The 60,948-nt window shown below is 35.2% G+C and overlaps 2 protein-coding genes and 1 long non-coding RNA gene across 4 annotated transcripts; all 3 read left to right on the top strand.

The window, feature by feature from the left end:
- Positions 1-4,443: 4,443 nt before the first annotated feature.
- Positions 4,444-11,272, top strand: LOC147074959 (uncharacterized). The gene is made up of 3 exons (XM_085942972.1): positions 4,444-4,673; positions 7,449-8,889; positions 9,805-11,272. The coding sequence occupies exons 2-3, from the start codon at positions 7,954-7,956 to the stop codon at positions 10,708-10,710; spliced, it is 1,842 nt and encodes a 613-aa protein (XP_085799098.1). The 5' UTR covers positions 4,444-4,673; positions 7,449-7,953; the 3' UTR covers positions 10,711-11,272.
- Positions 11,273-18,633: 7,361 nt separating this feature from the next.
- Positions 18,634-43,791, top strand: LOC147074960 (uncharacterized). 2 transcript variants are annotated; one of them, XM_085942995.1, is made up of 9 exons: positions 18,634-18,771; positions 31,567-33,467; positions 33,836-33,931; positions 37,310-37,465; positions 39,344-39,436; positions 39,617-39,715; positions 40,023-40,171; positions 40,862-41,078; positions 41,567-43,791. In XM_085942995.1, exons 2-9 carry the CDS (start codon positions 31,596-31,598, stop codon positions 41,630-41,632), a joined length of 2,748 nt encoding a protein of 915 aa, XP_085799121.1. In that variant the 5' UTR covers positions 18,634-18,771; positions 31,567-31,595; the 3' UTR covers positions 41,633-43,791. The 2 variants fall into 2 exon arrangements, with proteins under 2 accessions (XP_085799121.1, XP_085799123.1); XM_085942997.1 differs by lacking the exon at positions 18,634-18,771 and adding an exon at positions 27,031-27,079.
- A 14,530-nt stretch (positions 43,792-58,321) lies between these two features.
- On the top strand, positions 58,322-60,647 carry LOC147074961 (uncharacterized). Its single transcript, XR_015070055.1, has 3 exons — positions 58,322-58,444; positions 58,771-58,863; positions 58,976-60,647. It is a non-coding gene; the product is annotated as an uncharacterized LOC147074961 (long non-coding RNA).
- The last annotated feature ends 301 nt before the right edge of the window (positions 60,648-60,948 follow it).

A 60,948-nucleotide genomic window follows, 5' to 3' on the forward strand; every position in this document is an offset into this window, starting at 1 on the left:
TACTTACGTACCTAATAATATTATATTATTAAAATGATTTCTATACCAACTCCATTCGCCCATTCATTGTGACTGCTAAGTGGATATGTGAGTAAAAAACCCGATAAGGAAATTTCTTAATTTATTTCCAGATTCTCATCAACGTACCTTACCCAGGTAGCCCAGGCAGGCGCGCACAAAATGGGTTGGGTATTCAGAGTAATGGTTAGGTGAGTCCATTTTGGAGAAATATGAATAATATCTTCATATTTACCCCGCCTACCGTACTACTTTTAGCTTCTCGTCGCTTAAACCGCTAATGTATCGCACTTTTGTACATATATATTCGCATACATTGTCCATACCCAGACACTCCGCACTTTGAGTCTAGCGATAAACCTGCAGATATAACTAAGGGTTTTCACCTACGAGTTATTGCGATCTGTCGCATCCACAATGAGCGTGGCTTAACGATAATAAAATATAAGTGTCCATTTGTGTCTTCCAGTCACCACATGTGTCGCGTGTCGTAGAATGGTGAGAGAGTGGAACCAACCCACCCAATGCCAAATCATCCGGGTCATGATCCTCAGTTATGAGGTCCTGACGAAGATGAAGCAGAAGTAAGAGGTATTCCATTTACTTAAATAATCTGTATTTTTCCTTTTCTGAGGGGTGAAAACACTCCTCCCTTGTGTGCACGCCTGAGCCCAGAACATTATAGGTATAGTCAATTTTTTAAGACTTTGTTGAAGAAGAATTTGTCAGTTTTGTAGTCGGTAGTAAATATAGGTATCGCTCCTGTAGATATGTAGGCGCCAGTGACGTCCCTAAGCAAAGTGCCACCCTAAGGCAGATTTAGAATAACGTCCCCTTTCAGTTGTAGACGTTGTTCACGAAACTCAATATTAAACAAGGGTATTTTTTACGCAAATAACGTTAATTGAGGTTTGAGGCGCTGACAAGTTTGGAGGCCTTCTTGTGAAAACGTTGCCTCTACGTAAAAACGGCCAATGGGTTTTATAATACAAAAATTGGTAATGGGACGACTGGCCTCCGGACAATTGGACGCCGCACTGTCGTAGACACGTGTAGACGAGGTATTTTAATCAGTTTCTATCTACTACTTAGTAGTTTGAATTCATTTTACTCTTAACATAATGTATTCTTTATCGCGGATTAAGAATTACCATGCCTAAGGCTTTATATAAAATAAAAAACTCTTTTTTCGTTGGAACTTAAACATATGCACGATTAAATCATTGTTTACGTCTGCATATTTACATTCTCACCAACTATTAAATCATAATATAATCTTTGAAATATACATAATAATATTGAATATTTTTTTAAGTACCTATAAGTACCTAACGTCTATATATTTTCGAATTCCGTGGCGTCCAGTTGTCCGGTGCCGAATCGTCCTAGACCCCAAAAATTCGATAAGTTACCAAAAAATCTGTAATGAAAACGACAAAAAAATATATTTTCCCATAATAACTAAAAAAATTAACTGAATAATCGTTTACCTTACATTGTTACGCCTAGTTTATTGTTTCTCGATTATTTTTAAGTTAAATATTATAAAACAGTACCTACCTATGGCTTATGAGGTTGTGTTGTGACTAAAAATTCGATTTTCAATTTTGGAATTTTGTTATAATATTATGTACCCACCAAAATTTTAAAACACTAAATTTTAGTTTAAAAAATATTAATCCTTAGGTAGGTACAATAATAATATGTTATGTTATGTATACCTACGTCCTGCGTTTTATTATACCTAATTACTAAAAATAATACCTATAACAATATCTTTTTCAGTAAGTACTTTTACTGGTCATCTATACTAATGTAAATATACTAAAATCTAAAATATCATGCGTCCTGGGTGTGACCGCGTTGTAACAAAAAGTTTTACTATTTACTTTGAGATGCCGCTATTTTTAAAATAGTAAATAATATTATCATCATATCAGAATTTCTGTTTGTGCGAAGATAACTTCACTAAGTTTACAAGCGCACGATTTTTGTGATACCGGAAATATTTGTAACTGTTAAAATGTCACAAGTTAGTGTATTGAATAGAATTGATAGATTTTTGAAAAATAAAACATTTTACAGATATTTAGTTATTTCCGGTCAAAGGTATGATTTTTTAAATGTCTTGCAACATTGACTATCTAAAAAAGCGGGCTTTTATGAAATTGTCATACGTTTACGTTTACAATAATAACAAAAGTTAAAAAAAACTGTGAGATATAAATCATTACTGATTGTGGTCAGTTCACTGCTGCATAAAAGTCTTATCCAACCAGATTAATATCTGAGAGAACCTATCATAAATATAATATTAAATCTTGTTATTAAATTTCTTAAAATGAACTTACGCACTAAAATATGAATTATTTATCAACTATAAATATATCATCAGCCGGAGTCCATCCTCATAGATCTGTCCATGGCCTTTGATTGTTCGCTGCCACTGAAATTTATGATTTCGTCTACCTAGCGGATTTTAGAGTGTCCTTGGGGTTGTTTAGTGCTTCCTGAATACTTTTGTATGACAGCGTTTGTCCAGCAGTTGTCCACTCACCGAGCAACATATTATCAAGAATCCAGCCTATAGCTATTGTATCTACTTGGCGACCTCTATTACATCGCGACATTGTAGACTATTGCCTGCTTCCTTATGCATTGGTTTATTTTGTGATCTTTCCGCATTATGCCCAACATGCACCTTACCGTGCCATGTTGTGCTACTCATATATTCTTTTTGATTTCTTTTACCTTTTTTGTTTTACTTATTTAGGAGTTTTATATGTTTATATTGGATGCATGATTGCTCGTTAAACCAAACTGGAAACTGAATATGGGCGTCTGCATAATATTTGGAAAAAAACAATCTCTCGTTGTACTTTAACCCAATGTGCGTTACCAGTGCTCACGTATGCGTGTGAAACATGGACTCTAGGTATACTTACCTAATTATGAACAAAACAACAATGTTTCAAAAACTTTTAGTTGAGGAGCTCATTATCAAACACGGCCAAGTCATGTTCACTTTGTTTATCAGGAGAGGCGAAAGTTTGTTTGACTACCTTTTCATTACATTTTATGTTGTTATGCAATCTATACAGCTTCCTATACTCACAATAAGACAATTGAAAAGATAAAATTTTATTGAAGATTCTTAGTTTTGTCAGAAAATCAGCTTGAATACATGACTTGGCCGTGTTTGATACTAAGGTGTTGACTTGGCCGCTTATGAAACTAAAATGAGTTGGAATGTCATTTAAAATTAAAATTTACATAGGGAATTCAGTCTAAAAAATATATATTCAAATGCTTGATTTTTATTATCTTTATAATAAAATTAATATTTATTGAGCAATGAATGGAATTGGGTAATTAAGGCTAAACATAATAAAATACGCGGATATGACTACTCGTAAAACACTCCAGGAGGATATTATTTACCTCGGGTAAAGCAGACAATTCGTCTGCTTACAAAGCGTCAATTAAATTAGTAAGTATTATCTCAACTACATAACAAGTTGCAAGTAAATGGATTGCCATAATAAACTATTACAATGGCATTAAACTTCTGCAACATCTTGTTGCATTTTAATACTAATTAAATATAAAAATAGCTCCATACAAAAGATTGCCTGATTGAAATTTTGCAATCTGATTGGCTCCTTGATGACTTGGCCGCTTTGATAACAACTGGCCGTTTTGGCCGTTTTTGATATTGAGAGCACATTTTAAGTTAATTTTAATACACTGTTAGTCCGAATTTGATACTGAAATATATATTGAATAGTGGGCATTGAAGTTCCCTACCGGAATCAATCAAAACATGAACATCGGCCAAAACATGACTTGGCCGTGTTTGATATTAAGCTCCTTAGTTATACTCGAACAGCTAAAATATAATATCACCTGTATGTTATCTGTAAAGTACTATTGGTCATATTTTCACGGTCTATTATTAACATAATATCAGTAATTATTCATGAAAATGAATTATTAACATTTTGTGTATTTCTTTAATCTTTGTAGGTACATTATCACACTGACGTAAACGCTTTCGGTTAAAAAGATTAAAATATTGTGTTGATTTCATCAACATTTTTTCTAGCGGGGTAGGTATTAATAATTAATAATAAGCGTAATATTAATATTTTTCTTCGACAAATATTTTTCATATTAGGTACCTAAATAGGTACTACCTACTTAGTTGTATAGTTAATTATTATCACCATATTATTTATACGAATTATTTTAATTAGGTGAAAATGATTTAAACAATAATATGTGTAGTTGGTCCAAAATAGAGTGGTATAAATTTAAAAAAATATTTTACCTTTCTTTCAGTCTTATTTTTACTGTGATCAAGTATAACTAGTTTCCTATAATAATTTGACGGGTTACCATAGTTCAAAAAGCGACGCGTTGAATAATGTGGAAAGTCGTTATCAAGAGTAGCCATTTTTGCGAGCTCATACAATTTTAAAAAAGGAACATCTCCATCTGCAGACCATTTTGTAAAGCCAAATGACGACAGTTTTCGAAAACTATTGTATGCGCGGGATAATATGGATTACTAAAACGTTTGTGATTGAAAATATACCGAAAATAAATCCGCGATGGCAATGAGCAGCATTTCCAAATTTTCACACGGAAAAAGTGTAAGTATTAATGGCTTCTTATTGCGAACCTTATGTCATCGTGTCCTTAATTTAAAACCGCTGCTGTTCCGTTCAGTATTCCTCATTCGATTGTTTACTTTAACATTGCTTGACGGATTTAGCTCGTAAATACTCCCAGCCAATTTAATCCCACTCGTAGTTAGACCGTCTCGTGCAATTTCATATTCTCGGCTTGGCATTTTTGCTCGGCGTTCTACATTATTGAATGACCCCCATATTTTGACATATCCCCGACATAACCAAATATTTTATCATCTGACAATTTGAACTAGTATACAGTAGAATAATTAAACGAGTTTGTTATTGCTACACTTAATGCTAATTACAATTTATAGAGCCACATTACTTGGATTTTCTCCACTTCTAATCAACTTTTTTGTCATGTGAACGTTTTGAACTAATAATTTGTAATGCGGAAAGTCTGTATGTGTTGCATTATAAAATTTATAATGCAACACATACAGACATAATAATATGTTTGTACAATAAAATTTCAGTCCTATTTTATAGAATATTTTCTTTTCTTTCGACCATGTCCGATCCTAATAGGATCATAATATGGGCCTCCGCAGAGTGTAGGTTTGGGTCTTTTTACTGGTTCTCCGCCACCGCTCGCTGTCATCTGTCAGTGAGCGCAGTGTTGCCAACCGAACTATAATTATAGTACATTTTGGTTCACGTACTATTAAAGAACGTATAGCACCTACGTCAAAAATACCACAATTTTGAAAAATGGAATCAATTGAATTCGTCGGTTGTGCGTATATTCCCCATTGCTTATTTCATTGCGTTTAAAAGTTGTCTATATTGTCGATGTTTAAAGTTCCGTAAAATGTTCATACTTCAATCACAGCAAATCGTAATAACGTTAAGCGAGGGACGTAGTAAGTATAATCTATATTATATAAAATCTCAGTGTGTGATATTAGTCTATGGACGTAGTCTTGCGTTGTATACTCGTTGTAATTTACGTGACAGTTAATGACGGCGGCCGGTGCTAGCATTTTCGGTCGTAAGAGGTGTTTTAATAAAGCAGGGCATCGGAATTTCTCAAATTCTCCGTTATGTTAGTGTGACAAACAAAAAACTTACATTTTCAACACGTCCTATAATTTTTGCCGAAATTCTATAATGTCGTGGACCACGTACTATAATTCGATGACAAAAAGATAGCTGAATTCGAAAATGGCGACTGACAGATAAAGACGACGGAGAACCAGTAAAAAGCACCGAGTTTGTATTGACAGTTTTTGTTTGTACGAGAAATGGATGTCGGCCACTTGCTCAACCTATTAGGTCCATACTCTGACTCATACACAAATTGAAAAAACAATATGTGTACTTGCCAGACCAAGGATTCAAACCTGGGACTAGGCCAACGCTTCAGCCGCGTGGCCATCGTGACATAGAATATAGGCGCTTATATTTACTGACAGTACATTTTCATGGCCCAGAACCAAAAGGTATTTTGTATACGTTAACCAAGCAATTTCAATCTACATGCAGTTTGATATTTATGCCATATAAATTCATGTTTGGCTTCAGCAATGAAATTTGAATCCTTCATTTAAAAAACGACATGTCATGTTACAGAATTTGACGTTATTAATACCTTTTGAGAGGAACCTAGTCTACGAATCCATTCAGAAACATCACACTTTTTGTCGGTGTCACAATTTTTTTTATGTACCTATGTGAAATTGAATCCAGCAGTAACAATACTTTTATTTCATACGTATTGTCTCTTAACGCTATGTCATAAATAAATTGTGTATGTACGATGCAAACACTGCGTTTAGAGATATACTTAATTAATTCATTGACATTATGCCAATTATCTCAGAAAGTAGGTGGACATCATTTATGTGTTTTTAGCATTTGTATCTGGAAACTGACCACGAGGAATATGTTGGTATGGATGTCAGAACAGCAATAGGACTAACAAAAAGGTTATAAACGTACTGCATTACCAGTAATGTTAGAGTTATAGGAGAAGCGCCAAGCCGACCATAGAGAATTAACATATTAGCCCCATCTACTTTCTGCGCACAGGAAAAAGTTAAAACACATGTTTATACGTAGTTAAGCGGTCCTGCAATAATTTTTTTTGATAGAATGTCGTATGGGGACCAATCTTTCCATTGTGCTAATGATAATTTTATAAACATACCACGTTAGCGTGAGGTTTAATATTTTTGACAGAAAACCAGGCATACTTAAACCGGCGCCGGGCAAAAAAGAGTGGTGCTCAAAGTACCCACCTGCTAGTCGAGAATTGCAATACATAACAATTAATAATCGCCTAATTGCTGCACATTAGAAGAAATTGAATCTGCTCATGTTTCAGGTTAAATTGTTCCACTATAGTAGGTAGGTCTAGGTCGTTGAACAATGGCTATGAATTCAATATTTTTGATTTTACTCGGTTCCTAATAAGAAATACTTTATTAACACCAAGAATATTTAAAAAAAAAAAAAAAAAAAAAAAATGTAAAAATATGAATTATAGAATCCTATTTCTTATTAATGGTTAATTGAAATTTTTAATGAGAAATTATTTTTGTTTTACTGTATAAATGCAATAAAAAAATTGTTGGTAAATGAGTACTTCTAGGTAACGACAATTATAACTTGAAGTGCGGCGGTGCCTATTATTTTTCCAAACCACTCCACAATTTCTAGCATTTACTTACTTAATGGGACGCTCAACATGCTGAAAAAAAATATTCACATTTGTTGATTTGACTTTTACAGGAGGCTGATGTGGACGAGCTCCGCCTCGAGTTGACAGCCCTGAAAAAGACGAAAGACGTCATGATCAAGTTCTTAGAAGTCGTCCAGTGCGTCAACGACGACGTAGAAACCATGACCAATAATTATGCGCAGCTCAGACAGGTTAATCAACAGTGGGCCGATCTGTTGACGCACATCAAAGAAAATCCACAATAACGCTGTAAACTTTGTATCAAAAACTGGATGTACAAATCACTTGAATCCATGTACATATGTTTCAACGTTGTAGATAATTTTATACTCAATTAAGACTCTTTAGTACTTGGAAAACTTCATGTGGTATGTGTTGATAAATTTGTTGAATGTCATTTCTAGACATTCATTTACAATACAACTAAGTATATGTGTATTAAAGATTGAATAATAATAGTACATAAGTGAACATTGTTGAAAAGACTTTTTTATACACTTAGATTGGAATCGTGATTTAGAAGTGTATTACTATTGTGCAAAAGCCATTATCAAAATGTCTACCCTAATGAAGAGAACCGTTAAGAAAGAAGAGGAGGATGGAACGCTGGAGATACAAAAGTATCTCGATAAATTTAATAAAGAGCTGGAGGAAAATGATGATGAGAATCAGCTCATCGAGATTACACAGACGCAAGAAGGAGAAGAATCAGAGGAACACGAGGAGCAAGGGACATATTTCGTCGATGAAAATGGACAGTTTTATTTCCAACCGTTCACCTCAGAAGAAGTGCCCATAGAGGTCACCGAAAAAGAAACGGGAGAAATTTCACCGCAGCATATCTTGCCCGATGATAACATCGCCGACTTTGATATTCCCATCGAGATTACTGAAAACGGTGAAGAATTGAGTTACGTGTACGTCGTGGAAGACGGCGAAGCCACCGATAATAAAGAGGAGAACGATATCACTGTTTACGATTTCCAAGACGAAGAGGAGAGACAGCCTCCTACACTTTACGAATCTGATAATAAGGATGACGATAAGACGACAATAGTTAAGATCAAAACAGCAGGGAAATTGAAACTGTTCGAATGTCCATGCTGCGAATACTCGACGAAGAAGAAAATACTTCTTTCCAGACACATGAAGTCTCACTCGGATGAAAAGCCCCATAAGTGCTCAGTTTGCGGAAAAGGCTTCAGAACGCTGGCCACGTTAAACAATCACGAGAACACCCACACGGGAAGCAGGCCGCACAAGTGCAAGGTGTGCAATTCCGGATTTGCGACTATTGGTGAGATGGTGCGCCACTTCCGCTACAAGCACACGAAAATGCGGCCGCACAAATGCAACGAGTGTGATTATGCGGCCGTAGAGAAGTCCAAGCTGCGGCGACACCAGCGCTGCCACTCCGGCGAGAGACCCTACCAGTGCCCGCACTGCACATACGCCTCGCCTGACACCTTCAAACTCAAAAGACATCTCAGGGTAATTATACCATCTCTTTATTGTGACTTGTAAATGTCTGCCCTACAGTCGTGTAGATAATAAAGCTCCCATGTCTGACAAAAAATATATGATAAAATTTTTTCCGCTGCGTTGGTGGAGATGCCCTGACGCGCTAAAATGGTGCAAAGCCCACTTTCAATTTTTACTCACCTGCTCCTTAGCAATATAAAACACGATTGGGCCCATGCCTCTCATTCTCTGCATACCACCTAATACCAATAGGGTGACCAATGAACGGGTTGACCCACATTGCCCTATGAAATGTCAAAAAGTATGTGTCAAACTTATGTGAATTTAACAAAGTCTTTCAGTTGGAAAATTTAAACAGTTTGAACGATCTTAGGTTACCCAAATTCCTCGCAGACTATGCGGTTGTGACGTATGCGCCCCACTCTATCTTCATTCTTTGCTCCAAATATCGCTCTTAGGATTATTGGCTCGAAAATCAGAAAACCGTCATCAGACTTGTTGCTGAAGATGCAACATTCTGATCCATATGTGAGGACTGCCCTCAACAGTGTTTTGTATATCTCAATTTTTGTGTTCCGAGATACAACTTTGGATTTCAGATGTTTACAGATTCTAAAATAACACTTGTCGGCTATCTGTATTTATCTTCTGATTTCTGTTTCCAAATTGTTGTTAGCGGTGACAATGAAACCCAAATATGTGAAGTCAGCTTTCTCGAATACGTTATTTCGAGTCATTATATTTCCATGTAGCTGCAATGAATGTACTTATCAGTAATCATAGATTATTCATAGATTTCAATTCTAAAACATTTTAATTCAAAGCAAATATTATTTTTTATGTTATTTATGAATTAAAATCCTTGTAGTCTCGAGACGACAGGCATTTGGATCGTCGACAATTGATTTTTGTCCATGTTTCCAGGTGCACACGGGGGAACGCCCCTACGGCTGCGACATCTGCGGCTCGGCGTTCAGCCAGTCCAATTCGCTGAAGGCGCATCGTCTCACCCACTATCCAGAGAACAAGCCGTCATTCAAGTGTGACCTGTGTCCTGCCAGGTGCGGACGCAAATCCGATCTCCGTGGCCACATCCGGAAGCTGCACACCTCCACAGAGCCCCTAGAATGCAAACGTTGCGGCAAGAGGCTGCCCGACCGCTACAGCTACAAGCTGCACATCCGCACCCACGGGGGAGAGAAGTCCTTCAAGTGTGACGTCTGTCCCTACGCGTCCGTCTCGCATATGCATCTCGCTTCGCACATGCTCATCCACACCAACGAAAAACCCTTCACATGTGATCTCTGCGATCAGACCTTCCGCCAGAAGCAGCTGCTCAAGCGCCATCAAAACCTCCACCACAATCCTGACTACATCCCGCCGAAGCCTCGTCCCAAAAATCACGAATGCAACGAGTGCGGCAAGAAGTTCATCCACCAAGGCAATCTGATTCGTCACCTGGCTCAGCACGACCCCGAGTCGAATGTCCACGAGGAGAGCCTCGCGCTCAAGATCGGCCGCAAGAAACGGATACATACCGAAGAGGACGACGACGACGCCAGGATCATCATCGAGGACCAGGACAACGAGGAGGAAGACGATGACGCACAGTACGTCGTGTTCGAGATGATCGAACTTGAAGAAGACGGGAAGGGGACAGTCAGCATCGTGGAGTCCGTGCCCGTAGAGAAGAAAGTCAACGAAATGGTTGACACGAAGCGGGATATGGAGACCTGCTTCGGGTTTGACGAGGAGGAGGACGATCGGGAACACCTGGTGGAGGCGCGGGACAGCGACGGTTACGATTATGACGACGATGATGATGACTGATCTGTGAACTGTTAAAAAAACAAACATTTTCTAACCAAATTTTACTTCTAAAACAGAAGCTCAAACTACTGTTTTGACAGAAAAAAATATCTAGTGAACTAGCTTCTGTGGCTAAATGTGCAAATTTAATGTGAACATCGTCGATGCTTACTTTTTTCTTCCTCTTCTCTGTTCAGTCTCTGAGTAAGGAGTATGGACACCTCGAAGAATAACCTTCACTCACCAGTCTTCTGATGATCTTGCCGGCGCTCTGTAGATACTATTAGACACGGATGGCTTGACGAAGAGGCTGTCAAAGTTGTGACTCGCTTATGGCATATGTAACCTGTGCTTATTTGTATTTGTAGTAAGAGAGTGGACTGTATGGCCTCTTATTTCTTTGTTGTCGACAAAGACATACCAAAGCCGTAATAACAAAAGTCTTGATACCTTCTATCTATTTATAGGATCGGATTTAGTGGATCGTTGGATCTGGTTGCATCTGAGCGTCTGCCAATGTAATTAAGGGTTTACTGATACACTCTCATCAAAATCATCAGAATGATATTGTAGCACTTCATTACTTTTCTAAAAAGCACTAGTTCGACCTTTTGTTATTTTATAACTTTATATTATAATACTAATATGTTGTATAAGATTGTATAATACATATAAGATTTTTGTTTTATAACTCGCATATTTTGTTGTTTTGTGCAATGCATAAAACAAAAATCTGACTACATAATAGTAAAGTTTGTTAGGTTTAATATTATGATTTTGTCTATACAAAGTATTCACATTCCCTGAATAGTCTTTTTTACACTCTATGTGTACTATTTTACAAACAACTGCCATTAGGTATTTTCAATATCTCAAGTTAGTGATTTAAAATATTGTCTTTATAAAGAGAAGGTAAGATACAAAAAGGAGTTCCTTTTTTAATACCCTTCAATCGATCAATGTTCATAGTTGTAATTTACACTATTAGTTTCAAAGTCGTTAACCTATTTATTTTTTTTTTGTAAATATTTTTCTTGATTTTGATTCTGTAAGTACTTTTCTATCATGTTATATTTAAAAAATATCAAATCCAACTCCGTTTATCGGTTAAATCAAATTAAACCGGGGAGGTTAATTGTAATTCATATTGGTTGGCACCCTTTTTTTTTAAATTTTACATGATTTTTTTATTAATTTTGAAGATTTTACGGTCATTTAATTTAACCATCCGCTTTTTTTCTTGTTTACGAATGTGTTTGAGAAAAGAAAATATTCTATTTGCAGTCCTGAATGTGCTTAATACATTGGACGCTAAACGATTAGGTCATTCGATATAATTAGCATGCTATTTAAATGTGGTAATTAAAAAGTAATTATCTCTATCAGCAGTATTTGGACGTTAGCGACATTGAAACTAACAGTCTCAATTATATTGACTAAATTTAATAGTAGTGTTTTTAGTATAAATGTTTTTTTTATTATGTATATGTACTTTTCTCAGCGAACATAAATTCAACTGAATTTTCATATTGCACGAAAAGATCATCGATAATCAATTGTCATTGTTTACAATACACTGTCTGTACTACTTTTTAAAATAGTTTTTAAATAAATTTATTCTATAAAATATTATAATTTATTTTCTCTAGCCTATTTTAGTACTACGGAATTAATTCAAAATTTTAAATGAATTACTTTCAACATTATTTTGTCTTCTGTTCTGTCGGTAATTTAAAAACATTAAAAAACCATCTATACGTTTCAGTATCCTTATTGTCTATAACTTCATATTTCCAGTATCAATCTTAACGTTGCCAACTCTTCTGACCTTTTGTCAAAACAATATTTACAAAATAAAAGTTAGTTTTGATTTCATTTCATCACACATTCAATCATTTTAAATTTTTCAATCTTCAAGTATGCTTTCGAATGTCTCTCAAGTCTTGAATAAATTGCAAAAAATTGGCAAAATTCTCATTCTCATACCTATTCCATAAAAAATAATGTCAATAAAAGATTGGGATATTTTTATTATCAATATTTTTCCAACTTTCGATGATGTCCTATCGAACAAAATATCAGACACTACAGATTTCAAAAAAATGAAATACTACGAGGGTGGGTCAATAATTCCTTAGAAAAAAGCATTAAAACAGTTTTTATTTTGTATTTTTTTTTTATTTCTCAACATAATCTCCTTGGAGCTCAATACACTTGGTTAGACGTTTCTCAATTTTTTTTAAACCGTCAGAAAAATAAGTTTTCGGAAGGTCCTCAAAATAAGCATTTGTCCGATCGATGACTTCTTCATTCGAAAAAAAACGTTGTCCACTTAGCCATTTTTTTAAGTTTGGGAAAAGGAAAAAGTCACTGGGGGCTAAATCTGGCGAATACGGTGGGTGGTCGACCAATTCGAACTTCAATTCTTCAATTTTAGCCATTGATCGTAAACATGTGTGAACACGGGCATTGTCCTGATGAAAGAGGATTTTTTTCCTGTTTAAATGAGGCCGTTTTTCTTCAATTTTGTTTTTTAGCTGGTCCAATAAAGATGCATAATAATCCCCTGTTATTGTTTTTCCTTTTTCCAAATAGTCAACGAAAATAATTCCACGTGCATCCCAAAATACAGTAGCCATAACCTTACCAGCTGATTTTACGGTTTTCGCCTTCTTTATACATGGTTCGCCTTTGCAATCCACTGCTTTGATTGTTCTTTCGTCTCGGGAGTATAGTGGTGTATCCATGTTTCATCTACAGTCACAAAGCGACGAAAAAATTCATCCGGATTGCGTTGCATGAGCGACAACAGGGCTTTAGAGGCCACCACCCTACTGCGTTTATTGTCGACTGTGAGCAAACGCGGCACCCATCTTGCAGAAATTTTTTTCATGCCCAATTTGTCATGTAAAATAGAAATGACGCTACCTTTTGAGATCCCTGTAACCTCAATTATCTCACTCAACTTTAATCTTCGGTCACTTAACACCATATCGTGGATTTTATTGATCATTTCTGGTGTAGTCACCTCTACAGGACGTCCTGAGCGTGGTTCATCCTTTGTTGATGTACGACCACGTTTAAATTCATTTAACCAGTTATAAATAGTTGCAAGTGAAGGAGCAGATATGCCGTGAACTAAATCCAACTCATTTTTTATTTCCTTTGCTGTTAACCCTTTTATATTAAAATGTTTAATAACAGCTCTAAACTCAATTTTCTCCATTTTTGTAAACAAGCAAATTTTTTTTTTTAAATGTACGAGAAACACACAACAACCCGACCAATCTGATTGAAACTTCGCAGCATACTGAATCGGTAGTGCCGCTGCATGAAAACAAACCGCTTACAGTACTAGTCGCGCCACCTGTCGGCTTTTCTAAGGACTTATTGACCCACCCTCGTATTTGAATACATACTTTTCACATATTGTTTTGTAAAACTCATGAATCCCATTTTGATCAAAAGTGAAATTTACTAATTACAGAACTACAAACTTATCTGAATAATGGGATGGGGGGAGCCACTGTCGAAAACTACCCAATCAAGACTCGTAACTGGACAAAATCTGACATTTGAATGAAATTTTCAAAATGGGCGTCCTATGGTAGTTCGTAGTTCCATTTTTGGCCATTCTACAGATGAGTTTGTAATTCTGTATTTCAAAACTGAATCCACAAAAGACATTTAAATCGTGTCCACGCAAAACTCTTAAATACCAAGGTTCTCTTTTTCATTTTTTTAAATTACTCTTTTTTTCGACTGAAAATTAGACATCTCAATCGGTGACTCTACTTGTGTAGTTTATCCATAACGAACACCAAAGAAGAGCGAATTTTCTGTCTTTTACATCATGATCATTCTTAAATTAGATCATACATGACGGTATCGATACTGAATTGTTAATAAGATGTATAAATGGACCATTACCATCATCTGCGTCATAGGACGTAAATAAACTTTATGTGTGATTATTTATCTCTCAAGGCGCTTCGTCACGCCGCCGACCACATGCGTTGAGCATAGTGAGGAAATTAAAAAAATCTAACCTTGTAAATATTTGGAAGATTGTATCGATTTTCTTTTTAAATTATTTTTGTAACATAGGTTTCTCATGTGATAGTGAGATGAGGCAGGCATTTATGGATAGATTCATTAGAATAAATTAAAAAAAAAAAATAGTACTCTATGTATATATAGAAAGATTCAAGTAAATAGTGAATAAAAATCAGCATTTTGAAAATAATTACTTCTCTATAATATTTATCAGCCTGTATATTTTTCATAACTCATTTCTATTTATATATTATATTCTCTGTGTAAATGCGATACTGGACCAGAGTTTCCACAGTCATTTTTTTGCCGCATTCTATTTAAAGTCACAAGACACAGATTAGTGTATTCAAATTTCAGAATCGTCCAATAGTTTTCTAGTTGTCTACTTAAATCAATACTGCAAAACAACCATATTATTCGAATTATGTGAACACAAATCAAGGCCCACTGTAATCAGGCTGTGACACGAACTATAAATTTCGGTGGTAGTGCTAGTTATTGCTCATAATTCGAATACAATTTGGTGAACTGTTTGTGGAAAATGATCATTGCATATTATTGAAATAATTGGTAGCATTTTGAAATATGCAATAGAAAATCTTCATTTACTACGAATAGGCTACCGCATTGCATTCAATAATAATGACAAGCACTACCATCGTGATCCAAAATTCAGTATAACGGCCTGAATATAGTCAGCCTTAATGGAAACCGACGTCTCATTTGCAATATTGAACTTACACCGATGATATTATTATTTATAGATAATATTTAAATCATTTTTATTTTATTGTAATGTAAACATAGTTTTTTGTAAAAAAAAAAGTAATTAATGTTCTACATAAGTGGCCTTACTGCGTAAGACTATTGAAGAATTGTCGTCTTTTCAATTAAAGTTTTTCTTTTGAACTATTCATACTATTTTAACGAACACTACTACATAACTGTATAAATTAAATTTAACGTAAATATATTATGAATTATGTGCATCTAAGAATTTTTGTGTTTTTATTTATTATATTTGTAATATAATATAATAATAAAATAAATAACCTGCCTCACGTATTATGTTGTAACATTTTATTCAAATTGTAGTCTAATCAAAAATAATTTTTAATCAGATTACGATAGAAATTATGCCAAATAAACTTCTTACGCCTTGATAGATTGTAAAGTTCCACAAAATTATGAATTTCATGGTCAGAATCAGATTCTGAAATCATTTTGGTGATTACTCACGGCAGTCCGTGTGAGACTGGTGATTATCTGTATAATTATTGTGTCATTCAGCTATGTTGAAGCATACGCTCGTCACTTATGTCTGCGTCGCCTGCCTTGTCTTGCGAATTCTGTACTGTGCTGTTCAGAATGGGTCAATTGTTTGTGCCCCGCATCAGTTAGGTACAACCTTAAAAGAAATTTTTGAGACTCCTTTACTCAGTCTGTATGGACACTATCCATGACACTTCGGTATGCTTACAAACTGTAGTCTAACGTTAGAAAATATAAATGATATATTATTTTTTTCGACTTTTATGCGGTATAAATGATGAGAACTCTGCCATTTTTGTTAGTATTTATAGATCTGTCGCTGATGTTCATGTTAGAAATGGCCAATGGGCAGCCATTACAAAGTTTAATGCTGCTAATGACTTTAATTCCGTTTCATTGTCGTATTCGACTCAAATGTAGACATTAAGCCAATATTCTTGGTTTTCTTAATACATTATATTTATGAATATAAGCATCACTTCTGCATGTGAAGGCGTCCTGAGCCTATGAGTACTCAAAATCGCCAATTCTTTGAGGTGCGAGATTTAGATGTAGCGTCTTTATAGATATAGACCAATATACTTTTTCATGATTGTCAACATTATATTGTTTATAAGTAGGTAGATGGAAACGGATGGAAAGTAATGAATAACAAAATCAGCAAATTCTACTTGAATCTGACATATTGCACAGTGTTGCCAACTAAAATTTTCAAAGTTCAGTAGATTTTTTGATTTTTTCTTCAAAATATCAGTAGATTGACAAAAATGTATGAAATTCAACGATTGTGTTTAGTGAAAGTGTGCATATTGACATAATCTCACAAGTGTCTTTTAAAAAATCATGTAAAAAGTGACTTATTCATCACAAATATCATAATTTCTTTTTTTCCTGACAAAAATTTCAGTAGATCTACTGAAATTTCAGTTGACATGGCAACACTGATATTGTATATTATTAGTCTATGGTTTGACAGGTCACCAATAATCAGAGACATGATTGGAAATTCAGTGACGGGAATAGATGAATATTGTGACAATAATATGCTGCAGTAAAGATAATATTGCAGGTAAAATGAATACACAAAAAATATTTAAATCAGCAAGTAATATTATGAGGGATGAAATTTCTAAAGAAAAACAAAATTGATTTGGACGACTCCATTTTTAATCTTTGTAGCCATATAAAAATGCAGGGGTGTATTTTGTAACTGACTATAGCAAATTCACTAATGAAGGTTTTCTCAATAAATTATTAGCTAATTAAATAGGTATCACATGATACTTATGTAAATACTACTACATGACATTTTCTGAGGTCATTATAATCAAAAAATCAAATTAAAGCTTATGACTAAGTCAGAAATAACTATGAACCATAGCACCCGCGATGGCTGGGCGGTAACCTGTCGGCTTGTAAAGTCGTTGATCTCAAGTTCGAATCGTGAATCTGAAAAATAACATGTTTATTTGTCAATGTTTCTTTGGAGCCAGAGCATGAACTTTAAGTTGAGAAAAGTGGCCAACATCCATTTTTTTGTAAATCAAAACTTTGTTATAAAACCTCTTCGCGTAGTCGCCAAGATCCACATCGGATTACAGGACCAATTTGAGAAAATATAGGTATGTATACTCGAACAACATCTTGGCTAGGTACGTGTTAAAACTGTGAACTAACAAACTCCTCCCATTTAATCGACAACGGCGCCAGCCGGCTTTTGCCTAAATCTTCTTTCTTGTTGGAGAGTAAGTACTTACTACTATAACTTGTTAATATTTTTATTTTTTAAGTTTAAAGCATCCTGTTAATAAAAAAAGTGATACCATCCATGTTTGTTTGTTTTTTTGACTAAATGTGAAATATTTAATTAAATCTCGAATCTCATAAATATTTAAATCGATCACACTCGAATTTCATTTTGCTAGTTCCTCCCTGGTGTCAAAGAGAAAAAGTAAACGCATGCGCAGTTGAGATTTTAGCAAAGCTCAAGAACGCGAACAGCGCCGCCATCTTGACAGTTGTTTGTCTCTTCGTGTACCGTCGTCTTTTTAACATTGCATTTATAGGAAATAATGAAATCTCCAGTGAGCCGCGAAATTCTTCATAAAATATTCTAAGGTAATTTCAGTTTTTCAAATGTCTCGATGCCGGTTTCCACTTGTACTTTTCGCGTTTACCCACTTATATCGAACGCTATACTTTCCATAATATACAAGCTCGAAAAAATGTTATAATGCCGCTTCAGTATGGCCAATTGTAGTTTTACTATACACTTACTCGTTATTTTCTTAATTTGATCAGTTTCATGTATAATTAATTAACAAATCTGTCATCAGTCCATGTAATAACATTTCGTTTTTAAGGCGGGAACCGTTCTAAACATAGACATTTTGAAAAAAAATAATATTGTTTTTTAATGCAATTGTGTAACGATTTGTTTGTTTTTTACAGACGCTGCCACCGAGAAACTTCAATTGCAAATTCACCGTTTGCCTCAAGTCCGGCATGATATACGATACTATCAATTTAGTATGTGAAAACATTCTGAAAATCTCACGGCGGCAGACGTGCATTATTCGATAAACATGTTTTATCGAGAAGCTTTTAATAATAATTGTAAAATGTGAAATACTCGAAGGCGGGAAATACGTTTAGAGCTTTTAAAGTGGATACTAAGTGCATAAGTGATTAATAGTTGTGTAAAAATGATAAAAACAGTTCTACATTTAAAGAAAATCAACATAACATAAAATTGTAAGTATAAAACAGCGGTGGCGAACCTATGGCACGCGAGATGATTTTGCACGGCACGCGTTTGAAGAGAAAAAATACCTATATCAATAATAAATCGTATAAAAATAGCAGGAAATACTCTCCTCCTTTACAATAAACGTAATGCTTATTACGTTTATTGTAAATATATAATTGCATAGGTCGGTCCTTAGACTTTATGCGTCACTATACTATTATCGCACCAACCTCATCAGGCGGCGGGGAATACCGCGCCTCGAACCTCTAATTTTGATCGATTTACAATGCTTGAGACCACTGTAGCGAGAGAATGCCCCGATCGGAGCAATTCTGTTATCAATTTGTGCGTAAATAACCAAACTAATTAATACATTAACAGACAATTAAAATCATTTCTACCCACAATGACTGCACTAAATAAAAAAAAAACAAAAACTTGGTGTAGTTAGTAGTAAGTAGTAATTCTGGCCGACAGTTTCAAAATTGGTGGAGCGAAATGTATGGCGTACCTAATTGAAAAAAATGATAAAGCTATATGTGTGCTACGTTCTGAGTGGTATCTAGAACATCATCGTTTTTTTAATAGAATTTTTAAAAACTATATTCCCCCATAACTGCTCGGCACGTCAGACCGTTGAAAAATAATATTTGGGAAATTTTATGCACGCGTACGTAAAAAGGTTCGCCAAGCCTCGTGTAAAACATAGTACCTATTTACGTCAACTGGCTACTAAAAGAGGTACACAAACTCCCGAATATCCGGGTTAATGATAGGGTGACCACGGGTAATCTGAACTATTAGTTTTTATTTTGTTTTAAAATACTATTCCAACATAACATTTATCGGTACTGTTCAGTTATCAGGAATACAGCGGAAAACACATTTTGAAAATAGCCGATAAACTGGATTATTTGTTAGGTTAACCTAACCTTACCTAAACTAACAAATAATCCAGTATATCGGCTATTTTCAAAATGTGTTTTCCGCTGTATTCCTGATAACCGAATAGTACCCATTTATCTTTGAAATCATTAAAAATAATGGTTGATATTCTATGATGCGTTCCAACAGGGTTATTTAACTACTTAACGTTATAACATCTGTCCGTTATTTGTATTTGGTCTGAGATAACTCGGATAACTCTCGTTAACAGCGAGGAAGTAGGGCGGGTTTAATATTAATATAAGGACAGACTACTATAACTTGATATGAGAATATTAAAATCTCACAATACTCATACCCTGTTTACACGTGCATGGATTTACTGGCAGCAGTACGTATTGTCACGACCATTAAATTGCAAATGTAAACACGTATTATGTTGCATGACGTATGCGCATGTACTGTAAAACGATAGTGGCAAACCTGCCCGAAAAAATTCGAACTAAGTACACCGCGCAGAGCATTTTGATATTTACCAATTTTCACAAAAATCAAATAGCACCATACAATGACAACAACGCGTCTGTCTTACACTTGAAGAATGAGATTGGCGAAACAGTCAGCACTTTTGCGTGTAAACAGTTATTATCGCTATAGTTTAATTTACACATTATTGGTGCCAGTAAATCCATGTACATAGTACACATCCCGAGGAACACCTAGATTTAACTGCTATCACTTTTCTATTCCTAAAAACAGTGAATTTATTCTAGTCGGTGCAAAGAATTTGGACTATAAATAGAAGGAGCCTTATATGTTATTTTTGTTATGACATTTCAAATTATTTACCAAACACTTGGAACATGGTTAAGTTGTTAAACTCCATAAATGTGAACATTGATACAGTAATTTTTTACGTTCATTGTGATTATTTACTCGAGTTGCAGTTATAAATGCTGAAATGCAGCATTACTGGCTGTTCATCTATTCATTGTGATGGATTGTCTTTTTATACGGCCTGCTAATTAGCGAATGAATTTCGTAGCAGTAATGTGAAGTTCTCTGCCAAAGAACCTGCGACGCAAAGTAATTTTTAGCTAAGTTAATAGGTGGACCAGTGGGCATTGTTTTTGCTTCAATCTCATACATATTGGTTCCATCTCTATAGGAGGATTTCAACATCTTTTAGTTGTGTGTATATTTTTATGCCAAATATACCAAAAAGTACCTACAAGGTGAGTTGGAAATACTGTCACCAGTTTGTGTACTTAAGTTTCGGATGAAACTACCCATACTAAGTATTTGTGGCCCAATAAACTTGTTTCAAGAAACTTGAAACGTATTAGATATTCGAATTCGAACGCATTCGATGATATCATCGCCGTGACTCGCCATTCCTTGATGTTGGTTGACTTTCAACGCTACTGATATTAAATGCGCGCGAGCGAGATATCATGATACACGTATGTCTAGCCGTCATATTATACTCAACTGTCATTGTTCTCCCTTTCTCCTCTGTTGTAAAGTTGGTATAGTGAAGGACAGAAATGGTCACATGTTCTTTTTAATAGTAGAATTTTAGTTTCAGTTGAGTATGAGACTTTATCGAGTTGGCATTAGTCTCAAGTCCCGGAGTTCGATGCATGGTATGAGATCTCGCCGTCCGCTAGCTAGTTCGTAGTCTTGCTACGTATGAAATCATCACCTCGGACGTCGCGACTCGCGTATGTTTACTAATAATACAGAATTAGTTTTTGTTTCAGTTGAGTATGACATTTACATCGAGTTGACGTCAGTCGCAAGTCCAGGAATATGTGTACTAGTATTCGAGTTCTGATAACGCTAACTGACTACGCGTTTATCTGGTTTTGTCACGTCGAGTTTCTCGATTTTTTAGTGTTATAATTGGAACTTATAAACATAAACTGAATTCAAATTGTATGCGTGATTGTATAAATGGATAATAATTATATTATACTTAATAAACAATTTGTGTAAAAATGGCTACTAAAAGGTTAAGTTTCGTGTGGAATCGTTCCAAAGAAATAGTTACAAATTATGCCATCTGTAATATTTGTAAAATAAAAAATTCATACAAGTCAATGTCAAATTTGAAGAAACTTTTACAGCGCAAGCACCCAACTATTCATATTGAATTTGCCAGGCAAAATATAGCTCCACCTGTAAATGAAAATGCTTTATAGATAAATGAAACTAGTGCTTTTAATGCTTCAGTATTTTCTACTGAAACAGGAGTGACTAGTGCCATAGTTCCAGCTGTACCTGGACTGGAGAAAATGGGAGTTTTCGAAAAGCGGATGTATTTTTAACGATTCTATTATAGCCGATATTTCAAATACTAGTAAGTATTTTGGAACAAGTTTCGATACTAAGTATTTTTTAATACTGGTAGTAAGTATACTTAGTCTTCAAAATCGACCAGTTTTCCCACCTCCAGTACCTACTATGATTTTGAAGGATTCAATATGAAAAATGTTTCATGTAGGTATTATGGTTTTTTCAGAAATACTATTATTTTACAACTTTGTAAGTAAGTAATTTTAGGGTAATATCCGAAAAAGTTCCCCAAACCTTGTTGGCTTATTTATGTATTAGGATTTGTTTGTAAAATTATCTCCCAAGAGTAATACCCCATTTATACGTGCATGGATTTACTACTGGCAGTACGTATTATTACGGCCATAATAAGAAATTGCATGTGTAAATACGTATTATCGTGTAAGATTGCATCCATATATCAAAAAATTTCAGAATGTCCACATGATAGTTGGAACTTGCATGACTTATGCACATGCGCAGTAGAACGATAGTGTCGAACCTGATGGAAATCTAGGGAGGTCAATACCCTACCATCCACATGACTCGGCAGGAAACCATTATTTTATAATTACAATATATCTTGCAACATAATATTGTTGAAATAGCAGAACAAGCGATTTATGTGAATCAAATCAATTGTTAACAGAAAGCTAATTTAGCAAAATAATTCAATAATTATATTAACCAATTATTTATAATTTACAAAACGATTATCATGATATGCACAAAAAGTGTTTATACGAAAATCAATCTTGCTAATAATTAAAAAGTGCTTAATTGTCTAAAATTAAAATCAATTATTTATAATTTACAAAACAATTATGCATTACACAACAAAGCATGATTATCAAAATATTCAAGTAGTGATAACAGCATTTTCTATTGTATCGAATCACTATAAAAACACCCAGTAGGTACATGAAAACAGTATTGTCAGTCAGTTATCAAAGATTTAACCGTAAGGTTATCGTTCTGCTCCGTCCGATCGATTTCGCAATTCGTCAAAAATCTGTAAACGTACCTGTAATAATTAAATTAATATTTATTTGGAAGGAGATAATAAAACCAGGGTTTATTTCATTCACGCATCAATCTTCTTATTATTGGAGTCAAATCAACCTACCCTGCTTGTTCCCTTATTCCATCTCACTTCTTCAGAAATAATAAGAACTAGGTAACACCAGGCAGAGCATTTTTGACGTTTACCAATTTTCACAACCTAACAAAAGCACCATACAACTCCTCACTCACGCTTGAAGAATGAGATTGGCAGTCAGCACTATTTCGTGTAAACAGTTATAATTGCGATAGTTTAATTTATACACTATTGGTGGCAGTAAATCCATGCACGTGTACAGACGCTATAAGACATTGGTATATTTACAATTTACCCACAATCATGTCGAGAACTAATTATGTCATTTTAGTATAAAATTGTACCTATAAACTTATCTATTTTATCTGGTCTTACGTTGTTTCAACATGAATGGCCACCTTATTGGTGTATTATTGTATGGTAATATTTCTCGCCCGGGACCCTAAAGTTCGATAGTACGAGTTGGCTACCGTGGTGAGTTTCTATTACTACATTGTACCTATTTATTGTTTGACATTACCACTAAATAAATGGCAGAACGCGATAAGTAAACCTTGAGCCATTGCGCTGTCTTATCGAGTTATCATTTGGCTAATCACCGAACAGTGTCCTGCCTTCAGCGGAGGGAACATAATATGTGAGGAGGGGCCCGGCATATTGTCTTTTTCCGCTGAGAGGCTCGCAGGTATCAAGTTCATCTCGTCGTAAATTTCCCCACAAGCCTCTGAACTCCGCTCACTATCTTATGTTTACATAGTTGAAAGTAAAAAAAAACAATGCTTCAATTGCTTTGTTCAACGTACTCTAGATGTGATAGTGTCGTTGACTGTTTAATATTCATTATTATCCATTTTTCGAATCTACAAAAGTTAGAATATTTCAAAAACTTTCTAAACTGGATTTTATATTTTTGTTACCAATTTTTCAAATAACACTTAGGTACTCCTCTACTTGTAGGTAACTTGATAGCTCAAATAAATACTTTGAAATTGGTACTCAATATAATTTTGCTTAGTCATAAATGGGTTCACTAATGTTATCTCGGCTGAAATATATTCCTAGAAATTTTGCCTTAAAGTGAAATGCCGCGTAATTAATCATGTATTTTCATACAATTTACATTGCATCTGTTCCAATTTAATAGAAAAATTTTAATAATCATAAAGGTTTTTAGTTCACATCAGTATCACATTTCAATAACAAAAATAAATGCATTCTTCATCAGGATCAATTTGATGTAGGGTGTTCATTCCTTGTTCGAAATAAGGAAGCTTTTTGACAAATCCTTTGAGCTAGTTGTCCACCGATTAGTTTTTGTTGAATTTAACGATGCAGGTGTTCATGACTTATTATGGTGCATCCTGTTCAAATATTTCTATCACCAATTATTTTTATGCATAAATACCTACACATTTATGGGCACAGTATTATTTCTTGGTGTCATAAATAATTATATTGTAAATATTTATTCTGGTTGCATGCCGGAAGAAATTCATCATTAAAAAAAGCCTGTTTTAGCAAAGAGACATAAAGTAAGGTATAAGTGTATTTCCATCTCTCTTCAAAAAGTAAAAAAAAAATCACTTGAAATGTGAGATGTGAAATGAAAATATCTAAATTTAGCAGGTAATTAAAATGAGTACTGTTAAATTTTTTAAATCATAACATCATCAGTTTATTATACAAAGTACTTTTGTTTGGTAAATATAAAGCTTAAGATTCTTTTCCGTTTTCATATGATTTTATGAGTATTTGTGAAATTCTACCGAATCTTTGTTCATAGGAATAAATTTTCCATTCACTTTATTTGGATATTACTTGTTCAGCTGATGCAGAAGAAGTGAGGGGCCCACCTCGCAAACACTCGTGATTTACGAACGGCGCTATCAGTCAGGCAGGGAATGCTAAAATTAGTTGTTCATATGTGCTGCGGTTCATTAATTTTCTCACTCAGTGGTTTGCAATAATATAAATATCTTATTTTTTTGATTCAGATAACCAAATAGTAATGATGATGAATACAATGAGAAGCGGAATATATCGAGAACTAAGCTGGATGCTAACGTCACCATTTTCTTTCCAAACTATGTATGACATGCCTGTCGGACGAGGACCTGAACGAATACCACTAACGAAAACAATAACATCTCACGCTTATAATTAGATATAGATCAGTGTGTTACATGTAATATACCTACAATGTATAGTAACGATGAGTAACATGCGACAGCTTAACTGAAAAATTTCATGAATACGTTCGATTTATTTCAAATATCAATTACTTACTTCCGTAGAATACGTTACAAATGAATAATATTATGCACAGGATTCGATACCATGCACTAATAGAGAACACAATATCCGTATTTTTTCTAGCCGTTCTGCCACTTGCCTACGACTTGGTAAAGAAAGTTGAGAAAAATAAGTATTTATACTTGCCTGGACACAAACCAAAATATGTCTAATAAAAAATACTTTAAATATTTGTATGTGTGTATAAAACAAAAAATGTATTCTATAGATGATATTATTTTGATGAAAAGTGTATTTTATAAACTCATCTTTCGTATTTTTCCAAAGTGTGGCGCTAAATAGATGCCTATACAAATACTAATTACCATTGCAGACTGAGTATTTATTTAAAGGCATCACTAAATTAATTCGCGCTATTTACAAAATCCTCAAATTTCAATTATTATAAGTCCAACGTAAACTTATAATTGCTCAGTACCGAGTCTTTACCACCAATTGACATGAAGTTAATCGAAGAAATTATTTTATCTTTATTTATTATTATCTCAGGTTTAAATTGCATCATATTTCACCAGCTTCCCTGACCTGCCCCTCGCAGAACCGATAAATTATGTCTATACGTTTTGCGTACATACTGCTATTTTATGGGCAGATGATCGATTTCTAAGAGATTTTATTTTTTAATTATAGTACTATTTATATGGTTACATTGAAATATGTTATATGCTATTAAATTTAATGTGTATAATATAAAAGATGAATTTCCATCTTCAACGAATTTGCCAAAAACACAGATTTTTTCTTTGCCTTTCTTTGCCCGACCACGGCTGTGACGATTGCAAATTCAATCCGGTGAATGTATGCAAGCGGTTATTCGAAGTGAAGTCATCAAAAATGTTTGAATACCAATGCAGAGAACGGTAGTTATTGTTATACTATGCTTTGTTTTATAAGATTCTTCACATACAATGTCCACTAGACATTACGACAAACAGCAGGAGGTCGGCTTGGACACGGAGATATCGTATGCACGGCGATCGTGTGGTCAGTTATACTCCATTTCATTCTGCCGGACTGATGGGCGTGCGAAATTCGCTCATTACCTGTCATGATTTGCCCGTGTTCAGACCATCCTTGTATTGAACACCAAACGTCTAATCTTCAGTACTCCAGTACAGTAGTCAGGTCTTCAGTACTAATTATAAAATTAAAGTGTAGTATTTGTTATTGAAACATTAACTTTTGACATAAATACTACCCAACCAAAACGGGAATATTGAATTTTTTATTTCCACATTATTTATGTTGCCAATACGAGAATGAATGAGCGATTTACAATCCCTTATTTGCTTTTGCATTAAATAACCAGTATTTAACTTTTATTGTTCTTATATGTTTTTCAAATCCGTAGGAAAATATTTGAGATAACTCGTCCGAGCGTCACTAGTGTGACGGTTATTATCTCTCGGCTTTCTGTCACACGTTGGATTTTTCCACCTGTTACTGTAATTCATTGTGTAATATTACTCAAGTTCGAGGCTCGGTCGCACTCATCAGCTGCTTTATGCTCTCAATAACGAGCCTCGCAACAGAGTTGAATACAGTTCGTAAACACTGAACATATCGTAATATAGGTATATATATAATCGTTTGTAATATCATATAGATTCAGTTTCATTGTTTTAATTTTGATCGCAGATATACGTGTCTGTAGGAATTACTGAAGCGTTCGAAAACAGGTATTTAGAATTAAACTTAGTCATTTTTTATTTCAGAACATACTTTACTCCTATATGTTTGTCATTTTGTTTATTTTCGAATACTGTTTAGATTCAATTGACTAACTTGTTTGTTGTACTAATACATAACGATTCGCATAATAAATGGGTTAAGTGCCGGCTAGACGCTCATGCTTTACCACAAGCTTACCTGCGCAAACCGGTTTGTATCGGGAAGCCCGTGTGTATGGGAAAACTAGCTTACGCAAACCGAAAAGTGTTCCGTATTTTTTGCACAAACTATAATAGTCTAGCCGGCGCATTAACCTTTTTACTGCCGGTAGGTGTATGTATGGCGGTACCTGGGAATGGGACGATTTGGCACCGCGAACTGGCCTCCGGTACAATCGGACGCCGGCCCAATTCGACGCCGACCCAATTGGCCTCCGGGAGGATTGGACGCCGCACAGTTGAATTAAATGCGCAAAGGAATAGACGTACGTTACGATTTGTTGAAGTAAATAAGCAAGTCAGTTTAATATGCTTCTATCTTTTCAGTAGTTGTACCTTATACATTTCGCGCTTGCCACATTTTTAATATAGATTGAGAATAATTATTATGCCTTATGATGTTATTAAAAGAAAATAATTCTTCCCTCGTTAAAACTTAAAGATGTGCATAATCAATTAATTTATTGTCTATACATGGGTACTTATTTATATTTACAACAAATATTAAAAATAATGTTAGATGTTAGAGTGAAAATAACATTACATTTCAGTGTTTTATCGACTTAATGTTATAATAAAGCTTAAACTTGTATATTATTATGCATAAATGCGTATTTTAAGATAGTATGAAATTACAAACAAAATATTAAGTAAGTTATCTGCTAAGTATAAATGTTTCAGTAGTTTGATTGATAAACTACTTAGGTACTGGGTGCCGGACGAAATCCCGAAGGCCGAAATCCCGAATGCTGAAATCCCGAATACGAAATCCCGAATGGCCGAAATCCCGAATACGAAATCCCGAATGGCCGGAATCCCGAAGGCCGGAATCCCGAAGGCCGGAATCCCGAAAAATAAAAAAATATAAACATCAATAATTGCGCAATTTTTGCAAGAGAGACAAAAACCCATTTTTTGTGGAAATATAAAAAAATGTAAAATACAAACATCAATAATGGCGCAATCGTGAATTGTGCAATTTTTTTTCAGAAGAGACCATTTTGTAGAACGAATGGATTTTGTGTCTCTTGCAAAAATTGCGCAATTACTGATGTTTGTATTTTACATTTTTTTTATATTTCCACAAAAAATGGGTTTTTGTGTCTTGCAAAAATTGCGCAATTATTGATGTTTATATTTTTTTATTTTTCGGGATTCCGGCCTTCGGGATTCTGGCCATTCGGGATTTCGTATTCGGGATTTCGGCCATTCGGGATTTCGTATTCGGGATTTCGGCCATTCGGGATTTCAGCATTCGGGATTTCGGCCTTCGGGATTTCGTCCGGCACCCAGTACCTAAGTAGTTTATCAATCAAACTACTGAAACATTTATACTTAGCAGATAACTTACTTAATATTTTGTTTGTAATTTCATACTATCTTAAAATACGCATTTATGCATAATAATATACATGTTTAAGCTTTATTATAATATTAAGTCGAAAAAACGCTGAAATACAATGTTATTTTCATTCTATCATCTAACATTATTTTTAATATTTGTTGTAAATATAAATAAGTACCCATGTATAGACAATAAATTAATTGATTATGCACATCTTTAAGTTTTAACGAGGGAAGAATTATTTTCTTTTAATAACATCATAAGGCATAATAATTATTCTCAATCTATATTAAAAATGTGTCAAGCGCGAAATGTATAAGGTACAACTACTGAGAAGATAGAAGCATATTAAACTGACTTGCTTATTTACTCCAACAAATCGTAACGTACATCTATTCTTTTGCGCATTTAATTCAACTGTGCGGCGTCCAATCCTCCCGGAGGCCAATTGGGTCGGCGTCCAATTGGGCCGGCGTCCGATTGTACCGGCGGCCAATTACCGGAGGCCAGTTCGCGGTGCCAAATCGTCCTAGACCCGCGGTACCTTGCATGCTGCGAATATTATTGCATCAATAAAAAAAAATTATGTTTCAAGTGGTAAAAAGGAATTCTGTTTCAATTCAGTATGTGACGATATTCCCAATATATACCGTTGTGTGTTCAACATATTTGTATGTTTAAAATAATTGATTTACGTTAGTAAAATCCCGTTTAAGTGGGACGTCCAAAGACGTCATTTTTGTATGAGCGGCGTTCCATTCACGGAAAAGTTCACGTCTTAAGACGTCATTGGCCATCCGGTTAAGAACACGTGTTTTTTGTGTTCCAAAATAAATGCTCGCATTTAAATTAGCAAACATCTCATTCAAATATATTTTATAGAAAATATTTTTAAAAAACCTTCATATCATTTTAAATTTTTACACCGTATTATTGAGAGGTAAAATTAGAATTTGAATCATTTTGTGAAGGGGAATATATCATCGTTGTTTTGTAAAAAGGGCGAATTAACCAAAATGATACTTTACAGGAGGAGGATTTTTAACTTTTGACATTTATTTGTTTTTTACCTGTAGATGATTATAAATATCTAACAAGTTTATAATAAAGCTTAGAAAGAATACTGTCATTATAATAGGTATTATTATATAATATTTTAAAAGGCCTAATATGTCACATTTGCTTTTTATTTCGTAATTTGAATTAATTTAATTTTAGTCGATTATCGTTTTTAAGTACTTTCCTGTGGAGATAAAAATTCGCCGTTTTTACACAACAAAGCTAGTGGGGTACATATTGTATTTTCATTAAAATCTCGATTTCGCCAAAATGGTTGATTCGCCCTTTTTACAAAACACCGACAATATATTCCCATAATTAAATAGACAGTTTTTACGAAGTGCTGACAACAGTTAAAAAGATGAAATTCACATCGGAAATGGATGGTTTTACAAATGAACAACAACTATCAAATGGTAGATTTTCACTATGGAAAGAAATAGTTTTCACTTGTCAATAGATTATTTTAACACTCAAAAATAGTGTATTGACGGAAAATATATTTTGCTCTTTGCTGTTAAATTAATTGACAGAATCATCTATCATGAGTATTATTATTAAATAGTATTGTACATACATACATATATGTATTCAGATATGTATATTATAGTAGGTACCACTATAAAACATGAATTCATTAAAATAGAAATGATCAATTTGATGAAAGGTTATAATTATAGTGACATTAGCTATGAGTAAAGATTATTTTGTTTGGTGAAATATTGTTTCGCTTTGTGAATTTCTTCCTTTTTCTGTGACTAGTTGTCAAAATTAAGTTTACTTATGTTTTTAAAATGTTATACCTAGGTTACTTTTGTTTGGTATTATTTAGTTTATTTGAATCATTGATATACTACTGGATGAATCATATGCTTCTTAAAATGACGCCCGATTTTCAGCGACTCGGCCAGTGTTAAAACTTACTGTTTTAACATCAGCGGACTTAACTCGATATAAGCTCACTTAATATTTGTCTCGAAAACGACCTGGCAATAATTATGAGTAAGCTCGATCTAGCTTGCATCTTACTCTAACTAATAGTCAGCGCATGACGACTTGCTCTGTCCGCTCAGACATGAATTTTTGGTAGCTTGCAAGCTTTGGGTTGCAGCACCCTTAGGGTCACTATTCCAAGAAGGCAAATTTAGTTTTACAGCCAGGGCAATACCGGTGAAATTCAGGAATCCATGTTAACGGTCTTAACGCATTATACCTACAAGGAAATATTATAAGACGATATTCGTAATATCTTCTTTTGTGTTACATTTTTGAAATGACACTTGTATGGGAACTCCACATCTAGTAGTATATCAATGATTTGAAAACTATTTTCTAAAAGTTTGAATATTTTTTGTTTGTGTGAATTTTGACATGGTGTGCGATTAATGTAAATGGTTATTAATATTTATTTGGAAAGTGACTGGAGGGTTTTTTTGTTGGAGATTGATTAACATTAAATATTGATCTTTATTATTATATTAAAGTTACGTTTTCTTCGTTACACTTTTAGATTCAAAATACTCGATTTATTTAATCTGTTGGATACATAGGTCACACGGCATACAAAAATATGATGTTGTAAAGTCTCGAATATGACTGATTGACCATAAATAGCTTGGCAATCAACCTGTTAACCATTATGTGATCTATAGAATAGGTAGTAGAGATGAAATTATCTTATGAAAAACTTATTTTTTCAAGTCATTAACTTATCTTGACATTATTTCTTTTGTAATTTATAGCGTGTTATTGCAAAACAGTATTTGCTTTGACGTAGATTTAAAATTGTATGTTCGTAATGTTTACCGTTTTTAAAACAAGGGAAATGCCTAAAAAAGGTTCAAAATATCTCAATGAAGACTTGTTATTTCAGTTATTCGACATCCTTTGCTGCCGATCGACATGTGGCTGCGGAGTGAAAAACGGGAGCGGCACCCATTGGCCGCTGCCCTCTGTCCCTCTCGAATAAACCGCACCGCCACCAAGCGACCCAACACGGCTGCGGGAGGATCACAGCGGAATCCCGCCGGCAAAGCCTCACCCGTTTCGTGGAAGCAGACTGTTAAGCGGAGAGATCTGGTCCGCAACGGGATCAAGACTGTTAAAGCCGCACCCGATGACAAAGGACTCGTCGTCAAAGACATCAATGGGTACGGGAAATCCACCACCATGGAGAAGCACTCCAACGGTATTGGGGTCATTAGGTCTGCGGGGGCATTCAAAGATACCGTTAAATCTGGCAACCCTCACACCGCACAGACTAGAAGCAACGTATCAAGGGTGGCCCTTCAGAGAAATAATAAACAGAGTGATAAAATATCCCCGCTCAAACCCAAAGGCATGTTCGTCAACGTTGTCAGCAAAGGCGACAAAAAAGCGATCAAGCCGCTGTCCGTCCACTCTGCTGCCGCCATGAAGCACGAACGTAAACCCGATTTCTCAGTCAACAGGACAACCACGTCTCTCTATCCGCGTATCGTCAACGGTACTGTCGGGGCTATAATTAGAAATGACATCAACTATGCGAGGAACGGTATCACTTGCAGAGTAACCTCCAGATCGTATCAGTCGAATGGCGTGGCCACTAGAGAAAACAGGCTCGATAATGGAGCCAAAGCCTCAAATAACTTGATCAGACCGAACGTCGGGTATCTGCCCTCCCCCAGGAAAAGCCGCCGGTTGGAAAAATGCGAAAGGTCGGCGGCCGTCAATGGTTCGCCCTCGCGGAAAGTCCGTCAGCTGCCCAAGATGACCAGGAGCACCGGTGTCAACTCTGTAGTCGGAAAACTTGACCCGCCCGCTGTCATCGACGAGGAAGAGATCAACTGTCGAAAAGTGGAAGACGCCAGGGCATCGGAGGTCCCTCAGCTAGATTGGTCGGCCGCAGGCGACCAGGAGATGACCATGTACGAGGGGGATTTAGGTGACTTGGCCGCCGCTCTAAGTGAGTCCGACTCAGATGCCGATATCCTCACCGACAATTCTGGACTCGGTAGGCTGGATGAATTCGTGGACCTGGGGACTGCTCGACTCTTGGAGATCGGGACGGCCGTTGCCGAAAACGTCACAATCGTTGCTGACAGAGTGTTTGCTGGCGGTGCCGACTCCGACAGCGCGAATCGGAAGATTGTCCCTTTCAACAGAATAGAATCTAAGTGTCGGAAGATCAGCACTGTGACCAAAATTAATGCAACAGCCACATCCGTGCCGCGAAAGATCGCTGAAAGTATAAACAGATCCTGCACAAAGAGACGATCGTCAGCTGTAGAATTGAACAGAAACTCGTCCGCCCCTGGTACCGCCATCCGACGGGTCTCCTGCTTGGAACGTTCACAGAGAGATCCCTACCATGTGCAGCCCGAGCGGTTACCCGTGCTGGATTTGAACCCCGACGACTTGGAAACGCGTCCAGGGAGACTCGCAGGCAAATTGAAGCTGCCCAGGCGAGAGTTGAATCTGGACAGTATCGTGGAATACTCGGATGCGGATCTGATCCCCGTTCCTTGCCTGTTGGACGACCCTGTCGATTTGATCTCAGGCTGCGTGGCGGTCGCTTCGTCGCTCGTCGAAGACCAGCCTGACTTTGTCTCCATGCTGGTGGACGATGACAACGAGGAATGCGGCGGCTCCAGGCAGAGGAGGAAGTACTGCGCCGACGAAGAGGTGACGCGGACCGCCATCGAGAGGCTGGAGGCCCTCAGCGATCTGCAGATGCAGCCCACCAGCTTCTTAGCTGACATCAGTCAGTCGCTGGCAGCCGCCGGAGAAGGATGGGTGAGTGCAAAATTCTAATTAAGCTCCAAACAGAACCTCCTTTAAAGTTTTTATGTACATATTTAGTTAGTACAGTATTCTTGAATAGTTTAATCAGTCTGAATTCTCCAATCTTGTTATCATATAGTCTATTATTAAATAAAAGGTCAGTGTGAGATTCACTCTCTCCCTTTTTCATTCAAGATTTCCTCTTGTATGATAAATTTTGTCTACATGTTGCATAGGAAAACAGTTTGTATTTGACAAACTATAGGCACATTCATTGGTAACTACATTATTATAACATTATTGGTAACTAACCACATTTTAAATTAAAATGTCGAATAGTTTTATTCTATATTTTGAAATGTTCTGTGATTTAATTGTAGTTATCGGGAGCCGAGAGTGACGTGCGACTGGAGTCATTGCAGGCCGAGACGAATGAACTCCTTAGATGTTCGGAGTCTGAACACTGTGACGATCAGGTACTTTACATTTACTTCCATCGTGCACTATGAATTATGCTACTAATAAATCTATAAAAACTGCACAATACTAATTGAATTAAGTATTATAAATTTATAATTAATATAAAACTTTAAATAATTATAAATGTTGCTTTGTCAGAGGTTTTATCGAATAAATACATGACAGACTGTTCTCTTTGCGTTACTAAAGGGTCTTTCAATAAGGACGCTCGATTTTTAAATGTTCATAAGTGACATCTGTCAAATTTGTTGTGAATTGTAGCGTTGAACAACGTATGCAAATCATCAAATTTTATTATCAAAATCAGTGCTCCGTTCGAGAAACGTTCCGCGCAATACGTGATTTTTATCCTCGCTACCACCGTCCTGCCGAGTCGACTATTCGACGTTGTCAAAAATCAAAATTGTCAAATTTGGGGCAATACCAATACACACGAGATACACCAGTACTAAATGCATCCCGAGAGAGTCACTGTTTGGTGCGGATTTTGGTCTGGCGGAATCATCGTCCGTACTTCTTCCAACACAAAACTGGCATTGTCATAACTGTCAATGGCGAGCGCTACAGATCGATGATAAGCAACTTCTTGTGGCCTAAACTGGATAATATGGATACCGATAACATGTGGTTCCAACAGGACGGCGCTACGTGCTACACAGCTCATGTCATGTTGAACATTCTGCACGAGCGATTTGAGGGCATTGTTATCTCGGACGGCAGCGACGTAAACTGGCCAGCGAGATCAAGCGATTTAACGCCTGTAAACTTCTTCCTTTGGGGTTATCTTAAATCGCATCTCTGCGAATAAACCTCAAACAATTGATGCCCTCAAAGTCAATATAATGAACGCCATACAGCAAATTCAGCCAGATTTATAAGTCATCGAAAATTGGACCTTCCGAATACGTGCCACCAAGCAAAGCCGCGGCGGACATTTGAATGAGGATATATACTATACTAAATGCCATAAAATATTCTTTCAAATATAAAAAAAAATGGGTGGATATCTCACACACAACTTGTTTTATACATTTAAAAATCGAGCATCCCTATTGAAAGACTCTTTACAACACTATGTAAAACATGATTTATTTATGTATGTGTACAAAATAATGACAAATTGATTTGAATGGTATAAGTTACATTGTTAATACTAATAGTTTTTTGCATTTCTGTAAATAATTGGTACTCAATAGAATTTTCTCTTGCCTGAAACGAGTAAATACTTTATTTGCTTTATTTCTGTGTACTACACATATTTATTTCGAAAGTTACCACTTGTGGTTTATAAATCCTGTCACTATGGGTTGGGCCACTCGTTATGTGTTTGATTTTTGGCAATATAAATTATGTGACAAAAAGGCCACTTATTTACCTATTAAAACAGTAGTGAAATTAAGTATATCCCTTAGACTATAGATACCAGTGGCGAAGGCTCCATACTAGGCGATTATGTAAAGCCTACCTTATAAGAAAAATATGTATGCAAAATATAAAACAATTGAGTCATCTATCGTCAAAATTTATAATACCTTTTAATTTAGCTGAGTTTCAAATAAAAAAATAAGTGGCCACAAGCGCCATCTATTTTCAACTGAATTAGCTTCGGATTCCGATCGACAGAATCCAAACTACATTTTGTATCGTTATGACGTCACATAACATCAAGCATGTCTGTAAATTTGAACCGAATCTATAAGCGCTACAGAATACGCTTACTGTAGGTCCTACACTCTTTAGGGATATGTTTATTGTCGATGTCTTTCGCTTTAAGCATTCAATAACTACATTAACTAGATAAAATGATTTAAAAAAATCTATTGCATTCAATGACATATAATTAAAAATTGATTTTAAAAATAAAAAATAATTGTATCTTGTGATGTGTGTCATTGTGTTGTGTACATATTCATCAGTAGTAATATCGGATTATCTCCTTATTACCCGTAAGTATATCTGACAAGTATATTTTTTTCTCATATCTCCACAGCCTACCTCTTTCAAAAAGTCACCCTTCGCCACTGATAGATACATCTAGACGCCACCCGTTGCATTGCTAAATGAAGCCGCGTGCCTTGTGTTTGGTTTGTGGGCGAGCGAACGCATTCGTCTACAAATGTTCGATACCATAGACCATTTCGCTAGTGCTCGCCCAAAGTGCTCGCACTAGACGCTCAGAATTAAAATATAATTTTCTATTTTTTTACGTTATATAGTATTTTTAAGCGGTCAAAATGCAACCATTAGGTAAAGATATCCATAATTTAAGTTATTTTAAAGAAACACTAGGTCACTGATATTAAAATATATAATAAAATACAAATAAATTATCACGAACATGTATCAACTTACCTATGAAACGTAATACCATCTTCTTGCTTATCAGTACGGCTACCACATTTTAAGACAACGCATAGAACCATCTTTTCTACTTAATTAACTAAAAATATTTACCATTGACTTTATGTTTAACACAAAAAACAATGACGTATTAAATGGACAACTCACTTCATACCCGGCGCGCACGAGAAATTGTGCATGAAAGTCATTCACAGATGTATATGTAGATGTCACGTGACCATATGACGTATCCGTTTCCATTATGCGATACATGCTTCGAGAATTTATAGTAATATAACCTTTATTGTAATAGCGTATTAGTGTCATGACTCATTGCGTTAGAAACAGATTCTCGGTTACTTACGACTTCTCGGAGATTAGACGCAAGTGAGCCCAGCGAATCACAGGCGACTGACTGTCCAATGGTTCCTGTCATTCAATTGCATTGAATAAACATTCATCAATATCTTAAAATGGCATTTTATAAATAATAAATAATACTAACACATGAAAAGTGATATCCTATCTTTCTTGGAGTGTTTAGTAGATTTTTTTTACAATTTTTAACTAGGCACATTGGCATTTTGTAACACAATAATAATGGTGAAGTCGAAATCTGACAGTCAGAAATTTTGTATGGGCAGACCCAGCGGTGTCGCCAGACCGCTTGCAAGCAGAATGTTCATTTGAGCGTAGGATACCGATGTTAAAATATGAATTTCGCCATCCGGCAGACCCGACACAAAGTGAGTGTCATTTTTTTCTAGATGCTTCGTCCATATTAATGTCATTGACAAAAAATATCAATTTTAGCAACTCGAGCTCGCAAGTTATCGACGCTATGTGAAGCGTTTCGCCCCAATTTGATGGCGATACTTTTGGAAACGAGCTCACAGATATGTAGACCTTTTATCTTACTCTAGCGCGTGTCGCAGAGATTGTAAGGGTGCCGAATACTTTCTCACTCGCACTCATGCATCGTTTTTGTTCAGGCCTTGGTATATCTGCTTATTATAATAATTTTGTTTGTATAGGAGGAGTGTGAAGATGTGGCAGCGTGCGTGTCAATGTGTTCACAGTCCCAACAGACCGTACAAAACGTTCAGCAACTCAACATGCAGCAGGCCGCCACCCCCGAACAGCTGGCCGCGTGGGTCGACTCCTTCGATCCATATCTATTCATTAAACAGGTGTGTAAAGTAATTAAACAAATCTTCAATAATATCACCCCTTGTCATTTATTTAGAAAAACATTTAGAAGAATTCAAATGAGCGACAACGAATTTTTTTTATTTCTCTTTATAAGGAAGCACCAAACTTCGCACAAGGTCGTTTTGTTAACCCATTCCAGACAGAATTAATTTTTCAGGATCACTTAAAAAGGCACACTGATTACTAAAATTGATATAACTCATGTATTATTCATTCAATTCAAATAAATCTTTTAAATATTTATAGGTTTTGAATTTTTCTATTAAGTATTTACATTTTAAGTAAACTTTGTGTATAAGTGGAATGAAAAAAAAAAGGCAAATATAGTTTTTTGGGTTTTTTTAGCCTTTTTTTATACAAAATGACATAGATAAAAAGTCCATGATAGAAGTAAATAATAAAAGGAAGATATACTAAAACTGGAGCTAAATATAATACTCTTCGAGATATTTAGAAGATGGAGGGCCATTTTGTGTTTTTTACTGTCTTAAACACCTCATACCTAGCGAACTGATCATTATTTTGACAAATTTAAATTGAGGAAGTGAGATGGAATAAGGAACAGGCAGGGTAGGTTTGTTTGACTCCAATAATAAGAAGAGTGATGCGTGAATGAAATGAACCCTGGTTTTATTATCTCCTTCCAAATAAATATTAATTTAATTATTACAGGTACGTTTACAGATTATAATTTAGATGAATCACGGTTATGCGTTCTGACGAATTGCTAAGTCGATCGGGCGTAGCAGAACGATAACCTTACTGTTAAATCTTTGATAACTGACTGACAATATTGTTTTCATGTACTGGATGTTTTGATAGTGATTCGATACAATAGAAAATGCTGTTATCATTACTTGAATATTTTTATAATCATGCTTATTAGGTTTATTGTGTAATGCATGGCTCGTTTATAAATAATTGATTTTAATTTGAACAATTAAGCAGTTTTTAATAATTAGGCAAAATTGATTTTCATATAAACAATTTTTGTGCATATCATGATAAATCGTTTTGTAAATTATAAATAATTGATTAATATAATTATTGAATTATTTTGCTAAATTAGCTTTCTGTTAAAAATTGATTGATTCACATAAATCGCTTGTTCTGCTATTTCAACAACATTATGTTGCAAGATACATTGTAATTATAAATTAATGGTTTCCTGCCGAGTCATGTGGATGGTAGGGTATTGACCACCCTACAAAATAAAAGTAGATTTTATAAATCAAATATTTCTAAAAAAATATATTGGACTTTATATAACTAACATCATACAATGATAGCTACATATATTAAGTAATTTCAACTTTTAAAAAAATCAAAATATGATTATTTTTTTTTTATTTTCATCATGTCCTGCATCCTGTAACACCGGCGCTTGGCGCCGATAGGGCGTGATGGGTTAATAGATAAACATTAGTATACGGCACTATGAAACTCCCCACTGAAATCAAATCTATATTTTACCCGGATGGCTGCCAATGACGTCTTAAGTTATTTTAAACATACAAATATATTGAACACACAACGACGTATATTGGGAATGTCATCACACATTCCGGCAGTAAAAAGGTTAAATAATGCAGAATATTGCACCCCCTCGCACATCATTCTGACCGGATACTTCTTGATTTAGTGTATAGGTATGTATTCGGCGCATAGAAATGTTGAGATGTCAGGCCAAGTCACATTTTTGCAGATTATTACGATGGCAAATATTTTTACAGGTTTTTTGCGACGGCTATGCCTATAAGGTTCTAATGGGAAAGAAAGACACTGGCAGAAGTGGCGTCAAATCTCAGAATGTATCAGTGTGTACTAACTTTCCTAACATGTATTGAAATTTACAGTTGCCACCGTTGGAGACAGTCCTGCCAGGTGCGCCACGAGGGCGGTGTCCAGCGTTGCCACTCAAGACAAGAACCAGTCCAGAACTCAGCTTGGTCAGTTTACAATTTTTTAATGTTCTTTATGACAGTATTTTTTTTTAATGCCAATGAAAATTAAACAAGCATTCATTTGTTTTCTCTTCAAATTCCTCTCCTTGATGATGACAATATTTCCAACAGATATCTTGACTAATCTATAATGGAATATAACACAATGAAATCATTTTTGTACAGGTTTTGGATTTGGATGAGACATTGGTTCATTGTTCCCTGCAGGAGCTCCCCGATGCTTCATTTAATTTTCCTGTTCTGTTTCAAGACTGCCGATATACTGTAAGTATTTCAACTGTTCTATATTTTGTTCAATTAATGGAATTTGACGCATACTTAATTGCTGGTAAAATTCGGTGTGATTAGTGTGGTATAGATTGCTTAATTGGTAAAGCACATTGGCTGAAGTCTGATAGATGCAGGTTCGAGTACCCATATCTTACAAATATATTTTTTCATTCTGAGGTTTAAAAACACTGTAAAAAGTAAAATAAAAGTTGCCCCACATTGGGCGCCACTGCAACCTGTTTGCATTAGATTTTAGTATGATCTTTAAGTTTATTTAAAATTTATTGTGCCTTAATTCCAGGTGCATGTGAGAACACGTCCTCACTTTGCAGAGTTCCTGTCGAGAGTGTCGCAGCTGTATGAAGTTATTTTGTTCACCGCCTCAAAAAGAGTGTACGCCGATAAACTTCTAAATTTATTAGACCCGGCCAGGCGTTGGATTAAATATAGGTGAGTTTGCCAACCTGTCTTTGGCCATGATGAGTGGTTAACTTTTTAACGGAGACAGGTCTTGCTGAAAATTAATAAATGATATATATTCTTTAATTATAGAACTTTGGAGATTTTTATTAAGTGGTATGTACACATTTTGTAGCCAATTTAATAAGTCGAATTGGTATTAGAAACATCTAGTGACGGAATCACGAGCAACGTTTACTTTATTAATTTATCTATTCAGTGTGTACATCTTCAACTTTTTGTGTGATTAAAAGATTATTCTGCAAAATAATTATTTTTATGTAAATTGCACATTGTTGTAAATTTTCAGTCATTCCTTAATCTATTTAGGCAAACCAAAAATCTGGTACATATCTGCAAAATTGTTGTCTATGGAGTTTGAAATATTTTTGCGGACAATTTTTTTTTTTTGTTGATAACAAGACGTATGATTAAGTACAAATTATTTCATATTCTGAAAGATTTTAGCTCATTTCAAGCAATTTTAATTGGCTATACAAAAACTTCATTGATATCGTTTATAAAAGTATACGAAAAATTATTAAAAAATATTAACACTTGTTAACTCTTGATGGCAGCTTGATAATAAATAAAAACAATTTTGTCTAATATGCAATCCAATAAACTTGTATTGAGCATTATCTGGGTAATTGTAATGCATCTATGTTGTCCGATTTACAGGCTGTTTCGCGAGCACTGTCTCTTGGTGAACGGAAACTACATTAAGGACTTATCCATCCTCGGGCGAGACCTCAGTAAGACGGTCATCGTGGACAACTCCCCACAGGCCTTTGGATACCAGCTGGAGAACGGCATTCCTATCGAGAGCTGGTTCGTGGACCGCTCCGACAGGGAACTTCTTAACCTGCTGCCCTTCCTGGAGCACCTTGCCGTTGTTGTAAGTCCCATTCCTGTGCCTGCTATTTAAGTGATGCTTCACAGAAACTTGTCATCATACAATATCCAACACAATAACATCTGACAAAACTAATTGTTCAAAATAAAGAAAATTAATAATGGAGTCCATTTCAGTACTTTAATACTTGGCATATTTCCAATGAGATTTTGGAATCAAAACATTAATTTTTCACACATTAAGCTTTACATTTGTGGTATTGCATCTTGAGAGAATATGACTGGTAAATATGGTAGGAAAGAAATAAACATTATTCAGTCTTTTTCCTTCACCGCGCCGCATAACTGAAAAATGTATAGTTTTATCCACAATTTTAAAATGAAAGCATTACATAATTTACAATATGTGTACCCTCGGTTGAATATAACTGGCCATTTTATATAACATATAAACTCATCGTTTTATATTGAGGTTGCCTCCCCATAACACATAAATAATTCCTAATATGTAACTTCGTTTTGACATTCCAGAAAGAAGACGTGAGGCCGCATATCCGCGAGAAGTTCAAGCTGTTCACGTATCTGCCGCCCGATTAGAGCGTTGCCGCCTCCATCTTGGAAAGAAGCCGTCCGGCCCGCCCGGTTCGGCTCGGCTTTCACCTGTGATATTACCTTTGGGGACATTCTCCCATCCGCCCGAAAGATGGCCACCGCGTTACTGTTACTACATGCACGCCGCTGTCTTCTAATCTTTATCGCTTATTTATCGGAGACGCTGGAAATCGTTGGGCATATTTATCGGTCGTTTTGTAAGATCTATGATTCCTTCGCGTCGTCACCGATAACCACCCATGACCTACCTAATATTTATTTTGCTTTCAACTACATTGACAGTCAAAAATAATTTTTATATTCAAGCTACACTGATGGATGGATAAATTATTTTGACTATACCTACAGTGGTCGTAATGAAATCTGTCCATGACTAAATATTCTTATGCTTTTAGCAATATCGTCATTCTATCTTGTAAATCTCATAAATCTAAACCATCTAATTGTCATTTTAAACGGAATTTTGAGTTTACAATTTTTGTGGATTGATTTTTGAACTGATTAGATGTATTACGAGTGCAAGTCTTACTGAGGTATTTAAATAAAAATGATTTTTTTTTTTTTAAATGGGATCTACAAGTTTTACAAAATCAGTCGACAATATGCGTTTATTTTATGCAAACTTAGCAACCGATGAAATCACTAAAAATGTAAGGATGTTTTAAAAAAATTAATTTGTCTTGCTGTTTTTATCGTAGAAAAAAAGTTATTCGATTGTTTCATCTCGAAATATTCTGAAATGACTGAGACCTGGTATTCTCACATGTTGCTCGCTTGCAGAAGATGAACAATGTGATAATTATTCACTCGTACATTCATCCGCGAGTGTAATAATTAATAAAACGCACTGTAGGGGTTGGGGTTGGACACATTGATAGTCTTCTCTGTTGGTAAATGCGTGGGTAGTTTTTGTGACCATTGTAATGAAAGACATTGAACAAAACCTTCTATACTAGACAGAGCCTGAATATATTATAAAAGTGTAGCTGAAAAAAGCACTCATGGACTGTATTTTTAAATAATTGCGTGTCATTTTGCATTGAGGATTCATCCGTAACAAACTTCATACTATTATTACTGGCATCTGTCAGAAACTACAAACATATCAACACTCTTCCTCGAATAAATTAAAACCTATTGTCGAGAATGTGTATTCGTTATCGTTTTTATTAATACAGACATGTCTATTTTGAACACAAAACATGACTTGTGGTACCATAGACAAAATATTCATATTATAATGCAAATGTAGCCTGTGAAAAGATAGTCCATGTCATTTGTTATACATTGAACGGCAGTCAAATTCACTATACAATTATTACTTGTATGTAATATTTAGATGAACAATGTCATATGTATATTTCCGGAAAGTCAACTGCAAAAGATAAAGATGGCAGTTATAAACTATGACACCATGTTTCAATGCACCAATTTACAAAATACATATTAATTTTTCGTGGCTTTCAATTCTACCACACAAAAAATGTTGGATTAATGCCGAGTGCTGTATTACTAAAAGTTCATAAGGCTCCCTCTAATATAGTTCAAGCTCTATGATAGTAATAAGGACATGTTTTTACTGACGACACTGATATTTTCATATTAAATTCTTCATAGTGATTAAATTTTTCCCAAAAATTACTATGAATGGTTTTTATATTTGCTGGAAGTTCAAGGACATGTTTTACTGTCTTGGATTATATATTTTTGTAGCACTGAAACAACATTTATTCGCCCAACGTTTTCTATCGCAATTTATGTTTGTACGTACAAGATTATTATTATACGCGTGTTTATATTTACGATATAATCTCTCTCTCTCAACTCATTTCCTTAATTGTTTTAAGTATAAGATAAGTGATTATTATTATTATTTTAGTGTGCGTTGAATATTTTCTAGAATGATAAATATGCCGTATTGATTTTTTTAAATGTGATAAAACTACAGTACAGGTTAGTCATGTAATGATTGCAAATAAATTCATTTTTAATATACCTAGTATGTATGTTTCCTTTTTTTAGAAACTCATTTTATAAAAATAATCGTAAGGTGTTTCAATTGACACATATCACAGTTAATTCTGGAAACCCAGTTGTATTTTTGTAACTTAATCAATTTTGGATATAAATTTTACAAGCAGCTGAAAAAAATTAAGTAATTACTCTTATGTATGTGTACTTTTTAAATACGTTGATGGGTAAGGCTTCGATGAAAAGACTGCCATTCTTTTGTGATGAAGATCCAAGGTAGCATGAGGGTAGCGTACCCTTCCATTGCACTATATATTTTAGACGCGTGATTGCATTCGTTATGTTAGTTTGGATGTCATTGCGGAATTTAAAATGTGTTGATAAAATAATGAAGACCTTTAAATATTATGCAATATTTTTATATCAACGGTAAAAGGTTTTGAGAACTAGATTCAAATAAATATTTAATAAATTTTTGTAAAAATGTGCGAAAGATTTATTTTCCTCGAGCCATTAAATTTTATCATGGAGGAGCAATGGTAGTTGCCAATGACATGCTTTATAACCTTGTCGTACCAGTGTTGTAATCCTGCCCGTGAATGTCTGATAATGAGTGCGACATTTATAATATCTTATTACTAGTGTGAGTATCCGCTATGTCACAAAGCCTATGGCACAGTGTATAGCCCGGGCGGTTGGTCACCCCTCTAATCACTATTCGCGGCAATGCCGCCTAACCCTAGTTTCTGACGATCTATGATGCCCAGTTTTCTTCCTGTAGATATCCGGTCGTCTGCAATACTTTTTACGGCTTTGGAAATTATATACGATATCGGTATAATTCTATCAGTAAAATGACGTGTTTGATAAAACATTCTTGGTGTAGCTTCAACACACACGGCAGCACATATTTAAGGAATAGGCCTTAAACTGAATTAACTTTCCTTATGTAAATATTTTTTTTCGTTTTTCGCTATTAGATTAGTTTTATTAAGAAACTAAGAAATATCAGACGCTCTTAAGTGTATACGAATTAGCGACAGTCCGTATTGAAATAAAATGTGTATTAACGTGCTGTATTTATTTATTATATTACTTTCTCACAGTGCTATGTATGGGGAGCACATTTTCACTTTTATTCAACAATAATCGAATCATAATAATTACGAATTCAACCTTTTATCAAATAAATATTTTAGATGATGAAAATCTATTTTTAATTTATTGATTCATAGAATCTCAATATGTAATACAATTGTAAAAGAGAAAATGCTTGAAAGCTAAAAATCATTGAACTAATGTGGTTGTGAGTTTTAGTTTCGGCTAAATTACATGAATAGTGTCAATGAATTACTAATTCACGCTGACCGTTTAAATCAATCATCAAGGCACTACTTCTAATTGACGTGTAACATATTATGTTTGTTGAAAAGCAGACAAAAAAATGTTTTGGTTTGCTTGATGACTACGCTTAACGCCAATTATTGGAGATAATATTTACATAATTATGTAACAAGTGGCTGATTGCATTTACTGGCATATTAGTTTTTGTTTCTTATTATTATTATGTATCGGAGCGACAATTATTATAAAACCAAACATCAGGTAGTGCAACAATTGTGGCACCATAATGGCTTCGGAGGCGGTCATTGACCGTCCAGTTGTTGAGTCCGGTTGAGCAACCTTTAAATCCATTTCGCTAGAAACTTTATTTAGTTTAGACTAGTTATCATTTGAAATACAAAGTGTCATTTTTATGATTCAGACGGTCGGTGGTGAGTGTAGTTCCATGTAATTTGAGCATTTCAGATATATTTAAACCCAGCCCCCCAATTTTTTTTATAGTTATTTCTTCAGAAAAGGCACTTATGTGTATTTATTTTTATGCTGAGTTTATTCTGAAATATTTTCTATATATACTCGGGGTAGGGTTTTAATATAAGTTTTGCATTTTGTAATTAATACTATTTATTATTACTAAGTATATTTTCGTTTATAAGTTCCATCATACGTATATCTACTACGTATACGTCTTTTGAATTCATTGAGTTTCATGAAGTTCCTAGCACAGTCTCAAAGAAAGTGCTATTATAATTTAGAATAACGACACCGTATGGAAAATATATTAATATAATATATCCTCTTAATATATATACATACATATTAATTATTAATAATATGTTATATATATCTATACATCGATTTAGTTTTATATGACGAATTTTTGTTTTTGTAACACAGAATGTGATGTTCTTTGTTTTGTTGAATGTGTACTTTGTTTTTATAAAAACTACATATTATTATGTATGTATGAAATATAATTTGTAGTTTTCCATATTTTTTCATTGAATGTGATTGGAAGCACGTATGTAATTTACTATAATCTTCAGAATATTGATTGTCGATAATAAAAGTACGGTATACACTATACAGCATTCGTTTTGAAGTTAATTCAATTTAATTTTTAATCAGTTGTGAATTTTTTTCCATTACTGACTGCCATTCACAAGTACTCAATAGGAATTTGTTATTAAAAATGATGTAACTGAAAACATCACTGTTTCGCGGACAATATGAAAATACTGCCCTCATGTGGTGTGTGTCCGGACGTCAATGGTTTGAACAGAAATTTTATGAAATATCGAATGCTTCTAATTTTGGTCTATTTAATATATAAGATTTTCTCGAAGAAAGCAAACGAAATCCATTGATTTATTTTTATTCAGCTCTCTGTCTTATTTATAAGAATTTTCATTTTATTTCATCTGTCTGGAGTATTTAGTTGATTGTAATTGAAGGATCTGCAATCCTTATTTTAAATCGTCTGTTCTCATTGTGATTTTAACAAAATTGATCGGGCCACGTTATGCATCAACGGATCAAGTGACATATTCACAAAAAATTAGTTATGAGTGCCATCTACCGGTGAAACATTTAACTAAGTTAATATGAAATATTATGTTAGCGATGTTTCCTTGGGAAAGTTATAAATCAAACGCCATTGACTAGATTTCATACTTATTGAACAAAAGATAATTATATAGTTTTATGTGAATGCCGCTTGAAAATACCTAACGCCGTCAAAAGTTACTGACAAATAAAACCACACAAAATTGTAGCGCAGACGTAATTTTAATGATAAAAGTAATTTCTTTCATTTTGAACATAACAATTGTGTTTATTTGCTGTAAAACAATTGCTAGAAAACGTCACAAGACCGACAAGTATTATTATTATTAGTGATATATAATTATTATTGACTTCTGTCGCTTTGAATAATTATAAATATTAATATTTTTTTATTGTTACATAATGAAGTTTATTTCGTTTCGCTTCACAGTTTCAAGTCATTCAACTTTTGTTACCTGCAGAAAATTAAATATTTTTGGTAAGTATCTTATTGAAAATTGGTTGGATTATAATTGATGGCAAGTATGTAACCAACCTACAAAGTCGAGAATTCTTAGAACTATGGAAGAGCTTTCATATACTTACAGTTTTACGTGTTTTCTTTCAAACCTACATGATATGTATATTCTAGAATTATCATGTCTCGGTTGCGATGTTATAGTGCTGTATGTCATGTAAAGAACAGAAGTGAAGGGATTTGTAGTTCCGCAGATCGCAGCTATGACTTTTAAGGCTATAATATAATGGGTTACTGATATCTGACGACAATACTTGCCTTTATAATATATACTTACCAAATACTTAATATATATATATATATATACTATTAAAATTTCCCCTGTAAGAGAGGCATACTGCTGTTATAGTTCCTACTTACAAATACTAAACACATTTTGTTTCTATTGGATTGACTGGTGTAACAAGCAGCCCATTTGAATGAATTCTTTTTGTTTATTGTTTTGTGAATTGCATACTATCAGGCCCTTACATGAGTTTATTATATGATTTGTGAACTCGGGCGTTAAGTTTTAATCGTTTTTATGTTATATTATTTGTCTAATATTTATGTTATTGTTTTGTATTATTGAATATTAAGTTACAATCATAGAATAACTTATTTTTCTACAACCTTTAACGCAAATTGTATGCGATTCGCTGATTTATTAACAATAATTATTTTGTAATCTTTGCTGTCGCATCAAATAAAAGTATTGCGTAAAATGGTAATTAGTTTGTCATCTAATGTAATGTTTCTATTATGTAACTGTTTCTGGATAAAAATATGTGCGCACGTTTTAAATTTAAATCGAATCAGTGTAGTTATGAAATATAAATTATTTTAACAACACCGTTATTTATTTTATCCATCAGGCGAACACTGCCATTTCCTATTTGACACGCAATAACGTGACCCAACTTTTCACATATTTTTTTAATGCCGGACACCGCAATATGTAAATTCTTTCCAATTATACCCTGCTATGCATTTATAGGTCAGGTGAATGGTTTCACAAAACTGGGATAATCTCCTTCAAAGTTTTTTATCTTCTTAAATATGTATGCAATCGATTCAAAATTGTCAAAAGAACATGGATCTATATTATTGACTACAATTTTCCACATAAGCTGTATGATTATTTTTCATGTGAGCTTTTATTGATTGCCGCAGATAATTCAAAATCAATGCAATTTGTCAATTGAAATAAAATCAGTACATTTTTTTTAGTTTAAAACCTTATTTACGAATTAAGGTTTCGAAAAAGTTTCATTTCAATTCTGGTTTTTTTCATATCTGTATGTACAAGAACTTTTTAGTGTATGTACGTCAAGAAATATTTGCCGACACGCTAGAATTGAAGTGCTTCAAGACTCTTCATTTTTGTGGATACGTTTGCTTGGTCTAAAAATTCATCACGCGGCTTGATTATTTTATATCGATGCGGTCTTATCTCTTTTTGTGTCAGTAGAAATGGTTGATTTTGCCATTTTGTTTGAAAATCGGCCATCGATGTTCGTCAATGTTTAGATATTAATGAAAACAGTGTGTAAAATATGACAAAATAAATATTCTATTAAGATTTTAAAGGCTCCATACATTCTAGATTAATGTAAATTGTTTCAATCTGTAAATTTAATGCATTTTTCAACTAAATAAATGTAACTAGACAAAATAAAATTTCTGTTTGTTCCGTATTATAAAATATTTATTATTTTTTGTATTGCATACATAATATAATTAATATATTAATTAATAATATAGGCAGCGTTGATCTTAATTACTTGTTTGCTACTTTTTAAAACTACATTGACTGTGAATTCGTTCATGTCATTTAAAAATGCTCTTAATTTTTGTAAAATATATTTAAAACTATGAATGTTTTTTCAAAAACGCTAATTATACAATACGATTGTAATGGTAGGAATCAAAAACGTTTTATTAACTGTTAGAAATGTGTACTTAGGATCTTATAAATAATAACTCTGAGATTTATATAGTGATAGAAATTGAAATAAATGTTGAATACATAAGTAAAAAGATTAATAAAAAACAAACTTATTAAAATAAAATGGATTTATTTATTTTTTATCCCAAAGGTTCTCCAGAGATTAGAGCCTAAATTTATGAAAATGACACAAATAAAGACCACTGCGCTGAGATTAACCAACATTTTTGACTGCCAATTGTCAAATTAAAATAGTAATTTACTTTACGTACCTAATATATCGTCTCTGTTCTGGCAGAACACACTAACTGAAGAATACTAGTTTTGAATAATTTGACTGAAGTTTTTCAAATGTTTGAAATGGTCTATCACAGTGGTTTCCAAACTTTATGTTACTACGCCTCCCTTTTAAGGGGGATGACATCAAAAGTTGTGATTTCATAGAGCCATCTATTCGAATTATCTCCTCGCGTAATATTAGAATCGATTCTAATCATATTCCATTATAAATTACCCTAAGGCATCTAAACTAGATGTCACTGTAATTATAATAATTACATATTAATAATAAATATTTTAAAAACTAATATTACAATAATTTTTTAAACAATACTATATATCGTCAGTATACTGGCAGAAAACGTTAAGTCAAAATTTAGCTGTTTTGACCTAATAATGCAACTTGATAGATTTTAACACGCTCTATCGTCTGGAAAAACAAGCTCATTCATATTCCATTTATTGTTTTCGTAATTTAAAGATGTCAATACGAATTAAGTTAATTATGTTCGCATTTCTTACTGGAAAATAACTATAAGTACACTTAAAGTTTTATGAGTGTAGATATTTAATATTTCTATAGCTGCACAAAAACGTCAACGTGACTTATATCTTTTTGGCTGTACACATTTATGCGACTGCTCGGCTATTTGTACCAACTTAACTAAATTGCGTACGTCACCCGCGCATTCTACTCATCGATTGACAGTTGATTTTATATGCATCAGGCAGTTTTGAGCACAAATAAGATTTTATTTTAGGAAATATTGACAGCAGTGCACCAAAGATACGGAGGCTTCGAATTGCTGAATGTAAAGCGCGTGTCATTCGTAATTATGTATTTCTAAGAAGAAATAAAGATTTGTTGGCCATGTATCGTAGTACCTAACATTATACCTCCAGAACTACATCCGTGGTGTTAAAATTTGCCTACTTCAACTTCATTGGATAGGACGTCATTACCTGAGCCATCGGAATTTGATTCTGATGTGGAAGAGGAATAACTCTTATGTAATTTATCTCAATTTGTGTAAAATTAAATGTGGCTAACATAATTAACTATTACTTATATGTTTTTTTTATAAAATAGATCATAGGTAGGCAGGTACTTAAACTCTTGTTTCAATATTTTTGGAAACAAATTATTAACAAAATACTATGTAATTCCCATTTTTATTTTTATCCTCCCCTAAATACACGTAATTGACATAATTAATAAGGTATTGATTGTATGAAAAAAATTATAAAGACTATTTTAATTTGAAATTAAAATACCAATGATACACAAAAAAAGTCATCAAAGTAGATATTTTTTCATAATAATGTCAAACAGAAGTACCTCTATTTCTGTGTAAATTTCTAATTTATATAAAATTGCAAGTAAAAAAATCCATTTCTATAATAATTAGGAGTCCTGTATATTACTAGCCAACTACCTATAACATTTAGCCTATTGCCACTCCATTGACTCCAAAAGTGTACTGGTAGAAAACGATAAGTCACCATTTTATTTACAAATTCAAAAAGTCAACAATAATTATTACAAAAAATACTTGCTTATACTTGAATTGAATTCTTACATGATTAATGCATTTCATAGAGTGGTTGGTTTAATAAATAATGATTTAGGTGAAAAAATAGAGAGCTCCAAACTTCTTGATTTTAGAAAAAGTCGATTTTCTCAAAACAAGGATTTTTGACTTATAGCTTTCTGCCAGTATACCGACGATATATGTTTTAAAACATTTTATATTTTGGCATATTGGCGATGATATTGTTTACAGCGCTTATGTCCATGGCGATCAAGGATTCTTATAAGAAAGATGGGTACCTAATGCCATTTCTTGCCACTCGAGACGGCCACCTCATTATTTAATAAAATATATTCGTTTAATATTTAAACGCAATTAAAATATTAAGAAAAATGTGTACATTGTAAGAAAAATATTTTGAATAATCTCTAAATATCGACTGATGCAATTATTCACCCAGTAACGGAATAAAATGCATTTTAAATTTTCGTAAAAAAATATGTTTTTTAAATTTAAAAAAAAATATAACTATAATTGGACGTATATATGCAGAAAAGATCCAAAGCTCATTGGATCTTTTTTAAATTTATTCAATAATCCGATTGAGGATATCTCATACGTATATGCAAAAAAGATCCAGCCCGCAAAGTTATTCCTTTCGCGTCAATCCATTTCTAAAATAATGCCAAAATGCAAATCTTCAATTTTACATTTTGCGAAAAGAGTCCAGTGATAATTGGTCTTGATTCCAATGACATACATTTTTGTATAAAAGATCCAATTAACTTTGGATCTTTCTTGAACCTAATGCCGAGTACACACTGGCAACATATTGCGCGACAACCTCGTTAAATTTTACGATAAGTATGATAATTATCGTAAAATTTCATAAGCAATTATGGTAATTATCGTAAAATTTAACGAGGTTGTCGCGCGACATATTACCAGTGTGGACCCGGCATAACTTTCGCAATGGCAACATTTTGTCTATGGCATTGGATCACTAATAACCAGGGAAAATTGTATAAAAAAGACCAAGAGCGGCATGACAATTTAAGATTTCGATCCTAAGGATGTCGCCGAAAAGCATGACTTAACTATAGACAATCCTGAGTATAGAGTTAAGGAATCCTTAACCATAGACTACTTTTGTTATGAACACGCCCCCTTCTGTATTACCACTGACAGCTGCTGTCAAAATAAATTTGCATGTCTATAAAACAGTCCATACACTCAAATTCATTCAACAATGTATCTCAATATTGATAGTGTTAATTCGTTTGGCATGTACTTGCAGAATATTATTTTACTTTTATACGCCAGCCCGCAGAAATACAAGATGCCAGGTGATAGAATGACACTGGACGCTAGTATTACCATGTTAAAAAAATATCTTGCGGTGCCTGTGGAATCACGTATAATGACTTATAACGGAAACATAAAGAGTTTTATAATTAAATATTAATATGTATTTATAGTTACCTATTGCATTTATAAAATGCAGTTGTCATATTTTTGTCATCGTTTAACAATTATAAAATAATTTACCTAAACTATAGGAAAGAGAATTTTTAAATATGGTATTATTTTCAATAGAAATGATCTTAACTAAGGACAATGTTTCTGCATTCCTCTCTAACCTTTTATATTTTCATGAAAATGGACAGTTCCGAAGCAGAAGTTTGCTTAAAGCGAATGGTGAAGGGCAGGCCGGTAAAAATCCATGTTGAGCATTTGATTCCACTGTGGCACAGGGAAAACATATATTGTCTGCCAAACTTAACGATATTAAGTCAATAATGTATTTGATGGAGATGCTAAATTATTTTATGATAATTTAAATTGCAAAGAAACTATAATGATGACATCGGAGGTTATGGTGGTCCATTAGACTTTGTCCTAGAAGTTGAAGCATTCTGATATTTTTTAAATAAAACATTGTCATGGTTTGTTTACCAAATAAGTTACATATAAATAAACTCCGCCCCCCGCTGAACCCCAGGTTGGGGCCGTAGGAGTAAGGCTCCTGCACCAGGACCAAATCGATGTCCATTTCCCGAACCGTCTTGATCAGCTCCGCCGTTGTAGCCCTCCCTTTGCCCGCATTTAACTGACCGAACCGAATCATTGAATCGAATAATCCGTTCGGTTACGCTCCTGTGCCATTGCGTACTAGCGCGCTGGGCAATCAGGGTCAATCGCTTCATGTTGGTGCGGCTTCTTGTGCCTGGCACAGGCCGGGCACTTTCCCGGGGGCCTTAATGTTAGGGCATTCAGCCCTATCGTGTCCTTCCTCGGTGCAATGGCCGCTGTGGCGCTTCTCGCCGAACAATTCTTTGCCATGTGGCCGTATAAGTATAATAAGAATAATAATAGAACAATAAACAGAACATTAAATGGACACATGTTGGATTTAAATGACAAGTGATATTTTGTTCGGCATGCGTCATTTGCACCCGCGACCCGCAATCCGCGCATCGCCTAGCCACGATCTTTTTAGACCGTGTCTCAACTGAGGGTACCTATAGCCTTAAAAAATTGTTGGATAACAACAAAACTAAATTTTTACATAATATTAAAAAAAAATGATCGAGAATTTCTGTTTTTAGGTACTACATACAACAAAACGTAGGTTATGGATTGGATCTTTCATGCATCTTTCCGATCATAATAGAAATTCATAAAAAATCCAATTCTCATTGGATTCTTTCTACATTTTAAATTCTTAAAACACATTAAGCAATAATGATGCAACCTTAGATTATAGAAAAATGATGCAACCGCCATAAATTACTATATAACTCATATGATTACAGATTTATGATGGCTTAAATTAATTACAATTGTTTAGAGCTTAATTAAAACAAAATAATAATAAAAATAAAATGACTAAAAATATTATTTGATTAAAACACTTGTATTATTAATATTTCGTAGCATTTTTGAATATGCAATTTGGTGTGGTTTTCAGCAGTCTAGAGTGTCTAGACGGTCAGGAAAGCGTACACGTCTGCATGTACGTGTGACGTAATCGTGCTGGCTGATGTTTTCTGGTGCTGGATCGTTCAGTGCCGGTTTCTCATTTGATAAGTTATCATCCTCCTCTGCCATTATGTATGCAGGTCTGAGGCGGTCTACAGTGACTGTGGTATCCTTGTCTCGAACTTGAATGACGTAGGTCCGGATATTCCGGCTGATAACTTTGTGTGGGCCAGTGTATGGCGACTGCAAAGGTCCTTTGACCGTGTCATCTCGTAGTAGCACATGCGAGGTCTTATCCAAATCCTTGAACATGAATGAGTGCTTTCCGCCGTGGTGCGTTGTTTTGGCGGGTTGCAACTCATAAAAATGTTGTCGGAGATATTTGACGAAATTGGCTGGTTCGCAGTCGTTGGGTTGCTTTGACCCTAAGAATTCGCCCGGTAACCGTAGAGGTTTGCCATAGACCAGCTCGGCTGAGGTAGTTTTGAGATCTTCTCGCCAAGCTGCCCTGATTCCCATCAAGACTGTGGGTAGTGTCTCTGTCCTACGCGTGTTTTGATGGCATTTGATGGCTGCTTTCATTTGACGATGTAACCTCTCGACCATGCCATTTGCTGCGGGATGGTACGCGGTGGTGTGAATGTGAGTTGTACCTACCAGACGATTTAGTTGTCTGAACAGCTGTGACTCAAACTGTCTTCATTGGTCCGTGGTGATTCGGACTGGAGTTCCAAACCGCGTGATCCATCCAGAGTAAAATGCTCGTGCCACAGTCTCTGCTTCTTGGTCTTTCAACGGGAAGGCTTCTGGCCATCTAGTAAAGCGGTCGACACATGTTAAGCAGTATCGATATCCCTCCGACGGTGGTAGGATGACAATGTCGATGTGGACGTGCTCAAATCGAGTTGACGGTGGCACAAACGCGCTTAATGGTGCTGAGACATGGCGTGTAACTTTATTTTTTCTGACATTGAATGCAACTGCGAGCCCATCGCTTGCAGTCCTTTTCGATAGAAGGCCACACGAAACGCTGTGTTGCGAGTTTTGTGGTCGCGGTAATGCCAGGATGTGAAAGTCGGTGTATTGCGTTGAATGCAGCTTCACGGAACGGCTTGGTGATGAAAGGTTTTGTGTATGCAGTAGACACGTCACAAAAGATAGCTACGTTAACTTCCGGAATCTCCACCTGTTTCAGTTGTAAGGAGGATCCGTCGCGTAGGAACATCTTCAGCTCTTCATCTTTTTGTTGATTAGCTGCCAGGCTTGCGTAATCGAGTGGATTTTCGGCAATCGCTTCCACTCTAGACTCTAGACACTCTAGGGCGTCAGCAACAACGTTGTCCTTGCCAGAGATGTGACGGATGTCGGTGTAAAATTGTCCGATGAAGTCTAAATGCCGAAACTGTCGTGGAGAACACTTCTCGGCTTTCTGCCTGAAAGCAAAAGTGATGGGCGTGTGGTCCGTGTATATGACGAATGATCGGGCTTCTACCATGTGTCGGAAATACTTGACTGCCATGTAGATCGCTAGAAGTTCACGGTCGTAAGCTCCATACTTCTGCTCGGCTGGGCTGAGTTTTTTGGAGAACAACGCAAGTGGTTCCCATTGATCGTCGACCAATTGGTGGAATGCTGCGCCAACAGCGGTGTCTGAGGCGTCACTGATGATAGCTAGCGATGCATCATTTTTCGGATGAGCTAGCAGTGTTGCGTCAGCCAAACTTTTCTTGCATGCTTCAAATGCTCTGATGGTCTCGTGAGTCCATGGAATAGGCTGCTTGCCTTTCATGTTGCTCTGGAGAAGTGTGTGCAGAGGTGCTTGAGTACCTGCAGTATTGGGTATGAACCTTCTATAGAAGTTCAAAATACCCAAAAACCGGCGTAGGCCTTTGATATTCTCTGGACGGCTGTACTCCCGAATGAATTCTACCTTGTAGGGTAGTGGACAGATGCCATCCGAAGATACGAGGTATCCGAGGAACTTGACCGTTGAGGTGCCGAAGTCGCATTTCCTCGAGTTCACCACGACTCCGTACTCCTGCAAACGTGTAAAGAGCGTTTGCAGGTGTTGGAGGTGTTCCTCTTCTGAGCTTGAAGCGATCAAGATGTCATCGATGTAGGCATAGCAGAAGTCCATGCCTTGTAGTACTTCGTCGATGAATCTTTGGAAGGTTTGCGCCGCGTTACGGAGACTAAGCGTCATATATGGAAACTCGAAGAGGCCAAAGGGTGTCGTAATGGCAGTCTTCGGTATGTCTTCTTCGGCGACTGGGATTTGATTGTATGCTCGGACCAGGTCGATGGTGGAGAATACCTTCCTCCCGCGGAGCGCTTGGGCAAAATCTTGGATGTGACGTACCAGATACCGATCTGGCGTTCAGACCTCGGTAGTCACCACACGGACGCCATTGTTCGTTCGATTTGGCGACCAGGTGTAACGGCGATGCCCAACTGCTACTTGATGGTCGAGCGATCCCAAGTCTCATCATACCTATCTTGAAACTCCCTCTTCGCAATCTGTAGTTTGTCCGGAGCGAGTCGCCTTGGGCGCGCAGCCACTGGTGGTCCCGGTGTTGTATTGATATGATGTTTCGTTGTGTGATGCGGCGTTTTGACTGTGCCATCGGGACGTGTGATATCTGGAAACTGTTGCAACAGGTCATGATACGCAGACCTGCCTGAAACAGTTTTGATCGACAGGACCTCTCCCGTACTGCGGTTTCCGGAAATGGTGAGATGAGTGGTTTGGTCTAACAGACGTCTATTCTTGGCGTCGACTAACAATCCAAAATGGATTAAAAAATCAATTCCAATGATGGGCTTACTAACATCGGCAATGACGAACCTCCATGTGAAGTCTCGTCGTAGGCCCAAGTTTAATCTCAACGGAAGGTTCCCGTATAGCGATTACCGTACCGTTCGCCGCTGACAGCTCGTATGTCGTTTTTGTAAGACGTGGGTACACACAGAGATCGGCGCCTGTGTCGACTAGAAACTGTATATTCGTGTTGCGGTCGGTGACAAATAGGCGGCTTGGCATTGGGCTGTATTCGCTGGCCGCTATCAGTGAATGCCCGGAGCGTTCCACTCTTGATGGCTGCAGGGTTATCTGCACTTCTGTGCGGCTGCTCCGAACATATGGTGGTACCAGCATTTGCCTTGGGTATCTTCTCTGTTGCGACTGGATGAACGTCCACTTGTACGGCTTCGTGAGCGGCTGTTGAATCGCCGGCCGTGGTTCTTTACCCGTGGGCGTGAGTCGCGGCTGTCGATAACGGCGATTTTTATCTCGGATGCTTGTCATTTGCTCCTGCAATGACAATGCGAGTTTCCGCATCCTGGTAAGATTCCTAGGCAAAGATTATTGTCGCGGTCATTGACCTACAAAGTTAGCTATGACTTGATACCTACATGGAAATGCCTATTAATTCAATTTGTAATATGTAATATCGCCATATATGCAATATGAATATTATTTTAAGCTTAGTAATAAATAGGTGAAAATTATATAAATGAAGTATTATAAAATTAGTCTCCATATCTTCAGACAGGTTTGCAAACAACCTTTTATATGACTATTTTTATGTAGTTTGTAACTAGCGGCCGTTTTATAAAATATGCATTTGCAAACTGCAAATCTGTGGCTATATTTGTGTTAAACTTTTCGTGCCTCCCTTTGCAACCCTCCTCCTCCGCGCGCTTCCTAGTTTGGAAATCGCTGGTCTATCATGTGAGTTTATTAAGTAATCGTAAAAAAGATGACTAAAATAAAGACTGTTTATTAAATAAGAAGGTTAAAGTAGAAAATAAAATAAAATTTTCTTTTTTTATGTTTTTCTTATTTTTTTTATAAAAAAACGAGTTAGTGTTTTTTGCCAGGACACATTTTGTCTTTTTCAGCGGTACTGATTATGAAGTGTTATTTAGTGTTTTCTGCCAGGACAAAAATGCAGAATATTCTAAAGCCATTATCATAGTTTTAGGGGGAAAAAATAGTAGGTCAAATCCGTGGCAAGCAGGAGAAGTGGTATAGGTATGTCATCAAAAATCCGAAAATGTGTTAAGTATGCAGATGTCTAAAATTTCGATCATTCTATGCAGGATAATAAACACAAGGCATGAAAAAAAATTTCTTATACCCTTTTTCGATATTTTAATATGGTATATGTAAAGAAATATACAGAAAGCTGTTAAGAAAACAGTGTTATGTGACTTATACCTACCTCTATTCTCAATTCGCTGTAGCGTGAATTAATACTGCAGTGCTGTTTGAATCAGCGACATATACCCAAATAGGTTGGATAGTGCCTATAGAGAAAGCATAAAAATGGCAGTCTGATGCACTTTTGTCAAACAAAACTCTATTACAACGAAATTATGTACACTTGGACATATCGTCGTGGTAAATGCAATAGGTCGTATGTCAAAAAAATCTCAAAACTGTTTTATTGCGCCATAGTGATCAGCTCAGTCATCTACACGACCTCGAATAGCTCTTATGTCGTTGAACCAATAAGAAGTCGACTATTTCAACACTTGCAAAAAGACGAATCGACACGTCATTGATATTGGTCAAGCCAAACAGTTGTATGTCAAACCTCATCATGACAGTAATGTTTTTGTTTGTTTCTATTCCTCGTTCTTGACGTTATATTCAAGAATTCATCAAATAATTTGATGTAAGTAATTTTCTAACCACTGTTTTATTTAAATCTACTTTATAATTACATTACTGTTGTTAATTTTAGTAAATTTTTCAAGATTCTTTCTAGAGATACTAACCTTACTTTTTGTCTCATTTATTTATTATTGCCAAAGTAATTATTTGTTCAAGATCGACAGTTTTAATAAGACACTGTTTATTTAGAGTAAAAATTAGTTATATAATAATGCAATTATTATTAATTAAATAGAAATTTGGTACACGAATCTTTGACATAGAACCTTTTGCATCAGGGAATTCCGAGCATCGGTTTTGACATACGATCAATTGCATCTGTTCCAGATTACCAAAAAGCTATCAAAATGATTAATGGAAGTCGTGGGCGGTACTTGGTATCTTTAGCAGTCAGCAAAATTACTTCATCTAAGAATAACGGTAAGAATAAATAAGTTTATCTCGTCATAAAACAATACGGTGTGGAGTGGAGATGACATTTTGCTGAGGAGCATGAACGATTATCAAATTTAAAAATCATTATTTTCTTCAGGACCTCAAGTAACCTGTGGAGTCGTAGGAACCACTGACGATGTGGCGTTACAAGTTGAACCTGGGAATGCGGCGGAAATTGAACTCTTAAAGCATCCATTAGAAGAAATTTTTCAAAATATTGGCTCAGAAATAGAACTCGATTTTGCTGAAGTTAATAATACTTTGACTGTTGAAACTCCAATTTTAGAACAAGCAGAATCATTGTTGAAGCAACCTTCGGACATAGAGATAGCAGAGAACACTGTATCAACACAATCAGCCCTGAGACAAAATATAAATTATGATATGACGATGGCTGAACATCTAAGTGGCCCTGAACATTCACTATCTGACAGCAGTAGTGACTCTGAAGATCTGTATCAACCTGAAGCTAATCAATCAAGCTCATCAGAAGATTTAGAGGAGTTTGCTATGCAGTCTGACACCCATGGTGATGAACCTAATGAGCAAGTCAATCAAAGAAAACGAAAAGGGCAAAGCATTAATTGTAAACTGTGGAAGAGGCAAAAAAACTCTCAACTGCGATTGCTAGGCAAGTCTTATGTGGGTTTTGAGAAGAGTGAAGAGTCCGGCAAGTATAGACAAACGTCTAAAAAAAAATCTAAGACCATAGGTCCACGTTGTGGTGGGCATAATGTGCGTCCTCAAAAGGGTGGGCCAAAAACAGCCTTTAAGTGCGATACAATTAGTGATAAACAACGCACCGTGATATTCACAAATTTTTGGAAAAAAACAAGTTGGGATTCCAAAAAAACATTTGTCACCGAAAACGTTTTGCAAACCACCCCAAAATACAGAAGAATCGCCAGTGAAAACTCAAGAAGAAAACAAAGCTTTCGCTTTTATTTTACAGCAAAAAATGAAGAAACTGAAGAAATAACTGAAAATATAATTAAAAAACAAGTTTGCAAAAAATTTTTTTTAAACACTTTAAGTATAGGGGAAAAATGCTTAAAATTATGGACCTCGAAGGTTGAAGAGCCGCAGTCATCTGAAACGAATTTAAATAAACAGAAAGATGCAACACTAACTATTTCAGAAGAGTTAGAGACCTGGTTTAACTCTCTGCCAAAAGTTGAATCGCACTATTGTCGATCCTCTTCAAGTAAGTTATACCTGGAGCCAATTTTTTACAGTTTTCGAGACATGCATCGCTTATATCTAGAAAAATGTGCTTCTGAAAATAAAAGAAAAGTATCATGGGGTACATTTCAAAATACTTATAAAAAATTGAATCTAGACATTTACACGCCAAAAAAAGATCAGTGCAATGAGTGCACTTTGCACAAAAACGGGACACTCGACGAAGAAAGTTTTCAGAAACACATTAAAAAAAAGAACGATGCTAATGCGGAAAAAGAGTCTGATAAATCCTTAGCTCTGAAAAATGAAAACATCAGATGTTACACAGTCGATTTGCAAGCTGTTCTTCTTTCGCCAAAATTGAATCTAGACATTTACACGCCAAAAAAAGATCAGTGCAATGAGTGCACTTTGCACAAAAACGGGACACTCGACGAAGAAAGTTTTCAGAAACACATTAAAAAAAAGAACGATGCTAATGCGGAAAAAGAGTCTGATAAATCCTTAGCTCTGAAAAATGAAAACATCAGATGTTACACAGTCGATTTGCAAGCTGTTCTTCTTTCGCCTCGTTTAAATGCTTCAGCAAATTATTATAAAACAAAATTAAAAGTACACAACCAAGTCTATTATAACCAAGCCACGAAGGACGTCTCGTGTTATGTATGGCATGAGGGAGCTGGGGGGCTTGAAAGTGACGTCTTTTGCACTATAGCTACTAAATTTATCTTGAAGGAAATCGGCCATCTGGTACCGCAAAAAGTTATAATATGGAGCGATGGTTGTGCGTATCAAAATAGGAATGTAAAATTATCAAACGCACTACTCGACATCAGTATGAAGAATAATCTTATCATAGAACACAAATATCTGGAAGTAGGGCATACA

Source organism: Rhyacophila brunnea, unplaced genomic scaffold (assembly GCF_057557595.1).
Source record: "Rhyacophila brunnea isolate RB1 unplaced genomic scaffold, BYU_Rbru_1.0 scaffold_15, whole genome shotgun sequence".
Lineage (NCBI taxonomy): Eukaryota > Metazoa > Arthropoda > Insecta > Trichoptera > Rhyacophilidae > Rhyacophila > Rhyacophila brunnea.

Coding starts and splice junctions, on each gene's coding strand:
- LOC147074959 (XM_085942972.1), top strand. CDS start 7,954: ATGTCTACCCTAATGAAGAGAACCGTTAAGAAAGAAGAGGAGGATGGA. Junction 8,890..9,804: donor AACTCAAAAGACATCTCAGG/GTAATTATACCA, acceptor CCATGTTTCCAG/GTGCACACGGGGGAACGCCC.
- LOC147074960 (XM_085942995.1), top strand. CDS start 31,596: ATGTGGCTGCGGAGTGAAAAACGGGAGCGGCACCCATTGGCCGCTGCC. Junction 40,172..40,861: donor AGGCGTTGGATTAAATATAG/GTGAGTTTGCCA, acceptor TCCGATTTACAG/GCTGTTTCGCGAGCACTGTC. Junction 41,079..41,566: donor TGGAGCACCTTGCCGTTGTT/GTAAGTCCCATT, acceptor TTGACATTCCAG/AAAGAAGACGTGAGGCCGCA.